General features: G+C 40.8%; 1 protein-coding gene across 6 annotated transcripts; it reads left to right on the top strand.

Moving 5' to 3' along the window:
- The first annotated feature begins 32,692 nt into the window (after nt 1-32,692).
- On the top strand, nt 32,693-55,552 carry CLN8 (CLN8 transmembrane ER and ERGIC protein). 6 transcript variants are annotated; one of them, XM_023591541.3, is made up of 5 exons: nt 32,693-32,786; nt 33,444-33,514; nt 38,080-38,239; nt 41,027-41,696; nt 50,812-55,552. In XM_023591541.3, exons 4-5 carry the CDS (start codon nt 41,154-41,156, stop codon nt 51,133-51,135), a joined length of 867 nt encoding a protein of 288 aa, XP_023447309.2. In that variant the 5' UTR covers nt 32,693-32,786; nt 33,444-33,514; nt 38,080-38,239; nt 41,027-41,153; the 3' UTR covers nt 51,136-55,552. The 6 variants fall into 6 exon arrangements, with proteins under 6 accessions (XP_023447309.2, XP_058143975.1, XP_058143973.1 ...); XM_058287988.2 differs by lacking the exon at nt 32,693-32,786 and adding an exon at nt 32,971-33,095; XM_058287992.2 differs by lacking the exon at nt 38,080-38,239 and having other exon boundaries at nt 33,444-33,586.
- The last annotated feature ends 15,131 nt before the right edge of the window (nt 55,553-70,683 follow it).

The raw sequence follows: 70,683 nt of genomic DNA on the forward strand, positions 1-70,683 counted from the left end.
GCACTGCGCATGGGCCAGCGCCACACAGGTCAAGGAGGCCCGGGGTTTGAACCGTGGACCTCCCATGTGGTAGATGGACGCCCTATCCACTGAGCCAAGTCCGCTTCCTGGAAGATAGTTTTTGATGGTGAACAATGGTTAAACTAAATAGGGGGGGAAAGTGAATGGTAAATTGGGAGATATACATTCAATATCTGTAAAATAAAAAGACTCAAGGAAAAAGTAGTTCTCAACTATATGGTAAAAAAATGTTCCTAGTATTTAAAAAAAAAACTTCTAGAAATAAATAAGAGAGAAGCATAAGTAGGAAAAATGACAAAGTTAAAAACAGATCCATTACAATAGAAAAATATTAAAATGGTCAATAAACATATTGCAAAATTGATACAACTCAGAAAAAAAATAGAATGTAATCAGAAAAAAAAGTAAGAAGAAAAAATATGTTAGATCCACAACAAGTTACCACTTTTTACCCACTGAGCAGTCTGATAATATAAAAATTTGGGGACACCCTGGTTAGGTGCATAGATATTTATGACTGTTATATCTTCCTGGTGGATTCTCCCTTTTGTTAATATAAAATGGTCTTCTGTATCTTCTAACTTTTTTTCATCTAAAGTCTGTTTTGTGTGATATTAGGATAGCTACCCCTACTCTTTTTTGGTTACTCTTCATGTCGTGTATCTTTTTCCAACGTTTCATTTTCAGCCGGTTTGTATCCCTGGGGCTAACGCGAGTTTCTTGTAAGCAGCATATGGATGACTCATGTTTTTTTTAATCAATTCTGTCAGCCTGTATCTTTTGATTAAGAAGTTTAACCCATTCACATTCAATGACATTATTGTAAATGCACTACTTTCTTGATCCATTTTACTCTTTGGTTTTCATATGTTATATTATTATATTTTCATCATTCTACTCTTCTGATTATCCTTTCTGCTATTTTCTCTTCTACACTCTACTCCAAGCCTCTCTCCTGTCTTTTTCTTTCAGGTTCTAAGACTTCCTTTACTATTCCCTGCAAAGATGGATTCTTTTTTGCAAACTTTCTTAGTTTCTATTTGTTTATGAGTATTTTATACTCAGCTTCTGTATTAGTCAGCCAAAGGGGTGCTGATGCAAAATACCAGAAATCATTTGGTTTTTATAAAGGGTATTTATTTGGGGTAGGAGCTTACAGATACCAGGCCAGAAAGCATAAGTTACTTCCCCCACCAAAGTCTATTTCCATGTGTTGGAGCAAGATGGCTGCCGACATCTGTGAGGGTTCAGGCTTCCTGGGTTCCTCTGGGCTCAGCTCCTCTGTTTTCTCCACAAGCTCAGCTGTAGACTCTCAGGTGAACAGCTCTGTCTCTCTCCCTGGGGCTCCAGCTTCAGCATCAAACTCCAACATCAAAACTCCAACATTACCCTCTACCCACAATGCCACCCACCCAGACTATAAACTCCAGGGGTTTCAGGGAGCTGTCTTATTATACTCCTTTGCAGCCACTGTAGTGCCTGCTACTCAGAAAAGATTTTTTGAAAAGAAACTCTTGAAGTTCCCCTCCATTGCAGTCATTCTACAGTGTGCCCTGCTCAAGCAGAAAATATTCATCAATCCCTGTTTAGTCAGCCATACTGACGAGAAGTCAATAACTTGTAATAAAAGAAAAACTCTTCATGCAAAAAAAAAAAAAAAGAATTACCATATGACCCAGCAGTCTCATTTGTAGGTAAAAAATTGAAAGCAGGACTCAAATATTTTCACACCAATGTTCATAGAAGCATTATTCACAACTGGAAAAGATGGAAGCAACCCAGGTGTTCATCAGCAGATGAACAGATAGACAAATGTGTGTACATGCAACAGAATATTTTATAGCTATAAAAAGGAATGAAATTTTGATACATGTGATAAAATGGATAAACCTTGAAGACATCATATTGAGTGAAATAAGCCAGACAGAAAAGGAGAAATATTGTCTGGTCTCACTGATACGAAATAATTAAAATAAGCAAATTCAGAGTCAGAAACTAGAATAAAGATCACCAGGGCCTGAGGTTTGGTTAGGGAAAGGGTAGTTAATGCTTAAAGGACATTTAGTGCTTGTTTTGGGTGATGGAAAAGTTTGGTAATAGGTGTTGATGAAGGTAGCAAAACATTGTGAATGTAATTAACCCCACTGAATATTTGTATTTGAATGTGGTTAAAGGAGAAATTTTAGGTTGTATATATGCCACTAGAATATAAAATGTTTTTTTAAAAAAACCATATAACTCTACAATACAAACAGTGACCCCTAATGTGAACTATGGTTAAAATTAAAATTATAATAATTATCATTTCATCAGTTGTAACAAAGACATCACACTAATGCAAAGTATTAATAATAGGGAAAACTGCATATGTTGAGAGGGAGAAGGGTGTGTTCTGCATGATTTTCCTGTGAACCTGCAACTTCTCTAATAAAAATAAGTAAAATTTTTTTAAAACTCCAACATTAAAAGCCCTAACATTAAGAACCTCTCCAACTCTGTCTTTTGCCATTCCTTTTATCTGAGAGTCCCCACCCACCAAAGGGCGGGGACTCAACACCCCACTGACACAAGAGGTTTACTTCATTACTTAATCAAGTAATGTTGATTAAGAAATCAAGTAAACCTCTGAATCCAATATAATCTCATATGCCCAGAGGAAAAAATCAGTTTACAAACATAGTGCAATATTTCTTTTTGGAATTCATCAATAATATCAAAACTGCTACACCTTCATATTTGAAGGACAATTTTGCTGGATAAAGAATTCTTCGCTTGCAATTTTTCTCTTTTAGTATCCTAATTGTATCATACCACTGTCTTCTCGCCTCTGTGGTTTCTGAGGAGAAATCTGTGCCAAGTCTTACTGAACATCCCCATATGTGATAGTTTGCTTCTCCCTTGCTGCTCTGAGAATTTTCTCTTTATCTATGACACTTGACATGCTGAGTAGTAGGTGTCTTGGAGTAGATGTATTTGGATTTATTCTGATTGGGATATGGTGCCCTTCCTGGACATGGAAGTTCATTTCTTTTGTGAGAGTTGGGAAATTTTCAGCTATTATTTCCTCAAATACTCTTTCTGCTCCTTTTCCCTTCTCTTCTCCTTCTGTAACTCCCATGACACATTTGTTGTTGCATTTCATGTTGTCTTTCAACTCTCTGAGCCCCTGCCCAATTTTTTCCATTCTTTTCTCCATCTGTTCTTTACTCTCTTCAATTTTCACTGTACTGTCTTCATTATCACTTATTCTTTGTTCTATCATGTTAAGTCTGCTATTGTATACCTCTAGTGTGTTTTTCTCTCTCTATTTTTTTTAAATGTTACATTCAAAAAATATAAGAGGTCCCCACATACCCCCACCCACTTCACCCCACTCCTCCCACATCAACAACCTCTTTCATCATCATGGAACATTCATTGCGTTTGGTGAATACATTTTGGAGCACTGCTGCCCCACATGGATAATGGTTTACACTGTAGTTTACACTCTCCCCAGTCCACCCAGTGGGCCATGGCAGGACATACATTGTCCAGCATCTGTCGCTGCAGTACAGGACAACTTCTGAGTTGTAGAGTGTGCTTATCTTTAACTTTTTCATTCAATTTATACTCCATCTTACATTGTATGAGATTTCCCATGGACTATATCCTTGCCAAATGTTTATATGATCAGACTTCCGGCAAGATGGTGAACTAAAAAGACATGGGACTCTCTTCTCCTCCAGAAAAATAGCTAGACGATAGGCTGAAACAGCCTAGAAAAAGATCTTCTAGGATTTAGGACACCAGGCAAAGGCTGGACACCACTCAGAGGAGAGAGGGACAGGAGGGAAATCGCAATGACAGACTGTGAGTTGAAACCAGCAGCTGCTGCTGCCAGCACCATCCCGCAAACTAAAGACACTTTAGAATTATTGGGCCCAACTCCAAGCCTGAAAATGCCCCCACATCATATCTCTTCTTCCCTCTCCCTAGCCTTAGCAGCTACTGTGGCCACTTTCTCCACATCAATGCTACAATTTTTTCCATTACTAATCACAGTAGTTCCATAGTAGTATATCAGTAAGTCCACTCTAATCCATACTCTATTCCTCCAGCCTGCAGACCCTGGAATGGTTATGTCCACTCCCCCTCTATATCAAGAGGGGGCTTAGATTCCACTTGGATGATGGATGCAATTCTCCTACTTGCAGTTGTAGGCTTTCTTGGCTCCCTGGTGTGGTGGATGACCTTGTTTTTGATATCAGTTATTGTGTCTTTCATTCTTATGAGCTTTGTTACTTTCCTGTTCAGGATTTCAAGTTCTTCTTTGCACTCACTCAATGTCTTCTTGATGTCATTTATCTCTTTCAGTAATGTCTTTTCACTCCTTAATTTGATTTTGGAAATGTATGTGCATCTTACTGATTAGTTCTCTCAAATTCTGCATCTCTTCTGGGGCTTTGACATATTCCTTTTCTTGGGCCATGTCTTCTAATTTCTTAGCATGGCTCATAATTTTTTTGCTGATGTCTAGGCATCTGATTAGGATGTAGTTTACTCAGATGTTCAATTTCTTTCTCTTTTGTAGGAGTATAATGGCAGGAGGCTGTGTGTTACCACTGCTCTTTGATTGTTGGCTTGACCTGGATTGTTAGGATTGTCCCTGCTGGTTACTCAAAACTGGGCACTGGACCCAGTAATTGGTTGTAGATTCGCTTCCTATGGCCTTGGGGAGGGAGGCTATAGAGGCGGGAAAAAGCCTTTCCTACTTATTTTTAATTTTCTCACATGCACTTCCTTGGTCTGCCAGCAGATCAAGATTGTTGGCAGCTCTTAGTTCAATGCCTGGTGGGAATACATTTTTTCCAACACAGACTGGATCAATGTGATAGAGCTTCCTGTCTGGAGGCTAGGAGTCTTGTCATTCAAACGTTCTCTGAGACAGTTCTCCAGCCTTCTCTATCAGCCCCCTCCCTTTTCCTGGATAGGAAATATTTTCACTCTGCTCTGAGTCCTCAACAATCATTCCAGTTTAGTAGGGAAGGAGATTGGGATGATTGCATATCTTTAGCCAAGGGTGGGCTCCCAAGACAAACAATGGCATGGCCCCACCCAGCCTGGAAGGTTTCATGCAACACAGCAGACCAAATCTGTGAGTCAAAAGCCGAGTCATCCTTGGGATGTGTTCCTCTTTCTCCCCTTTGCTGGGGAGGTGCGTCCTCAACAATCAGTCCTGGCTAGGAGAGTGGGTGATTGAGGGTGTCGGCATTCTCCAGTCCTGTACTGGCTGCGGGCTCCTAGGGTGGCGTGTGGTGGTCCTACCCAGGTTGGAAGGGCTTGTGGGACACAGCAGACCAAATTTGTGAGTAAGAAGCTGAGTCAGCCTTGACCTGTGTCCCTCTCTCTCCCCTTTCATGGATCCCTGGAGCCCCCTTTGTCTGTAGTCACAGGCCCAAGGGCCCAAGAATTCTAAAGTGTCTTTAGTTTGCGGGATGGTGCTGGCAGAAGCAGCCGCTGGTTTCAATTCACAGTCTGTCGTTGCATTTTCCCTCCCGTCCCTCTCTCCTTTGAGTGGTGTCCAGCCTTTGCCTGGTGTCCTAAAACCTAGAAGATCTTTTTCTAGGCTGTTTCAGCCTATCGTCTAGCTATTTTTCTGGAGGAGAAGAGAGTCCCATGTCTTTTTAGTCCACCATCTTGCTGGAAGTCTGATCATATAAACATTTGGCAAGGATATAGCTCATGGGAAATCTCATACAATGTAAGATGGTGTGTAAATTCAATGAAAAAGTTGAAGATAAAAACACTCTACAACTCAGCAGTTGAACTCCTAGATACTTATGTAGAGAAAGATACCTTGCATACACGTGTGAAAATGTTGAGAATGGCATTGCTCACCATAGCCACAAATTTGGAAAAAAGCTAATATCTACCAAGGGTGCCCTTGATGAATAAATTGTGATACATTCATACAGTATGCTTTAGTTTACTGGCTGTTAAAACAAATACCTTACAATAGGTTGGTTTAAATAATGGGAATTTATTGGCTCATGGTTTTAGGAGAGGTCTAAAATCAAGGCATCATCAAGGAGATGATTTCTCCCAGATGATTTCTCCCAGAAGACTGTGACATTCTGGGGCTTCCTGCTGTTGATCCTTGGTCCTTGACATTTCTGTCACATGGCAATGTACATGATAGTCTCTCCTGGCTTCTCTTGTGAATTCCATTGATTTCCAACTTCTGGTTGCTCCCTGGGGCTTTTTCTTTTATTTTTATTCTGCTTATAAAGGACTCCAGTAATCTGGTGTAGAGCTCAGTCTGATGTGGGCCACATCTTAACTGAATTAACATCTTGAAGAGATCTTATTTACAAGGTTTCATGCCCACAGGAATGGATTAAGTTGAAGAACATGTTTTTCTGGGGTACAATACAACAATAAAAGTGTATCAGATATAGCTATATGCGTAATTGTCTCAGAAAGAAACAGGAAAGAAAGATTGAAAAGAATACATAGAGTATTGTTTCAAATACATTTTAAAAAGGCAAAATGCAATTATTGCTTAAAAATGAATACATAGAAAGCCAACTAGAACCTAAAAGACATATGAGGAACACTTTACCTAACAGCAGTAGGATACACATTCTTTTCTAGTACATATAGATCATTCTCCAGGATAGACCATGTCCATTTGTCACAAAACAAGGCTCAATAAATGTAAAACTATTGAAATCATATAATGTATCCCCCAGACCACAATAGAATGAAGCTAGAAATCAATAACAGAGGGAGGAATGGAAAATTCACAAATATGTAGAAATTAATACATTTTTAAACAGCCAGTAGGTCGAAGATGAAATCACAAGTGAAATAAGGACATTTCTTGAGGTAAATGAAAATGAAAACACATGTCTTAAAATTTAGGGTATGCAAGAAAGGCAGCAGTAAAAGAGAAATTTACAGAAGCAAATGTTTTGTCTTAGTTTGCTAAGAGCTGCTGGTAGCAATATACCAGAAAAGGGTTGACTTTTATAATGGGAATTATTAATTAGGTTAAAAGCTTACAGTTCTGAGCTGTGAAAATATCCAAATCAAGGCATCACCAGAGATGTCTCCCTGAAGGTCAGCTGCTGGTGACCCTGGACCCTGCCACATGCCAGTCTGGGTCTCTGCCTCCTCCTCTAGGCTTAGTTCTTACCCAAGCTCAGCTGTGGGCAATCAGGCATAGGGCTTGTCTCTCCCCTCTTTTCCAGACCTCGGCTCTTCCAGCCACCTGGGGTTTCTCTGTCTCTGCTCCTTTTTCTCTGTATGTCTCTGTGCTTTCACTCCTCTGTATATAAAGGAGTCGAGCAAGAGGACCAAGACCCACCCTGGGTCATGCCTCACTGAAGCAATCCAGTTATAGGCCATCAACAGAGGCAATCAAATTGAGTCGCACTCAGCATAGGTTTACATGCACAAGAATGGATTCCCTTTAAGAACGTTATTTTCTGGATTCCATAAAATATCAAACCAGCACATTCCACCATCTGGACTCCCAAAATACATGTACTTCCCATATGCAAAATACATTCAATCCATCACAGTATTTCAAAAGCCCTGAATCATTTTAGCAACAATGCTAAGTACAAAATCGCATTAAAATTAGTTGTAGTCTTGCAGCCTGTCTTGGGGCAAAATTTGCCTCTGATTGCAGACCTGTGAAACTTAGAAAATGAGATATCTGCTTCCAGTATGGAAAGGAGGGACCATCATAGAATAAATGTTCCTATTATCATAAGGAGAATCTGGAAAGAAAACAGGGATCACGGGTCCCAAGCAATTCCAAAAACCTTCAGGGAATACTCCATTAGATGTCAAATTCTGAGAGACATCTCTAAAACAATGGTTTCTCCTCCTCAGGGTCTCATCAGAACAGGAGTCCCACTCCTTCCAAGGGCTTGCCCAGTGGCCATCTTGGTTCCACCCTCATGAGGTATCCGGGTGGTGACCGAGCTCTAGGCCTCACCTTTAAGAACACTGGGGTGATGGCCAGACTCTCCCGAATCTCTGGGGCACAGGCCCAACCCTCTCAGAACAGTGGGGTGGTGATCTAACTCTCTCCAACCCCGGGAAAGTGCTCTACCCTCTAAAGCCCGGGGCGGCAGGACTCTACCTGAGCAAGGGGCAGAATCCCACCCTGTCAAATGCCAGGGCAAACACACCCCTTCTGCATACATGGGTGGGGTCCCTCTCTTGGCCCAAGAGGATGTTTGAAGTCCAGACCTCAGCTTCCACAGTTTTGCCCTTGAACTCATTTTCCCTTTAATTTCTCCCTTTTCTGTCCCTTTTAGTCCATGAAATGGACTAAACAGAGGTTTCATTCATACACATCTCATAAAATGCCTGTTGACTTTGCATGTGGCCCAGCCATCAGACAACAGGACATTCCACAGATCCTTTCTGGATAATGACATTTCCAATCCTGCCTTACACTGAAATGATTAGCTGGTTTCATGTTCAGGTAAGTCAGAATAGCCCAAAGTCTTAAGTCATTTCAGTAACAAAATGAAGTATGAAGTCTCATCAAAATTGGTTATGGGTTTAGTCTCTCCTGAGGCACAATTCCCCTCAGACTGTGGACCTGTGAAAGTTGGAAAACAAGTTACCTGCTCCCAATGTACAATGGAGGAATGGTGAAAGGACAAAAATTCTCATTCCCATAGGGAGAAATTGGGAGGAAAACTGTGGTCACAGGTCCCAAACAATTCTGAAACCCTCAGATCTCAAGATCTGAGAATCATGAATAGACTGTGGCTTTGTCCTTGGGGCCTGATGGAACACACCCTTTCCACATTCTTGCACAGCAGCCATGCTCTGCCCAAATCCTGCTGGGACTGTGCCAACATCTCCAAGCACTGAGGTGACCCCCAGGCTCTCGAGTCCACCCTTGTCGAGCATGAGTTGGTGGCCAGTCTCTGCCATCCCCAGGCATCTGAGAAACCTGGGCTGGTAACACTCTTCCTGAACAACAGAAGGAAGGACCTCCCTCTCCAGGTTCTGGGGCATACTCACCCTTTCCACATACATGGGCAAGTCTGCTCTCTTGGCCTGGGAAGATTTCTTTAGTCCATACCTTGGTCTTCAGAGAGAACACATTGTCTTGACTATACCTTGATTTGCACTTTTTTTTTTAAGCCTCAAAACCATAACCTAATAAATTCCCATTAGTTAAACCAAACCAGTTCATGCTTATTTCCTTGAGCAACCTAGAAAATTCAAACAGATAGGAATGAAGATGGATTCATAAGGAATGATGAAAGGCTAAATAAAACAAAATAACCCTTTAAGCTGGGTCTTGAATGATGTGTAGGAATTTTCTGGCAAGAAATGTGCAGGGTGGGATGGCATATCATGGGAAATTACAGCACAAGCAAGTTCATATGAGGTGAAAGTCATAGTGAGGTCCAGAAATAGTGGACAAGCAGACATGGCAGGAAGGAAGATTTCCTGGGAGAAGACAATGTGCAGAAGACTGGATCAGGGACAGATTGTGATGTTGTCTGCATCCTATGAGCAGCTGGGGAGTCACTGAAAAAATTCCAAGTATAAAATTATATGTCAAGGAGTCAGTACAGCTCAGTAGTAGAGCACATGCTCAATCCCTAGTACCTCCTAATATGTGTGTGTGTGTGTGTGTGTGTATGTATACATATATATATAATATGTCAAGTGATGATTTTGTATTATCTTCAACATCTAACATATGGCCCAGCACAAAAATGCTGGAATAAAGTTCTTCTCCTAATGTGTCAAGAAAAATTCCTAATAACTTCACTTAACACCAACCTGGCATATAGTAAGCACTCAGTAAACTTTGGGTGAATGGCTTACAGAGTTAATAATGAAACTCATCCAGTTCTTCTTTTCCATAATTTAAAAAAAAATAGTTTTCCATCATATAGACATATGTTCTAAATGGGAAGACGGCAAAAAAACAAGTTCACTTGTTGATTCTAATTCTAAAACAAGAGACTGCTATTGTAGATATTTAGCCACAAATAGTTCTTGCTGTTTAGAAATTAAGATGGTGGATGAAATTCTCCTTTTCCTGAATTTTAACTTTTTTATTGGTAAAATTTATATAATATAAAATGAAGCATTTTAAAGTGAACAATTCAGTGATATTTAGTACATTCCTGAATATTGGTGCTTTTTCTGAGCAGTTTATTTTGTGAAAGATCTCTGAGACTATTTAAATATGTAGGCTATGACTTACCCTGTTTTGTGCGTGTGTGTGTTTGGTTTTTGATGTATGAAAATGTTTAAATCTTAAGTTTTTTTTTTTATCAGAACATTACCAAAAACTCCCTCCACCCTAATGCTTTCGCAAAACAAAATCCTACAAACAAAATCTGCCACGGCTGACTTCCATAGCTCCTTCAATTTTGCAAAAGTGACTACAACATTATTTGTGGCCTTTCCTGACGTCATCAGAATTCTTGATTTTTACCATTAACAAGGTCATGTCTCATTCACTTCCTGCCCTCTAGGTGTATAACCTGATGTTCTAAGTAGACGTCCAACCTAATTTTCCCATCAGTCAATGGGATTGTTACAATATATAGTCAGAGGTTCAACCTTTTATTGCACACCAACTAGATGAGACGGACCTGAACAGAACGTGGGTTTAAGTTCAACCAAAGCATTGCCTTTACAACTTACGAAGTAAAACTTCCCTGTAGCATCACTAGCGAAAGGTGGGATGAAGAGGGTTCCATCCTGTACCTCTCATTATTTGAAGCACCTCGTTAAACTACAAATTTACAGTGTAGTCCTGTGGCCTCAGTTGCTGATGGGATAATACTACTAGTGAAAATCTATCCTTCACTTCTCCTCATTCTTGCTTCTACCCACCCTAATATTTTTTATCTTGTCCACTGAGAATAAAGAGAAATAGTGAGAGATTCAGGCTACCAAAGCAATTATGGAGGAGAGAAACACAGTACAAGAGTTCAATAAATATCTTCGCTGAAGTTATAAGACACATTGTTTTAAGACAATTTATGTATCTTACTTTCCCTGAGGTGATTAGTTCTTCTGCCTGAAGCTCAAGGTATCACTAGGTACTCCCACCCCAGCCTCAAGCCTCCAGCCCTGGCACAGCCATGAACTCCAGTGTTGCCCCTGAGACAGCAGCGAGATCATGGGGCTGAAGGGCAGGAGCACCAGGGTTCTCCTGCAGGCGCCACCCATCACCAGCCTCGTGACTGTGAGTCATTTCCTGCCGTGAATTCTGCCCTGCCTTGCCTCCCTCACAGAGCTGTTGTTAGCAATGAATGAGGTCAAGCATAAAAGAGCACACTGCTAACCCTAAAGTGCTATAGGTGTAGTAAGTATCATTATTGCTCTAATTAAGGTCTCCTGGTAGCATATAAAGAACAATTATTCAATATATCTATCTGTGAAAAATATATATTCTAAGGATATGGTACAGTAGTTAAAAGTCTTGAAGGTGTAATCAGATAATTGGAACACAGTAATGATGCCTCCAAAGTTTGCCAAACATATACATCTATGAAAATTCAGTGCTAAAGCCATAATCCTGAGTAAGAAACCTTTGCTCTTAGCGTCACCTAGGGATGGGTCAAAGGAAGTAGGCATCAAGAAACTTGGGCTGTGGATCAAATGGGATCACTGGGTTTCTGACCCTAAAGTCAGAAAGGCTGTGTTGGGTAGGGGACATACCCTGCTTTGAAGGCATGCCAGCCTAAGTTTACATTCCAGTCCTGACCTTTCCTAACAGTGTAGCAGTAACTTCTCTGGGCTTATTTTCCTACTTTAAAAAAAAAAAAAATAGAGGAAAGAATGTGGCTCAAGCAGCTGAGCACCTGCTTCCCATATGGAAAGACCCAGGTTCAGTTCTTGGTGCCTCCTAAACAACAACATAAACAAACAACAAAGAAACTAAATTGAAAAACCAACTCAGGGAAACCTATGTGGCTCAGTGATTGGGTACCGGCTTCCCACATGAAAGGTCCCAGGTTCAATCCCAGGCCCCTCCTACCTAAAAAAAAGTCCATACGCACATATACACACATACACTCCAACACACATATACATCACACACAGAGACAGATGATATAGACATAAAAATAGACATAGACAAAGATGTAGATATCTGATTGAGATGATCTACCTGAGCTTATAAGGATAAAAGTCCCTATTCTTTTTTTCTCCTACTGTGAGCTTTTTGAGGGTGGTAAAGACAATCACTTTATATTTCTATCCCCACTCCATGGCACCTGTTTTTTTTTTCCTAAGCTGCTCAAGCAAATTCCATGCAATGAGTTGGTTTAAAAATGGGAATTTATTAGTTTAAGGGTTGAGGCTAAGAGAAAGCCCAAACCAAGGAATCCTCAGGGCAGTGCTTTCTTCCAAAAGACTGAAGTGCCTGGGGCTGCCGCCAGCTGCCCTGGCTCCGCTGTCACATGGCAAGGCACGTGGTGGCATCTGCTGGGCCCGCCCTTCTCCTCTGGGTTCCCTTGATGTTCAGCCTCTTGCTTCCTCTGGCTTTTTTTTTTTCAGTCTGAACTTCAAACTGCTCATAAAGGACTCCAGTAAAGGGATTGAGACCCATCCTGAAGGAGGTGGGCTACACTTTCTTAGTTGAAGTAACCTCATCAAATACCCTGCTCACAATCGTCTCGTACCTATAGGAATGCATTCAATTTAGGAAATGCTTTTCTGGGGTTCCTACAGCTTCAAACCAGCACAGGCACTTAGGGTACAGCCAATAAATACTTATTAAATGAATAAATGAGTTCCCAGGGGACTTCTCCACATACAGCCCACATTTGCTCCTCTGATCTCTTGCATGAAGCAGAGATGCTAGCAGCATTCTCCACCAGGAGCTGTGGTGATGAGCAATGAAATACTGATGCTCTCTTGCAAATTCCCCACCTTGCTGGAAGTTCTCTGTTTAGCTTTGCTTTGTTTTTAAGATGGAATTGGCAATTTAATGTTTAAAATCTTCAGTACTTGCTTTACAGGATTGAGTTCATATTCATTACCCTGAAATACAAGGAATCTTTACAATCTCATCCTTGTTATCCTTATGTTTCATTTTCAGCAACCGTCTATCCTTTCCCTTCCCTCCAATCTCTCCACGTACCCAGTGCTGCACAAAATAGTCATGCTGCACTCACCTTTCACATCCGCTGCCCCAAATTCCAAGTCAGTCTTTTGTGTCCTCCCAGTCTTCTACTGGTATTCTGCATATTGCCCATAGTAATTTAATGTCTCTTATGGAAACCAGTATTCGATAGTGACAGCTTCTATGTAGCTTCATTTCCTCAGATTCATTTTATATTTCTTTAGATTTCTGTACATGCAGGCTTTAATTTATGAGTACTTGCAAGGTAACTTGCTTTGAATTTGTAAGTAATATTTTCATACAAGTTACAGGAGATTAAACTCTTTTGCAGACCTTATCTATTCTTCTTTTCAATTACTTTTTAACTATGCACTTCAGTTAACTTAATTACTTCAATATTGAACTTCAATCTACCCTTTTAACATAAAACAAACATAGATTGGGTATCCAATATTCTGTAAAAATAAAAGGGCTGCTAGAAATAGCAAACACTTACATAGTGCTTATTAGGTGGTGCGCATGGTTCTAAGTGCTTAGCTCATTGAATATATTAACTCAACCTCTTACAAGAATCCTATGAGATAAACAGGTGCAATATTTAAAACCTTTAACAATCAATCAGTACAAATTTAATTACTGGATCATGGGGGATATCCAGGATATTCCGAGGAATCAGTTATTTACCAAATGGTTTGGACCTATTTCAATTTTTTAACTCCAGTATAGCCATCCTGATCAGGTAGCTTAGATATCAGCCTTGGTGGTAGGTACAAATCTTGGTCCCATTTTAAAGAAAATGAAACTGAGACATATTTAACTTAAGCAGCTTTCCCAGGTTCTTACAGAGAGATCATAAATACGGATGGTGTGGTATTGTCTGGTATTGAGCATAACCTCTATGCTATATTGCCTTTATTCTAGTTCTGGAAATGGGCTGTGGAGATGGTAAAAATACTGTTTTAATAATCCAATAACAATCCTGCTTATTAAGAAAGTTTTCAAGCATCCAGAAGTTTAAAAAATGATAAATTGTACCAAACATCAGATTCAGCCATTATTGTTCTACCATATTTACCTCATTTCCACACACAAGCACCCACACATATGCATTGCTAAGCTATTTAAAGCTGCAGCTGCCATTACACTTGACCCCAGTACTTCTTTAAAATTATGGTATTCATCTACATAATTATGATATCATTTAACCCAGTTAAGAAAATGAACAATTCCCTAATATTTTCTAATAGTTCATATTCAAATTTTCCTGGTTATCCTCTGTCTTAGTTTGCCACTGCTGCCATAACAAAACACCACCAACTGGTTGGATTAAACAACAGGAATGTATTGGCTTATGGTTTGGAGGCTAGAAGTCCACAGCCAAGGTATCAGCAGGTCAGGTGTATCAGTTAGCCAAAGGGGTGCTGATGCAAAATACCAGAAATTGGTTGGTTTTTATAAAGGGTATTTATTTGGGGTAGGAGTTTACAGGTACCAGGCCATAAAGCATAAGTTACTTCCCTCACCAAAGTCTATTTCCATGTGTTGGAGCAAGATGGCTGCCGACACCTGTGAGGGTTCAGGCTTCCTGGGTTCCTCTGGGCTCATCTCCTCTGTTTTCTCCACAAGGTCAGCTATAGACTATGAGGCTCTCTAGGCTTTGCCTCTCTCCACAAGGTCAGCCATAGCCTATCAGGTGAATGGCTCCATCTCTTTCTGCTGTATCTAAGAAGCTGTCTCTATTCCTCTGTGTTCTTCTCCTGGCTTTGATCCTCTCTTCCCGGAGCTTGCTTCTCTTTCCTCTGTGAGCTTAATTCCTGGGGCTCCAGCTTAAGACTTCAGCATCAAACTCCAACATCAAAACTCCAACATCAGAAAACCCTCAACTCTGTTCTTTGCCATGCCTTTTTTTCTGTGAGTCCCCACCCTTTGGTGGGGACTCCCTAATGATATGGCCCAATCAAAGCCCTAATCACAACTTAATCACACCCAGGTATAGACCAGATTACAAACATAATCCAATATCTATTTTTGGAATTCATAACCATATCAAACCGCTACATCAGGCCCCTCCAATATCTGTGGCATTCTGGTGGAGGCTTGCTGGCCATCAATCTCTGCCTCTGTCACATGACCATGCATCTCCTTCTGACTTCTCCACTGGCTTGTACTTCTGTGTTCAGATCTCCTTTGCTTATAAAGTCTCCAGTGATTTAGAATTACTACCTATCATGACCCAGTTTGGCCTTGTCCATGTAGGATCTTTGGAAATCCTCTTTACAGATGAGTCCACACCCACTACCAGGATTCGGACTTGAACATGTCTTTGTGGGGGACATGATTCAATCCCCCACATCCCCTCAGACACATTTTATCCCAATTCAGAACAGCACCCAATCAAGACTCAAGTACTGCATTTGGTTGTTGCTCTCTTTGGTCTGCTTTAATCTAGAATTGAGCTCCTGACACACATTCTTTCCCCACCACCCAGGATATTGACATGAAAAAAGGTTCAACATCGCTAATGATTAGGGAAATGCAAATAAAACTACAATGAGATTTTGTATCACACCTATCAGAATGTCCACTATTAAACAGAGAACTACAAGGGTTGGAGAGGATGTAGAGAGATTGGTATGCTTATTCGCTGTTGATGAGGATGTAGAATGGTACAGCCACTCTGGAGGACTGTTTGGCAGTTCCTAAGAAAGTTGAATATAGACTTTCCATGTGACCTGGCAAAATACCTTTACTAGGTATATACCCAGAAGAACTGACATGAACAGACATCTGCACACCGATGTTCATAGTGGCATTATTCACGATTGCCAAAAGATGGAAACAACCCAGGTGTCTATCAACCAATGAATGGATAAACAAATTGTGGTATATACACACGATGCAATATTATCCATCTATAAGAAGAAATGAAGTCGTGAAGCATATAACAACATGGATGAACCTGGAGGACATCATGCTAAGTGAATCAAGCCAGATACAAAAGGACAAATACTGTGTGATTGCACTACTATTAGCTAAATATATTGTGTAATCTCATGACATTAATAACTTGACTATAGGTCACTAGAAAATAAAATGAGATTACAGGATGGAAAGCTGAGGGTTAACTTTTGCAGAATTGGTATATGAAAAGTATGTGTTAATCTATGGAAATGAATAAAAAAGGTGAAAGCCCAACAAAATGTCTGTAACTAGCAGTAATATTATGTGGGTATGAAAGGAGTTTAAAGGGAAAGTCTAAGGTCATGTATATTACTAAATGGAAAGCTAAAAACTGTAACATGGAACTGTATAGCATAGTAAAACCACATGTGAAATGTGAATATGTTACCCATATTCTGCATATATAAGACTGTTTTTCTTTGAAATTGAATGAAGTATGTTAACCTTATAAGATGTTGTCAGACAAAAAAAAAATTAAACCATTATACTAAGTTAAAGAAGCCAGTCAGAAGGTAGTACATATTGTATGATTCCATATATATAAAATGTAAATATAAATCGAATTATAATGCTCAGTGGCAATGCTCCAAAATGTGTTCATCAACTGCAATGAATGTACCACACTAAAAAAAACAAAAACTAAAAATTAAAAAAACAAAACAAAACATGAAGATCAAACTTTAAAAAGACAATTTATAAAGATGAAGTTAGATTAGTGGTTACATAGGGCTGGGTAGGACTGCTAAGAGGTGTGAAGTTTTTCATTTTGGAGTAATGAAATTGTACTAAATTTTTTTGGTGATGAATGCACAACATTGTGATTATACTAAAAGCCATTTGATTATACACTTTGGATAGATCATATGGGATATGAATATATGTCAATAAAACTGCTTAATAAATAAATCAGCACCACAATTCAAGAAATCAAAAATACACTTGCAACAAATATCAGCAGACTAGAAGAGGCAGAGCAGAGAATTAGTGATGTGGAAGACAGTGCATTGGAAATCAAACAGATAGTAGAAGTGGTCAATAAAAAGGTAGAAAAAATCCAGATAGGACTTAGGGACCTGAATGATAACGCAAAACGCTCAAACATACGTATTATAGGCATTCCAGAAGGAGAAGAGAAGGGAAAGGGGTCAGAAGGAGTGTTGCAGGAAATAATGAATGAAAACTTCCCAAATCTACTGAAAGAGACAGATGTACATATCCAAGAAGCACAGCGCACTCCACTGGTCATAAACCCCAACAGGCCCACCCCAAGACATATACTTGTCAAATTATCCAATGCTCAAGACAAAGAAAAAATTCTAAAAGCAGCAAGAGAAAAGAAAACCATCACATAAAAGGGAAACTCCATAAGATTAAGTGCTGATTTCTCATCTGAAACGATGGAGGCAAGAAGGCAGTGGTATGATATAGTCAAGGTACTAAAGGAAAAAAATTTCCAACCAAGAATACTCTATCCAGCTAAACAAGCATTCAAATATGATGGAGAGTTCAAAATATTCACAGATAAACAGAAACTGAAAGAGTATATCAACAAGAAACCTCCCCTTCAAGAAATTCTTAAGGGAGTTCTGCAGGAAGAAAGGAAAAAACAGGACAGTCAGAGATGGAGGAGAGTGTAAAAGCAACAAGAAAGACAAAAATAGAAGGGGAAAATAAAATAATACAAACAAAATGTAACAAACACAAATCCAACCAAAATATGGCTACCATAAATAACTCTCTAAACGTAATAACACTGAATGTCAACGGACTAAACTCACCTATCAAAAGATTCAGACTGGGACACTGGATAAGGAAATATGACCCATCTATATGCTGCCTACAAGAGACACATCTTAGACCCAGAGACTCATGGAGGTTGAAAGTGAATGGCTGGAAAACAATCATACAAGCAAACAACAACCAAAAAAAGGCAGGAGTAGCTATATTAATATCAGACAAAATAGACTTTAAATGCGAAACAATTGTGAGAGACAAAGAAGGATACTATATTTTAGTGAAAGGGACAATCTGTCAAGAAGATCGAACAATCATAAATATTTATGCTCCTAACAAGGGCGCCTCTAAATATGTGAGGCAAACGCTGGAAAAACTAAGTGAAAGAATAGATGCATCTACAATTATAGTGGGGGATTTTAATACACCACTATCAACTCTGGACAGAACATCTCAAAAGAGAATCACTAAAGAAACAAAACATTTGAACAGTGTATTAGAAGAGCTGGATCTAATAGACATATATAGATCATTACACCCAAACACAGCAGGATATACATTTTTCTCAAGCGCACATGGAACATTCTCCAAGATTGACCATATGCTAGGCCACAAAGAAAGGCTTAATGAATTCAGAAAGATCGAAATCATACAAAACAATATCTCTGACCACAGTGGAGTGAAGCTGGAAATTTGCAAGGGACAGAGACCCAGACTCCACACGACAATTTGGAAATTAAACAGCACACTCTTAGAAAAACAGTGGGTCAAAGAGGAAATCTCAAAAGAAATCAATGACTACCTTGAAACAAATGATAATGATAACACAACATACCAAAATTTATGGGATGCAGCAAAAGCGGTACTGAGAGGGAAATTTATAGCCATAAATTCATATATCAAAAAAGAAGAAAGAGCAAAAATTGGAGAACTAACTGCACTTTTGACGGAATTAGAAAAACAACAACAAAGTAACCCAACAGGAAGAAGAAGGAAGGAAATAACAAAGATAAGAGCAGAACTAAATGAAATAGAAAATAAGAAAGCACTTGAAAAAATAAACAAGACCAAGTGCTGGTTTTTTGAGAAGATCAACAAAATTGACAAACCTTTAGCGAGACTAACAAAGAAAAAAAGAGAAAAGATGCAAATACACAAAATAAGAAATGAGAAAGGTGATATCACCACTGACCCCACAGAAATAAAGACTATCATAAGAGGATACTTTGAAAAACTATATTCCAACAAAAATGACAATTTAGAGGAAATGGACAAATTCCTAGAAACACATAAGCAGCCCATACTGATGAAAGAAGAAATTGATGATCTTAACAAACCAATCACAAGCAAAGAGATAGAATCAGTCATTAAAAATCTCCCAACTAAGAAGAGCCCAGGGCCAGATGGCTTCACAGGTGAATTCTACAAAACATTCCGGAAAGAACTAACACCAATCCTGTTGAAACTATTCCAAAAAATCGAAACAGAAGGAACACTGCCTAATTCCTTCTATGATGCCAACATTACCCTAGTACCAAAGCCAAACAAAGACACCACAAGAAAGGAAAATTACAGACCGATTTCTCTAATGAACCTAGACGCAAAAATACTTAACAAAATACTTGCTAATCGTATTCAACAACACATTAAACAAATTATACACCATGACCAAGTGGGATTTATCCCAGGTATGCAAGGATGGTTCAACATAAGAAAATCAATCAACGTAATACACCATATAAACAGACTGAGAGAAAAAAACCACATGATTTTATCTATAGATGCAGAAAAGGCATTTGACAAAATACAGCACCCCTTCCTGATAAAAACACTCCAAAAGATCGGAATACAAGGAAACTTTTTGAACATGATAAAGAGTATATATGAAAAACCAAAAGCCAACATTGTTTATAATGGCGAAATCCTGAAATCCTTCCCTCTAAACTCAGGAACAAGACAAGGATGCCCATTGTCTCCGCTCCTATTTAACATTGTCTTGGAAGTACTTGCTCGAGCACTGAGACAAGAACCAGATATAAAAGGCATTCAAATTGGAAGGGAAGAAGTCAAAATTTCATTATTTGCAGATGACATGATCCTATATATAGAAAACCCTGAGAGATCTACAACAAAGCTCCTAGAACTCATAAATGAGTTTAGTAAAGTCACAGGTTATAAGATCAATGCGCAAAAATCAGTAGCATTTCTATACACCAATAATGAGCAAGATCAGGAGGAAATCAAGAAACAAATACCATTCACAATAGTAAATAAAAAAATCAAATACTTAGGAATAAATTTAACTAAAGAGGTAAAAAACTTATACATCGAGAACTATACAAGATTGTTCAAGGAAATCAAAGAAGACCTAAATAAATGGAAGAATATTCCCTGTTCATGGATAGGAAGACTGAATATTATTAAGATGTCTATCCTACCAAAACTGATCTACACATTCAATGCAATCCCAATAAAAATCAACACAGCCTTCTTTAAGGAACTAGAAAAACTAACTATGAAATTTATTTGGAATAGAAAGAGGCCCCGAATAGCCAAAGACATATTGAAAAAGAAAAACGAAATAGGAGGAATCACACTTCCTGACTTCAAAACATACTACAAAGCTACAGTAGTGAAAACAGCATGGTACTGGCATAAGGAGAGACACACAGACCAATGAAATCGAATTGAAAGTTCAGATATAGAACCTCATGTATATAGCCATATAATATTCGATAAAGCCACCAAACCCTCTCAACTGGGAGAGAATGGCCTATTCAACAAATGGTGCCTGGAGAACTGGATAGCCATGTGTAGAAGAACGAAAGAGGATTACCATCTCACACCTTATACAAAGATCAACTCAAGATGGATCAAAGACCTAAATATAAGAGCCAAGACCATAAAGACCTTAGAAAGCAGTGTAGGGAAACATCTACAGGACCTTGTAATAGGAAATGGCTTCATGAATATCACACCAAAAGCACGAGCAGCAAAAGAACAAATAGATAAATGGGACTACCTCAAAATTAAAGCCTTCTGCACCTCAAAGGAGTTTGTCAAGAAAGTAAAAAGGGAACCCACACAATGGGAGAAAATATTTGGCAACCATATATCTGATAAGAGACTTATAACTTGCATATATAAAGAACTCATATATCTTGAAAACAAAAAGATAAACAACCCATTTAAAAAATGGGAAAAAGACTTAAACAGACACTTCTCCAAAGAAGAAATACAAATGGCTAGAAGGCACATGAAAAAATGTTCCAAATCTCTAGCAATCAGGGAAATGCAAATCAAAACTACAATGAGATACCATCTTGCTCCCATAAGATTGGCAGCCATGAAAAAAACAGTAGAATACAAATGCTCGAGAGGATGTGAAGAAAGGGGAACACTCATCCATTGCTGGTGGGAATGCAGAAGGATCCAACCATTCTGGAGGACAGTTTGGCGGTTTCTCAAAAAATTATCCATAGATTTGCCATATGACCCAGCAATACCACTGCTGGGTATATACCCATCAGATCTGAAAACAAGGACACAAACCGATATATGTACACCAATGTTCATAGCAGCATTGTTCACTATCGCCAAAAGTTGGAATCAATCCAAATGTCCATCAACAGATGAGTGGATCAATATAATGTGGTATATACACACAATGGAATACTACTCAGCTGTAAGAACCAATACACTACAATCGCACGTGATAACATGGATGAACCTTGAGAATCTTATGTTGAGTGAAGCAACTCAGGCATTGAAGGACAAATATTATATGACCTCAATGATATGAAATAAGTTAACTGCCTCAGAGAGCTAGAGTCTGGAAAAGTGGCTTACAGGAAATCGGGGGGTGGAGGAAGGATGTGAGTTAATGTCTGCAGGGGTGGAATCTGTGATGAGCTGGCAGTAAGTATGAGCACAAAGAAGGGACAAAATGGGGGCAAGGGGTTACCTTCAGGTGGGGTTTTCTGGGTTTGAGGGGGGCTGGGGATGGGAAGAGGGGTAATATTGTCCAAGAAATAGGTGGGAGGGAGGGGCAACATACGAATATGGGAGAGTGTCAGAAGTTCGTTGAGAACTAAATGTTGAGTAAAACGTATCAAAGTATAAGTAGGAGGGTTACCTGGTTAGGACGCTCAGGGGGTATGGTCTGATGCGTGACGGACTCCGGAGGGAATAGCTGAAGGCTCATTTTGCCAAGGTGGGTTCTACCATTGGGTGGGGTGGACCCATATCCTGGGGAAGACTAATGCCGTTGAATAGAGAGAACTGTATCTCTCGTGAGAAAGGACGGCTCCCAGGGTATTAGATTGGCAGGCGTTGTGGGCCCTAAGGGGAGGGGAAAATGGATGTGGAATGGATGGAACAAAGGTAAATAAGGGGGCAAAAGAGGAGTTATGTGAGAGTACATGAGGATGAATATAAAACAGCTAATATTACACCAAAAACATATAGGGGACGACAGACTAATAATGAAAACCATAAGACAAAACATAGGATAACTAAAAAATTTAGAAAACTGTACAGCCTAAAATATGGACCACATAGTAAGCACAAATGTCACCTTGTTTGAAAACTATAGTGTTGGAATCTGTACATCAGTTTCAGGAAATATGATATGAATAAGTTAAAAGATTATTGCTGTGCAAGGGAAAAGGTTTTATGGTGGATCTGGGGAAATACTGTATATTGTATATATGAATTTCGGTGATCTAAGACTCTTCTGAAGCTGACATTATGTTGGGATTCACTTTACGGGAAGTTTTGGATCACAGAGTGGTTCAACAATGGCAGCGGAGGAATACTGATATGGGATGTTATTGACAGGATATATATGGTTGACAGGGAGTTATACAGGGCATATGCCCAGGGTATATGGTAATGTCTATATATACTCATAGTGGAAACAAAAACAACAGTGGGGGGGTACTGGGCTCCTGGCCAGGGGGTCACTGTTGTGGGCCCTGGGAGAGCAGCGGCAATCCTCCAGGTGCAACGGCAAGAACCAGGAAGGAAGGAGGGCCCAACAGTGGGCTCGTGATACTAATGGTTACACTTTTGAGCCTATACACCTGCAATAAGAACAAGGCCTAGAGTAGCATTGTGCCTGGGGGTTTCCTCCTGACAGCCTGCATGTTACTCAAATGTGGCCACTCTCACAGCCAAACTCAGTGTGTAGATGCGATGCATTCCCCCCAGCGTGGGACATGACACCCTGGGATGAGCCTCCCTGGCACCGAGGGATCACTATCACATACCAGCTGAAGAAGCAACTAGAAAATGACCTTGAATTAAAGATTCAATGCGGAACAGCAGAATATACCTGTCTACATATAATGACATGACTTCGGGAAGCGGTTTGACCTAATGTAAGGGGGAAATGGAAAGGAGAAATGAGATTATAAGGCTGTGAGTCTCTAAAAAAGAGTCTGGAGGTTGTCAGAAGGAATACCCCTATGTACAACTGAACAGAGTCTAAGAGACAGATAAGGTAGATACAACCCCAGGTATTGGTTCTTTTGAGGGATAAAGAGACCCACGGGTTCTATGGTCATGGCAGAAGGGGTTCACTGCCATGACAGATAGCCCTTCTTTGGAGCTGGTGTTTCTGCATGATGGAATTGGACTCAGAGGGGATCTCTTTTCACAAGACTTGCATGCTACTTTATTGGAATTGTAGTCGGTGCTGGGTTTAAGATATATGTAGGGGATTCGAATCTCTGGACTGATAATATGACACCCAGGCCCAGAGCCTCAACAGACTTCAGCTCCTACACTTTGATTTATTGGACTTACTCCACTCAGCTAACATGGAGTTGAAGAAGGTCAACCACCACAACATGGAGCCTAGAGTGTCTACAACAGGAAGCGGGAGGAGTGCATCCAGTACCCATATGGAATCTAAGCCCTCACTTGACATAGATGTGCAATGGACACAACCAATCCAATGTCCACAGAGAAAATGTGGAATGGGTGTGGGAACGGTAGCCATGGTGGCTGCTGGGTGTGGGGAACGGGAGGAAGAGATGAGATGTGGAGGCGTTTTCGGGACGTGGAGTTGTCCTGGATAGTGCTTCACGGACAATTGCGGGACATTATAGATCCCCCCAGGGCCCACTGGATGGAACGTGAGAGAGTCTGGGCTATGATGTGGACCATTGACTATGGGGTGCAGTGATGCTCAGAGATGAACTTACCAGGTGCAATGGATGTGTCATGATGATGGGAGAGAGTGTTGCTGTGGGGGGAGTGGGGGGCGGGGGCGGTGGGGTTGAATGGGACCTCATATTTTTCATAATGTAATTAAAATAAATAAATAAATAAATAATTTTTTTAAAAAATCAGTAATTGTGTAAGAATAGTCAGAAATAGCTGCTGTGTATAGCAGGGGAAGCCAAGAGGGATCGAGGGGTGAAGAATTTTCTTGTTAGTTTGTTTTGTTGTGTTTTTAATGAAGATTTATTTTATTTATTTCTCCCCGTAGGCTTTATTTTTTTATTATGTTTTTTTATTAAAGTTGAGATCACAAAGGAATGTTATATCAAAAAACATAAAACAAAAACATAAGCGGTTCCCCTATAACCCACTCCCCACTCCCCCATCATTTTTTTAAATTGTATTTTTTGAAGATATATACAGTTTGTTGTTATCATTATTATTGTTGTTGTTATTATTGAAATAATGAAAATGTTCTAATATGATTGAAGTGATGAATGCACAACTGCTATTATACCAAATACCATTGATTATACACTTTGGACGAATTGTGTGCTTTATTAATATGTATCAGTAAAATTTATTTGTTTAAAAAAAAGAAAAGTCATTATAATAAAAGTGGGAAGAAGAGGAGAAAGAAGAGGAACTGGGAATGACAATTCCAGAATAAGAGAATGGGTCAGTGGAGGGGATATGTGAGGTTAAAACGGGTCCCCAAGTGATTCCATGCGCCTCTCCTCCATTGATAATCTCTAATCTGCAACTATATTTTCCTTACATATTTCAGAAGGTAAAATGAACACAAGAAGCTTAGAGATATTCTTCCAACCTCAACTTAACCATCACAATAAGTACAATCAACCCCCCCAAAAAAATCTTCTGAGGCAGCTGCTAACAGGAAACATGTGAGTTTCAGTTTTTTGTCCTTTTTTCTTGATGATACCATACCCTTCTAGTAGAAGTACAATGAGCCAAAAAGAAGGAAGAGTTACTATCTAGGCGAAGAAAAACTGGAAAATAAGATCCTTCCTAATGGAAATACGGTTGCAGTGTACTGAAGCAGCAATCTCCTAGATCCTGGAAGAGAGTAGCTAATTGATTTCTGTGGCTAATATTTATTGGTGGAAAAGAACAAAAGGGCTTATTGCTAGTGGGTGGACATAAAGAGATCCCATTTTCACTGTTTCAAGAAGTAGGGCTCAGTCTACAGATTAGCATGAACACAATTTTATACAAATATGATCAAGTTTTACCGGATTAAGACTGTTCATTTTATGTCCTCACTTTGCTGAATCATATAAATATTAGGATAACCTCTTTACCTTGAAACAACTTACACAAGAACAGGTCTGGCTGCTGGGCTTGGGTGTTAGAGACATTGCAATTCTGCAGAGCCATGTATGAGGTGTAACCGGTGACATCTCACGGAGCGTGGGCGGACTATTTCCTTAGCAGAAACATGTGTCACACCCCTCTTTTCATCTTGCCCGGACTCATACCCTGTTTGTAATGAACTCCAAGCCTGCCAAGTTATTATTAAAATTAGAATTAGCTCTGCCTTCTTCTCTAGAGCTAGAGTCACGGGAAGACGTATAATATTCTACTTTTTGGTGACCATCAAAACAGGGTGAGAGGCAGGACATTTGAAGTCTTGTTTCTTTACAACAATTTTGATTTAGTGACTGTAAAAGAGAGGGAGAACATGAGAATTGGAATTGTTTCCTAATTACTATTAGTGGTTTCTGGTCAGCTGATCTGAAGTTTCACATCCTTGTCCATAAATCTAAACGCGATTGCTGGGAGGAAAATTTGGACAGAAAACGCTTAGGTAAGTTTTCTTTGTTTGACAATTTAGCAAATATCCCAATTCAGGGTGTTACTTTTTGGATCTCCTTCCTTATGCATTGTACCTGACATTTTCAAAATTCAAATTTTGGCTTCCTATGCATGTGATTTCTTATATATATTTGATTCATATATTATGCTATGTGCTGGGTGAGTGAGAGAGGGAGTGGAGCCTAGTTTGGAGCCTATAAATTTACTCCTAAAATAAAAACTGAAGTGAAAAATAAGTCAAGGGATTATGTTTCTCTGGATATGAATTAGGATTTCTCAAAGTCACCTGGATATCATTTGATACAATTCCAAGACATGCTTTTGGAAGGGCAGTGGAGAGCCCACTTAGGGAGTAAAGTATACTTCCCTGTATCTTTTTATTTTGTAATCAGAGACATTTCTTTTCTCTAGATCAGATTTTCTCAAACTCACCCTACAGATGAGTTTTAGGATAATTCTTTGTGTGGAGGACAGTTCTGTGCATTGTAGAATGTCTAGCAGCGTCCTTGGCCTCCACTTACTAGATGCAGTAGAACATCCACCCAACCCCTCTTGTAAAAACCAAAGCTGTCTCCAGACATGGCCAAATGTTCCCTCGGGAACAGAACAAAAACTTCCCAGTTAAGAATCAGTGTTCTAGATGATGTGTTTTGGTGGCCCCCACAAGAATGAACCAAGGTAATCTTGAACCAAGGTAATCTGATCAGGGCAATTTTTTTTTTCTCTCCCCTCAGTTGTCTGCTCTCTCTGTCCATTCGCTGTGTGTTCTGTGTCTGCTTCTGTCCTTATCAGCAGTACCAGGAATCTGTGCTGCTTTTTGTCGTGTCATCTTGTTGTGTCAGCTCTCCGTGTGTGCGGCGCCATTCCTGGGCAGGCTGCACTACCTTTCGCGCTGGGTGGCTCTCCCCTTGCACATGGGGCTCCCCTACGTGGGGGACACCCCTGCGTGGCACGGCACTCCTTGTGCGCATCAGCACTGCGCATGGGCCAGCTCCACACGGGTCAAGGAGGCCCGGGGTTTGAACTGCAATTTTTAGAACAGTGACTGTTATGGAAGTGTGTTTGGCCGAGCAAACCTTAGGGATTCTTTGAGTGCCAAGAAAATTACAAACATTGCCTTCAGTAGCATCATTTTCAACAGAAAGAGCTCTGCCCAAAGTGCTTTATCTGCCCCTCAGATACCATAAGCCATGGGATCATAGCACTTTATCGCTGGAAGAGGCGTTAGAGACATAGCATCATTGCACTGGTGTGGATCAGAACCGTGGACCAACTGACCCAAGGTCACAGCGTCAGTAGGAAACACAACCCTGGCAAGAAATAAAGTCTCCAGATCCCAAGTTCCGTCTCTTTACTGCACTCTGAGCATCTTGGGTCCAAGCCATAGGCACAGGGTTGTGGTTCACAATCTTTAAATTTTTAAGGACGTGCTTTTCAGAAAAAAAAAAAAACATGGACAAAATGAATGTTAATATTAGTAGTAGATGATTCTAGAAAGATAAATTTTTCTGACAAATTTCCTCCCTCCCTTCCTCCCTTCCTTCCTTCCCTCCTCTTCCTTTTTTTTTCTTCCTTGAGCTTTAATTTTGCCAAAGCTGGGCTGAGAACCTGAATGCTTGAACTGCATAAATCCAAAGAATCAGGTGCTCGTTGCTGTTTCATTGTCGGCACGCCGTGAACTTGTGTTCAAAGGTTTCACCGTCTCTGGAAGGACAGTGTATGCTACATCTCTCCTACAGAGCTAGTTTGTGCTCTCTGGCAAATAACAATGCGGATCTAAAACTGGGCGAAGAGTCTCCTCTCGCCAATATTCTGTCATCCGTCCTTCTGAGACTCAGTCATTTATAAGTTCTAGGATGAAGAAAGGTCAGAGACGAGAAATCTTACCATACCTCTGTTAATGTCTTCAAAATACAATCTTTTTCTGAACTGAACATGGCAATGAGAATGTATTGCTTTATGATCAGAAAAACAGATAATGTTAAAACAATCCCTCACCATCTCCATCAAAAAACTCTATTTCAATAGTCTTCTCCAAATACTTTATGGCGTGTTTCAAAACTCCCTGTTCCAGTTATCATGTGCGTGTCCTGGGACAAGTTACCTCACCTCACTTGAAACCTTGGCTTTCTTATCTACGGAATACAGGTAACACTGCCCGCCTCCGGCAAATGGTACAAAGTTTAAATACCAATTCAGAGAAAATGCTTCCCATGTTGCATCTTATTTAAGGTCCCTGAGAGGTAGATAAGGCAGAGGCTGACTTCACTGTGTACAGGAGAGAAAAAAACCCAGCACATGTCAGGTCTACGATACTTTAATTCAATTCAGTAAACATTTTTGGGCACCTGTCACATTTAGGCTCAGAGAGTAGAGGGGAAGCAGGTGGAAAAATGACTTGTAGTCCAAACGCTTTTACATGTGCTCTCACTTAATTTGTTCTTTCAACAAACATTTACTTGGCACCAACTGTATGCCAGGTACTATACTAAGTGCTAGGGATAAATGAGTGAGCAAAAGTCAATCTCTTGATGCACACACAATTCTTTGATTATACCAAAAGCCATTAAATGTACACTTTAGACAGATTGTATGGTATGTGAATATGTTTCAGTAACATTGCCTTTTGAAAAGTCCCTAGTCTTGTATGGAAAAAGTGTGCCAAATGCAGGCTATGGACCATGGTTGATGGTAAAAGGCTGATGCTATTATCTCATAATCTATAACAAATGTACTACCACGGTGTGGTGCTTTGGTGAAGGGGTGTTGTATGGAAATTCTATACATGTGCATGATTGTTTTGTAAGTTCACAACTTCTGTAATAAAAACATGTTTTAAAAAATCATAGGATAGGTTGGGGAAAAATACACAATTGTAAGACATGGACTATAGTTAGTAGTAATTTTTTTTTAAGGTACCAGGACTTGGGGAATGAATCTGCGACCTTGTCTGTAGGAAGGCAGCACTCAACCACTGAACCTCATCGGCTTCTGAGTTGGTTTTTCCCCTTGTTTTGCTTGTTGTTTGTTTTTTGTATTTCCAGGAGGCACTGGGAACTGAACCCAGGACCTCCCATATGGGAGGCGGGCACTCAACTGCTTGAGCCACATCTGCTCCCGATATTTTGACAATATTCTTTAATAATTTGTAACAAATGTTTCACAACAATGCAAGATATTGGTGGTGGGGTGATGTATGGGATCCCTGTATGATTTTACGCATGTTTGTTTCATAAGTTCACAACTTTACTACTGTATGTTCATGTATGAATGATAAAATTCAATAAGTTTTTTAAAAAGTCCCTACTCTCATGCAGCTTACATTTTAATCAGAAGAGACAGAAAAAAAAATGAATAACTAAAACAAAAATAAATACACAAAACACATAAAATATGATAAGTGCAAAAAGACAATAAAAGGACAGTGTAAGTGACTAGAGAATGAGGAAGACATGCCATTTTGTGTGGGATCATTGGGGAAGGGCTCTGAGTGGTGACTTGTGAAGCAAGGAGCAGGCAGAGGGAAATCTATGGAAGAGAGCTCCTTCCAACTGCTAAGCACCAGAGGAAATCCCTAAAAATCCCACCAGGTATTGCAGAGAGCTGGTGCAGCAAGATGACACAACAAAGGGAGACAAGCAGACACAGAAGAACGTGCAGTGACTGGACAGAGAGCAGACAGCAAAACAAGCTGCAAGGGGGGTGGGGAATAAAAAAAAAATCCTACCAGGTATTGTCACCCAAACTTCACAGCTGAGGACCTGTGGTAGTTTGAGTCTTTTATGGACCCCAGAATATCCTTTTCTTAAAACGAACTCACTCCTGTGCACATAAACCTATTGTAGGTAGGAATTTTTTATTCAATTCCTCAGTTAAGGGCCTTTCATTAGATTGCATGACCCAGGATGGGTCTCAGTCCTCTTAGTGGACTCCTTTATAAATGGAGGAATAAAAAGCCACAGAGGGAAGCAGAGTTGCTCAGTGGATAGGGCGTCCGTCTACCACATGGGAGGTCCGCGGCTCAAACCCCGGGCCTCCTTGACCCGTGTGGAGCTGGCCCATGCGCAGTGCTGATGCACACAAGGAGTGCTGTGCCATGCAGGGGTGTCCCCTTCTAGGGGAGCCCCACGCGCAAGGAGTGCGCCCCATAAGGAGAGCATGAAAGAAAGTGCAGCCTGCCCAGGAATGATGCCACACACACACACGGAGAGCTGACATAGCAAGGTAACGCAACAAAAAGAAACACAGATTCCCGTGCCGCTGACAACAACAGAAGCGGGCAAAGGAGAACACACAGTAAATGGACACACGGAACAGACAACTGGGGGGAGTGGGAGGAAAGGGGAGAGAAATAAATAAAAATAAATCTTAAAAAAAAAAGCCACAGATACTGGGAAAAAACTAGCCTCTAGAAGTTAACATCAGTGGAACCAGAAGCTGAGAAGAAGCCACTTTAACCAGAAGCTAAAAGCAACAGGGCCCAGAGGACAGGGGAGAGGGGAGCAGATGCCACCATGTGCCTGATCAACCAGAGCTGCAGTTCAGGAAAAAGGCTCTTTCACACCTCAGAACTGTAAGCTTTTTTAAAAGATTTATTTTATTTATTTATTTCTCCCTATCCCCTTTTTTGCACTTGCTGTGTCTGTTCAGCCTCCTTGTATTTTTAGGAAGCACCGAGAACCAAACCCGGGACCTCTGATATGCAGGGAGGTGCCTGATCATTTGAGCCACCTCTGTTCCCTGCTTTGTTGTGCCTCTCATTGCGGTTTTCTTTTTGTGTCTCTTGTTGCATCACCTTGTTGTGTCAGCTTGCCATGCCTGCCCATCACACCAGCGTGCCGGCCTCTTTAGAAGGCACTGGGAACCGAACCAGGGTACTCCCACATGTTAGGGGGAGCTCAGTTGCTTAAGCCACATCCGCTTCCCCAAAACTGAGTGAGCTTTTCAGGTAATAAATCCTCATTGTAAAAGCAACCCATACCTGGCATATTGCTCCCAGCAGCTTTCAGCAAACTGAAACAGGAGCCATTGCCCAGAGGTGAAGCAAGTCCATGCCTGTTTCACCCTGCTTGGGTCCAGACCAGGACTTGAACCCATGTAGGTCAGACTTCAAAAAGATGTGGGTCTTTTGCGTAGCTCTTGTTGCTCCTGGCTCTCCAGCCTGCAATCAGTGCTCAAAAACAAGGTCCAAAATTCAATGCAACTGATCTCCGTCTTCTGCAGAGCTGATTCTCAGAAAGGAGTAAATTGGGTGGACTAGGTCAGGTAAACAAAATGCTGCCCCTTGCACCGAATGCTTCCCCCACTCAAAAAGCCACTAGGCTAATAGAGCAGGGAGCATTCTGTTGGAGGAGCAAACTTTTATTTATTCTGTGACTTTGGAGCAGTCACAAAGTCTGAGTTGCAATAGCCTCATCTGGAAAGTGGAGATAACACTGCCTAATATTTCAAACTCAGAGTTCAGAAAGCTGCTGCATATATACAGCTTCATAGGATCATCTTTTTTTATCTTTTTTTAAAAAAATATTTCAATTTGAAGTAATGTGTGCTGAATGCTAATGTAATGCCTGGTGTTGTTCCATGTCATAACATAATTTCCTTTAATTTTCTCAGTATTTTGAAATAGGAACTACCATGTCACAGTGGAATTTACAGTTGAGGATTCTGAGGGCTGGGAAAGATCAGGTGGCCAGGGAGAGGCAGCTCCGCTACTGCTGGGTTATTCTTCTATGGCCTTGCAGCCGTGCTGTATACCTATAACCACATTAAAGGATTCTGAAAACCAGAAACCAAATACAATCTTTTATTTCCAGAGTCCTGGTTAGATTAAAACAACTGCTTGAGAAGGAAAGGCATTCCCCAGATAAAAATATCTATTTGCTTTATGATTTGTTACTTTCCATAATTATGCAAAATTAAGGATTTATAACAACCTTGGTTGTATTATTTCACTTTGCAGATGAAAAAAGTAAAGCTGAAAAAAAGTTACATAATTTGCCGGGTCACGGCGTTGTTTTAGGAAGTGAAACTAGTATTTTATCGCTTTAAATACACATTTTGTCATAGACTTTCTAGCACTGGGTTACCTCCTATTTTTAAAAATGAGGCACGTGAGGTTCAGAGAGGTTATGTAATTACCCGGGTCCCTCAGAGGGTAAAGCCAGGCCTCCCCCTTGGGTCTCGCTGGCTGTGGCCTGTTTCTCGGGCAGCCCGAGGGGGATTCCACCCGAGGGCCGGTCGGGGAGAGCCAGGGCGCCCAGAACTCAGAGCCGTGCGGGGTCCCGCGGTGGCGCGCTGCGGTCCTCAAGCGCCCTCCCGCCCCGGGCAGGGCCAGGCTTCCTGGGCTGGTTCGGGGGAGGCGGGCAGCGGAGGGAGGCCCGAGCCTTTCCCGGGCAGCTGTTTTGTTTTTGTTTTTGCTAAGGCTCCGAAGTCACGAGGAAGACGTGAAAAGTTCTCATTTTCGCTAAACCGTGTTTTCACTAGTTGTCAAATTGAGACGTCTCCGGTGCACCGCGTTGGGAAAGCGCAGGACAGTGGCGGATCTTTCGGGTTTTCGGCGGGGTCGGGAGGCCAAGCCTCGCTGCCTCGGCCCCGGCCTTTCCCGTCCTCGCGCCACGCGGCAGGGAGAAGCCCCTGACCTTCCTGCGCTCTCTCGCGCAGAGGCGCCACCCCCGCGCCATGGTACGGCCCGGCCTCCCCCGGCGGCCGCCGTGGTAGCGCCCGGCGGGGCGGGGCCGAGGCCGAGGCTCCGCCCACGGACGGGGGTGCGCGCGCCGGGCCGGGCTGTCTGCCGCGGCGCGGGCTGGGGGCGCCTGCGCGGGGAGCGCGGCGGGCCCGGGGGGCGGGGGGCGGAGCCGTGCGCGCCGGGCACCGGGAGGCGCGCGGCGCGCAGGTGAGGCCGGGGCTGCGGGCGGCCAGGGGCGGGCGGGGGCGGCTGCCGGGGCGGGGGTCGCGGCTCGGCGTCCCGCGGGCGAGCGCTGCGGGCCCGCAGAGAGGCCTGCCCCCCTGCGCCCAGGCGCCGCCGGCTCTGCTGGGCCAGCGCGGGGGTGTTTCCGTGGGAGTGGGAAACTCCTGACGTGGAGGGCGGAGGGGCCGGGCGGCGCGGGTCCCGGGGTGAGTCCCGCGCTCCCCGCAGCCCTGCTTGGGGGGCTGGGGGCCCATCTTACAGGCTCAGACCGCAGAAGACTTGCTCCGCCCCGGGGTGAGCGTCCGAGCCCCGCCGTCCCGGCCCCGCGCGCCTCTCCTGAACGGCCCGCTGCCCCCGAGGGGTCCCGGGGTGCGGGGAGGTGGCAAGGCCCTGGGGCCGAGCGCGCGCGCCGAGGTCAGCTGCCCGGGGCTTGCGCCCGGGGCGGGGCGTGCTGGGGACCGCGGGTCCTCGGCGGAGCCCCCTGCACGTGCCCTCCTCGCCCCAGAACGCGGGGTGGGGCCGGGGAGAGGTGGGCCGCGAGGAGGTCTGCCCACCCCGGGTTTGAATTTGCCCTTCTGTGTGGAATCTGTAACTGGCCATTTGTGCTCATCTCACTCCCCGGGTTCTTTATTTTCCTTAAAGCTCTATCAGGAAAATTGAGAGAAGGAAAAAGCAATGATTGAGGGAGAGAACGATGACTGAAGGAAATATCAGTAAGTGACCAAATACGAGACAACCTTTTCTTCCCCACTGAGTTTTGGCATTTTGTTCCTTGCAAAAAAACAGTAAGTAGACTGGCCATGATCTTTTAGGTCATAGCTGTGAAGGAAGATCTTGCTGAGCAGATACCTTAAAAAGAGTTAAAATAGTGGATTCTGTAGGTCGCCTCAAAGATGTTCACTGTAGAATATTTTAGAATAATGAGAAACTGTAAGAAACCTAACAGGGAATTTATATAGTGAAATTGCTACAGACCTTAAGAACCACGTTGTGGAGGATGTTTCATGTAGGAAAATGTAATAATATGTTGCCAAAAGGAGAGGGAGAGAAACAGGCCACAAAGCTACTTTTTATGGGAGGAAAAAGGAAGTTTATACCTCAGAAAATCAGCAGGCATGAAAAAATGTTAATGTTTGGAGCAGGGTGAGGGTGTTACAAATGTTTTTGGGGTTTTATATTTGTTTACATTTTGTGAATTTTGTTCATTGTGCATGTATTTCTTTTGATTTTTATGAAGTGTAATTCTCTCAAAATGTTTGGAACATAATTCTCTTGCAAATGGAAATATTTAACTCATTAATGAAGGAGCCAGTCGTGTGACAAAGCCAGTTAAAAACAGAATGCCAAAGTTGGGGTTTTTTGAAGTGAGTGGCAATAAAGTAGAATTGGTGAATATCCTACCATGCAATGAACCCGTAACTTTTATGATGATCTTTTCTTTTGGGCAGAAAGGAAAATTATTGTACGTTAACAATTTTCTACGCGTTAACCTCTAACTTTATAGACTGTAAGATATCAGGTCCCCACCAAACACAAAAATGCTTATGCCTATAGTTGTTGAGCCTGAGGTGAACAGAAGGAGCTCAACAGACGCTTATCAAATTGAGTTGAAAAGAATCCCAATTGTCATTTAATCCAAGCTCCTGTTTTATAGGTGAGTTTCTGTGGTTTGCCTAAAATGCTTATTCATTTTTTTTTTTTTGCACTCAAAAAATAAAAATTCATGATCTAGTGCAATAGAGCACCTTAAACCACCAAGTCTTATTAAAGAAAAAATAAGGTGAAATTTGTAGATATATTTTTCCCAAAGAAAGTTGCGATAGATGGAAAATCAGGGGATGGGACTTTTGAAGAAGCCTGGCACTAAGACTGGCTCCACTTCTTCAAGAGCTGAAGTGAAGGGGCTGGATTAGAAGTAGTAGAAGTCTGGGCTCTTCCGTCTCCAGTTGTACACATGCAATGCATAAATGTCGTTTGGGAACCCTGATGTCCAGCTCTGAAGGACATTTGAAGCTTCAGGTGAGCTGAGGAAGTTTTGAGTCTGGGGCTTGAAGAGGTAGCAGTGGCAGTGCAGTGGCATGACCCTGTATGGTCTTCTGCGCAGAGGGCTGGGCTTGGCAGAGGGGATCAGAAAGGTGAGAGGGATGTGGTGAGGGTGAGGACAGAACGAGAGGCAAAAGGAGAACTGGAACTCCACACCACAGACCCAGCCACCACTGTCGGACCAGAAAAAAGGTTAAGCCGCACTCTGGGTGTGCAAGAAACTTGGAAGAGGAGCCTGAGCTCAGACAGAAACTCAGTTAGTAGAGTCCAAACACAGCAAATGGGAGCCGTGACCTGCATCTTTTGGGGTGTTTCTGGATTGAGCAGGGGTGTAGGTAAAACCGCGTCGTCTCTGAAGGCAGCAGTGCCCTCTTCAGCAGGCGGGGGGGCTGCCCCCAGATCCGCTGCGCCCCAGGGCCTCGACTTGGTTCTCGTGCATCCCAGGCTGGGGGATTCGAGTTGGTGCTGACCAAAGCCAGAGAGACGAATGTCACGGGGGACACCCAGCAGAGCCCCTGTGTGCACAGCTGGGTAGGAGCAGGATTGTCAGGGGGGTGGAGCGAGGAACCACTACTAGCAGAGCTGGCTGTGGGACTTGAAGGGGTCACCAGCTTTCAGGTTCTTACAGGCTGCTGTTTCCGCATTTCTAATTGGCACCTGCTCTGGGACAAACTTGCCTTGCCCCGCCTCAGCTCGCCCACTCACTGTTTCTTTGTTTCAACAGCTGACCATAACCTGACCACCAATCTTTCTTTAGCTGGGCAGATACCCTCAAAAAGGTTACATGGAAGACTTGGAGACCAGGAAGCCATTCTCTTAGGGTATTATATAGTGTAACTTTAGAGGGCATTTCTTCCTGGCTTTGAGTTCTTAGAGCCCGATTCCCTGATAGCTCCTTGGCTGCTTGCACCAGCCCCACCCTTCTCACTTGTAGCCTCATAATAAATGTGCCCTGTGTCTACCCTGCGTGTCTCAGCTAATCTTCCCACTAGCAGCTGAGCACACCGTCCAGAAATAATGCAAACCAGCTATTGGAGTCCATGTTTTAGCCAATTCCAGAGTCCCTGGGACACTGGGAGGGCGGACAGTGGCTCCTTGTCCTTTTCCATCTTCACCCTTCCCATTTTTCCTTTCTGGGGAGTGTTGTTCTCAATCCTAGACACGCTTAGGTCATCATCTCCCAATCCAGAAAAAGATGGCTTCCCTTTCATTTGCATGTGTGCCTTTTAAAGCAGATTATTCATACACCACCCAGTCCATCCCAAGTATGCAAAAATGGCTCTCAGGATAAACACAGGGTTGTACATTCATCACAAAAAATTTCAGAACATTTTCACTAACTCCAAAAAGAAAAAAAAAGGAAAGAAACCTTACCTCTAATACCCCATTATTGACAGTACTGTCGGTGTGGTACCTTTGTTACAATTGATGAAAAGATATTAAAATGTCACTGTTAACACCTTCCGCTTTTAATCCCTTGTTCCCACCCGCCAAGGAACCCTACTTCTGCTTAAACTGATTGATGGAGAAGGGGAAATAAAAAAGAGGAATTCATGGCAGTATGTTTTTGGGGTTTTTCTGCAGGATAATCAGTTTTTTTTGTTAGTTTTTGTTTTTTGTTTTAACCAGCTCACATTAAAATCCACCTAAAGCACACATACAGATCTTTGTATGTTGTGTCTTTCAGTTATCTTAGCCTGGTTTGGGAAAGGAAGACACTAAGCCATCTTACCTTACAGTCAGAATTTTACAAACAGAACACACTGGAAATCGTGCCAGTAAATGGTTCTGTGTCTGCATTAGAGTAATTGGGACACTCTAAAAATTAAACACCCAAGCCTGGAGGCCACTCTTGAGCAATTAAGTCAGAATCTTTGTTGCTGGGGACCCAGGAATGGGCATATTGTTAGGGATGGAAAAAACAAAATTTCAATGTGCACCAGAGCTGAGAGCTCTGTGGCCCTCCTGATCGGGTTTCAACCCTAACCCTGCACTGAAGGGCTTTTTGATATGAGGTGGACAAGAAAGCCTAGGTTTCCTGGGAACAAAATGAGTACCTATCTTGTTGAAAAGGTTAAATTAACTCCATGTGCCTGGCACCTAGTAGATACTTGATAGAGAGGGGCCGATATTTCTTTCATTATTTTGTATTCATGTATATTTTTTATTCCCAGAAACAGGCCCAGGGGTCCAGTGTGTTAAGAGACTGATGTTTTAGCTTCTAGATAGCAGTCTAGAACCCACTGAGCCACACCGTTCTTTACCTTCCTAGGTCTTAGTGCCCTGGGATCCTAAAACGAGATCTATATTAATCCCTTCCACTGGTGTGAAGCTGAGTCCTCATTTTAGTCCGAGCTTCAAGGCCCCCTCCCCCACTTTGAAACAAAGGTCCCAGAGCAGTGGCTTGGCCAAGAGCAAATTGATGCAATAGAGAGGCAAAATGGGAACTATAGCTCGCATCTCGTGATGGCTTGTGGAAAAGTACGAGAAGAAACTTTAGGAGGAGTCTGTATTTTAGCCTCGTTCAGTAGTGAGGCTTCCTTTCTACCCAGCCTGTTTTATTTAACCCTGGCAAAGTCTGTACCCCTCTTGAGCTTTAGACATCGCTTGGGCTTGATCTGCACCTGGAAAGTGTATAAACCCAGTCAGAAATGTGACTCGCTTACAGAACGGGGTAGCCTGGCGCAGGTGCTCTTGTCAGCCTCATGTGGTGTCTACTTGGTTCAGTTGTAGACTAACTGACATGCATTTTAGGATGTGTAAGTAAACTAGAGCCATGACCAGAGACTTGGTCCAAGAGATTTTAATTGCAGAAATAGCTGGTAACTTCCTGGTTATCATCCACTACACCCACTGCAAAGATACTCACTATATACTGAAAATATATATACCAGAGGTAAAAACTGAAGCCACCAGAACTCTAGTCAAGAAAACATGAATAACATGCATTTTTTCTTTTCACTGAATTAGATTCATATTCTTAAGAGATCTAGACTGTGGTAAAGCTGAAATGGTTAAGGGGAAAGTAAGCACTTCTACTCTTTTACCTTTGATGATATAACCGTTATTCAATCTAAACATCTAGCAGTTAAAAGTGTTTCATCAGCAGTTTGCCGGATATCAGGTCTACACAGATGCTGACATGGGCCAGTACTTTTGTATCTTTGGAGCTGTGTGGTCACGGGGGCCGTTTTGGCGGAATAATGTTTTATTCTTTTCCCCTGAATTTGCGTAGGGGAACACGCACTTGAATGCTTGGAATGAGCCCTTAGCACTTCATGGAATCAGCTGTGCCGCAGTAGAAGGGTCTGGGCACCCTCCAGAACCAGAATCCAGTCTGGGCCGCCCGCTCTGGGGCTGGGCTCTTGCCCCGTCGCCTCACGATTCAGGCGGATGTGAGTTTGCAGCTAGTGGGCTGTTTTTTTCTGTGATGCTCCCTAAGAATCGGGTGTTAAAACTGTCTGTTAGGCAGCTTGATGCCCCCTCCTCCAGTCTTACTTTTTCTTCACCGGCTGTGGATGAAGCACGGTCCTTCCCCTTCCTGAGAAGATGTGCTGTTTGAGTGAGCCTTACAGAGCAGGCGGGGGCGAGAATGGCAGTGCATGGCAAGAGACCCCGTGGGGATCCGAGGCCAGGCCTCTAATACTCCTCAGTCGGTAACTTACTCTGGGGTCCCCATTCTATGCTTTGGTTTCCTTCCAATTAAAGTGAAAGGCTGGAATAGATAACCTCAGAGAGGTTCTTTCCAGTTTTGAAAATTTGAGACTGGTTTTCGCAGTTTAGCAAGCCCCAACTCTTGGAAGTCTGGCCACTTGAGCATAATTTAAAATCTCTTCATATATTCATCATCCTTTCTGCGTACCTGATCTGTACCAGGCACTGTTCCAAGGCAGTGGGGATGAGTGATGGGCAAGGCAGGCCTGGCTCATGCCCTCAGAAGGCTTATTGTCTAATGGAGACTGAAGTGAAATAAACAGGAGACTTGAAGCGCTGTGACGGAGAAGATGGAGAGTGCCTTAGGACCTCTAGCGAAGGTGCTTAGGTGGTCGGTGGTCCTCCCCCTGTCTTGGAAGGCTGTGGAGAGTGTTCCCTGCTGGGAACACAGGCTCTTGGACACAACAGAAACTTTTAGCAAAGGCCCACTTTATTGCTTACACAGGACAAAGAGTCCAAAAGACCAGGGGCAGAAGTCCCATCGCGGCTGGGCCGGTAGATGACAGCTCTGCACACCCCACCTTGGGCCTGCGAAGAGAGACCATTCATTCTATTCTGTTTGTGCTTTTATCCACCCTGGGGGGAGGGAGCCCTGCTCCTGCGAGTTCCTTCCTTGATTAGCATCTGGGGCTGCTTGTTTCCTGTTTCCAAGTCGAGGAATGGCCGAAAATAGAAAAGGACGAGAGCTGTCCGAAGCCCGGTCAGTGTGTGTAGACGACTTCAGAGAAGGAAGTGACCACCGTGAGCGCTGGGCCACGGCTGCGTTTACAGCGTTGGGGATTGGATCATGGGGATCCTTGTACATCATGTGAGGGAGTTCTCGTTTTATTCTGGCAGCACTGGGAAGCCATTACAGGGTTTTAACCAGGGGAGTAAAATGAAGAACAGGAGCAAAAAATGTTCATGACATTCTTGTAGTGTTAACCACCTGAAATTAGTATAAAACAAATGAGATGACTGTCTCCGAATATAGACAGGAAAGTTCTTACATATGTAGAAAATAAAACTGAAGCATATTTTATGTGCTCTCCTAATTTGGTCAGTGGAACTGAGAATAAGAAATGGGTTGGCTGCGAAGAGCAGAAAAAGTACGATGAAAAGATGAACTACAAAATGTCTTTACATCCTTACAGAGAAAAGTTAATTTATTTTAATTGAAAGTATTTTTAAATAGGTGCATGCATCCATATGGCTGTCAGTTCAGGAGGTGCAAAAGGATACATAGTGAAAGTTCTCCCTCAAAAAATTGAGCAGTATTTTTCCTCCTTGGAGGCAGCCACTGTTAATGCAAAAAAATGAATTTTTAATGCTGAGTGCCGATAAGCTGTAGTCGATGGCCCTTCTCTTTTCCTTTATGTTAAGTCATAATTTATGTACTTAAAAGTTTAGGGAAAATTTTTTTTCATAGTTAAAATGAGAAGAATGACAACCTTGAATTTGAGAGCTACCAAGGACCATCAAGATCACCTTGTCCAGGAGAGAGAAATAGTTTCATCTGCCAAGCAGCCTCTCATAGGCTGGTGATAGTTGTATGGGCTGCATGGAAAGAAGGGGGATAAGCAGATAATGAGTAAGAGCCCTTGAGCAATTAGTGTGATGCTTGAGTTAGTTGTCTAAAGACTAGGAAAGTGGTATACATATGTGTGGTATCAGCCTTCTCAGATCCAGTCCAATTTTCCATTTTCAGACGGGAATACTGAGACCCAAAGAGTTTAGATTGTTGACAAGTTAATAGACTGCATTGAGGACTTACTTTGCCCCCACTCTTTACAAGGACAGCTGAATGGCAATAAATGATACTGTTCATCCTAAAAGACCCATTCGAATGCCCGTATGTGTCCCACATTGTATTCGTTCCCTTACATACATCGCCTCCTTCAGTGCTCCGGGAGTGCTTTATAAATAAGGAAACTGAGCCGCAAACAAGATCAAAGACCACGGAGCTAGTAAGTTGCCCAGCAGGGATTTCAACCCCGGTATACCTGACCCTGATGCATGTGTGGCTTGACTGTGGTTGAAACTTGGTACTGTTCATAAAGAGCTTTGCCATACTGACTGCAGAGCGCTAAGCAGCGTTCTTGTCTTGGATTCTAGAAGTAAAATGCTCTAACAGAAATATAATCCAGTGTAGTTATTTAATTTTTTAAAAATTCTTTGGAATCTGTGAATTGCGTAATTGATAACAGACTGACATGGGAGTTAGAGCCTGATCTGTGAGTGTTCGCTGGAAGAGAATAGAACCCTGTGCTTGTATTAGCAACAACTCTGCCTCCGGTTCATGGATGTATCTCTCTATCTTTCATTCTCATATACCTCCATGAGTGTTATTTTGCTATATGTACATATCTTTTGATACATATAATAATAATAAAATAAAGAATTTTTATTATATTTTTGTGGTACCAAGTATTGGTATGTTCTAGCTTCTGTGTAATCAGCAAAAAGTGACTCAACTTTTCTTTCTTCAGGTTGAAGACAAGTCTATGCAGATCATAGAAACAACTGCACTGATACTGTTTTCTTGGAGAAGACACAGTTTAGGGCCCACATGCCCTGAGTGTACCGTGAGACTCCTTCAATATAAAATTTAGGACAATGAATCTTGAAAGTGACGGAGCAACGTCGGAGGGCATTTTTGACTTGGACTACACTTCGTGGAGAACTCGCCTGGCCTTAGGGGTAGCCGGCTTCTTCTTTTACGCGGGCGTCTTCGCCGTCTGCCACCAGCTTTCTTCCTCCCTGAGCGCCACATACCGTTCTCTGGTGGCCAAAGAGAAGGTCTTCTGGAACCTGGCCGCCACACGGGCTGCCTTTGGCGTTCAGAGCACAGCAGCAGGCCTGTGGGCCTTGCTCGTGGACCCTGTTCTCCACGCCGATAAAGCGCGTAACCAGCAGAACTGGTGTTGGTTCAACATCGCCACGGCAACTGGGTTCTTTTTCTTTGAAAACGTGGCAGTTCACCTGTCTAACTTGTTCTTCCAGACGTTTGACTTGTTTCTAGTTGTCCACCATCTCTTTGCCTTTCTTGGATTTCTCGGTTCAGTGATCAATCTCAAGGCTGGCCACTATCTAGCAATGACCACTTTGCTTCTGGAGATGAGCACCCCCTTTACCTGCATTTCCTGGATGCTCTTGAAGGTAAGTGTGTCTTGCGAAGTGTGTGGTTCATTCACTGTTCTTACTGTTACCAGAAGTCGAAGAGCCAAGAAGAGCCCTTTATGCAGTGACAACATTGCATTTTACCTGTGCCCTGTGATCCTGGGAAACGGTAAAGGTTAAGAAATCCCCCCACCCTTGCCTTCCGGAAAACTGCTTAGTGCGAAGAACTGGCCTTGTGTGGCTTAGATCAGACCCCTGCTGACCAGTGACGAGGTTGGACACAGACGCTCCTCACTCCCGTTCTTAGTCTCATAAATGATTAGCTGATCTCCTTGTCGCCACTCATCTGTTGGAACAGAATTCCAGATAAACTGTGGTTCAGGTTTTCTCCTTCCCGCAAATGCCCCAATTTTGACCCAGGCTCAGCCCCAGGGTACGCGGCCCGAGGAGATTCTCTGATCTACTGTCTGATCATCTCTCTGATCTGATGCACCCTTCCTCCCACTTCCCTTCGCGTGCTTCTTTCTAGTCTCACTTATTCCTCCCTACGAAACAAAATCCTTTTGGCCTGACTCTTGAGACGCTTGCTGATTATGTAGTCAGCACATTCTCACAGTTGCTTCCCCATCACCAAGCCCCTTCCCCTCCTTGCAACAATCCTTTCCAGTAAAGTCTCTCCTTACCAAGTCCAGGTGTGTTACTTGGCAGCATTTAATATTTGTATGAATGTTTAGAAATTCATTGGGAACCATGCTATCAACTCATCAACAGACTAAATTGTAGCCTACCGATTTAGTAATAAATCCATTTTGGTTGATTTCCATTTTCTTATTTGTAAACAGATCTTTTAGTTTTCTAACTCCATAAGGAAAAAATACACAGAGGATCTTATGACTTAGTAAATAGTGTTTTTAAGTCCTAGGAAAGATAAATTTTCCTTCTTTCACATACTGTTTAATAACCTTAGAAATTACACATTTACACATCTTTTTTGCTTTTTATCTCTTTAATTTTTGAATACAGCTGCTTAACTAGTGGTTTTAAGTATTGGTGACCTAGCCTTTTCAGGTTTTTGCCATTGATTTCCTTTTTTCTTGATATTTCTTGAAATATTGCTTTTTTGTTTTTATTAATGGAGCCACCACGAATTGGTCATATTATTGAGGTCTTGTGTGTGAAACACCACTATCAGTGGAAAGAATAGAAATCTTAGGCATCCTCCCTGCCTTCGAGGTCTGGCTGGAAGGGTGGTCTAAGCACATCAAAAGTGAATTAGCAGTATGACGGTACAGCTTGTTCATACATAACAAACATTTATTAAACTCCAGTTATGTCCAGTCTAGCGGCAGGATAGAATGGGGGAGAGAACTGAAATAGAGGTAAGTGCAGACTACAGCCGTGTCACCTGTGGGAATCTGTGGCCTGGCGAAGAGCAAGGTGAGGCTTTATCTGAGTCCTAGCATATAAATGACAGTTAGCTGGAAAAATCATTACCAGTGCAAAGCATTATAAGGTGGCCATGAAAAAAAATGGAACAGACAATAGGTTAGAGTTCAGAGCCTGGAGAGGGAAGGATTGGAAACCAGTAGTGGATTGAGAGTCACTTAATTGTCCATCTGACCTCTGAGTTCACTTGCTAGAAAAATGGGTGGCAGATAAAGTTGCTGTGCTGGTTTATGTGTGGGGGTCATTTTAGATAACATGCTGCAGCTTGGTCCATCTGTAAATAGCCTGTGCACCTCTCTTGTTAATCCCCTTATCACAGTTTTTCAGCTTTCTCTTTTTTTTTTTTTCCTACTTTATTTTTTTTACATTATGTATTTTTAAATTAAAGTTAATAGATCACAAGGAATTTTACATTAAAAAACAAAAAACATAAGAGGTTCCCATATAACCTACTCCCCACCCCACACCATTCAGTTTTCTCTTGATGTGTTTTCTCTACAAAATTTGAAGCTTCTTTAGGACAGGACCAAAGCATATTTATAGTCAAGTGTCATGTGCACGAGTACATTTTAGAGAAAGATGCTTTGGTCCAGGATTATTATATGATCCATTCCTTTTACCTGGGGACACGTTATGTTTTGAGTTTTTTTAATTTAAAAAAAAAATTCATTGAAATATATCACTCATACATAAACATACATAAACAATAAGTATAATAGTTGTGGACCTACAAAACAAACTTATATAAGATCAAACAAAACATATATAACATCTCACCGTACCACTAATAACTTGCATTGTTTTTAAACCTTTTTAACTAATAATTAAGGAGCATGGACACAGGATGTTTTAAAATTAAAATTTCCATGGCAAAAAAATGTTATCTTTGAAATGAAAGTAGAACAGTTTCACACCTAAGTAAAAACCCAACAGAAATGTGTCTGTATGTTTATTTAAACACATGTAGAGGAGTCTTCATAGCAGTGCTTTCATGTGGCCCCAAACTGGAAACTGCCAAATGCCCATCACCAGCAGAATGGGGACAGACACTGGGGTAATTCTCAAAATGGAGTGCTGTGCAGCAGTGAACATAAACAGTTTACAAGCAGGAACAACAGTTTGCACGAGATACCAGCACTGACATAACGTTGAATGAAATTAGCCAGACGCAAGCATGCAGACTATATGATGCCATTTTATAGAAAGTGAAAAAACAGGCAGATCAGATCTGCTCTCGTAAAGTCAAGGTAGCAGCTCCCCTTGGGTTCAGGGTGGGGATGGTGGCTAGGAAGGAGCACCTCTCTGTGTCTGCTCTACTTCAGTAAAGTGTATAAAAACAAAAAACACCACCCCTGCTTTCATGGAACTTAAAACGTGATGAGGTAGATAGATGGTACTCAAATAATTGCCAATGTGATGAGTGATTTGAAGGAGTTACATGCCATTACTATGTGAGTAACTGTTGGGAGTTGAAAGTCATTCTTTAAATTATTCATCATTTCCGTTGAGTCCGTTTAAAGGTGTAATTTGTTATTTAAAGATGGACTCATGAACTGAGCAGCATGATTAGCATTTTTGGATAAAAATAAGATGTGTGTATTGCATGGGCCAATAGCAGAGGCCATTTCAGTCTGCCTGTGGTCCAGTACCAGCCCTCCCACTTCCAAGTTGTGTGATCTCGGCAAGTGGCTGAACCTGACCGGTCTGTTTCAGTGTCTGAAGTTGGGATTGTTGGGAGGAGTACCTGAGTGAAGTGGCCATGTGAGTGACTAAGCACCTACTAAGGTCTTAGCACAGGGCCTGCACCAAAAACAGAACAAAACCCTGCCATTTTTACGGCCTTTATTCAAAAATGCTCTGAGTAGTGAGAGTCTATCTATCTATGTATGTATCTATCTATCTGTCTATCTGAATAGACTTTAAATTTTGGAACAGTTGTAGGTTTATAGAACATTTGCACGGTAAGTACAGAGTTCCCATATACCCACACCGACACCCTGTTGTTGACACCTTGTACTCGTGTGGTACATTCGCTGTAGTTGATGAACCAATATCAGTGCATTACTGTTAACGAGTCCATAGTTGGCATTAGGGCTTGCTTTTTGCCTGAGACATTTCTGTGTGTTTTGACAATGTTTAATGTCATGTATCCCCCACTACAGTGTCATACAGAATAATGTCACTGCTTCAGAAATGCCCTGTACTCCACCAATTCATCCCTCCCTTTTCCCCCAACCCCTGACAGATGCTGATCTTTTAACTGTCTGTAATTTTGCCTTTTTCAGAATGTATATAATTGGAATCATACAGTATGTAGCCTTTTGCCTAGCCATTTGGTTTCTTCATGTCTTTTCATGGCTTGCTAGCTCATTTCTTTCTTGCTTTTTTTTTTTTTTTAACTTTTTATTGTACTAACATACACAGCTAAAAATTTCCCATTTTAACCGCTTTCAAATGTGCTACCATCACCAACATCCATTACTCCATCTTTTTTCATCATCTCAAAGCAAAACTCTTATACCCATTAAAACAAGAGCTCCCCTTTCCCTCTCACCCCCCTGGTCCCAGGTAACCTGCAATCTACTATCTGTCTCTATGAAATTTGCTTCTTCTAGGCCTTGCTAATAAGGGAGATTGTACACTCTTTGTCCTTTTGTGTCTGGCTTGTTTCACTCAACATGATGCCTTCAAGGTTCGCCCATTTTATCCCATGCATCAAAACTTCATTCCTTTTTTTCGATGAATAGTATCCCTTGTGTATATATATATAACTTTTTATCACTGAATAATGTTCTAGTGTGTGGATATTTCACTGCTTGTTTATCCCTTTTATCCCTTTGCCTGTTGAAGAATATCTTGTTGCATATTAATTTTAAATAAAGCTTTTTGAGGAGAAAAACTGAGACATTAAACTTTTTCTGTGAAATTTGGAGGTAACAATATAATACTTAGTTTCACTAATTTTATGGGCTGCTCAGGGAAGTAAAGCCAGGTTTTGGATGATGAATTCACTATACAACTCTTCAAGGAAAAGCCTTAAACTTAAAATTGAATTCCAAATGTTCTCTAAAGAGGCATACATCAATTGAGGGCTTGAAATTTACTATTAACCGTTCCTATTTTTAAGTATTTTAATGTTTTTCTTCATAAGAAAAGGACGTTTTTAATAAAAACTGCTTTTTACCATATACTTATTTAGGAAAAAATGTGAATAACATGGAAGGACAGAAAGGTGAAGAAAGTAAATTTCGCTGATTCTACTTTCCACTCCATTTCCACTCCAAGATAATCACCATTAATCTTTTTTTTTTTTTTTTGGCATAGCTTTTCAGTCTTTTTTTTTTTTTTCTTTCAGGATATATAAAAGTATATAAATACATTCCCAACCCCCTGTCCTCTCTCTTTATCATTCTACAAGCATCATTGGCATCTTTCAGTAGCAATAAAGATTATGTGGCCACATCATCATTTTTAATGGTGTTACAGAATAACTTTACAAGATGTCCCTTGATATAGTCAGCCTGCATTATCGAAGCATTTAGTTGTTTCCTGTGTTTTACCCCTGCTGTTACAAGTGCTCCAGGGAGCATAATATGTTGTACATACTTTTTACACTTTTCTGATTATATGCTTAGAGTAAATTGCTAAAAGCGGAAGTGCTGCATTAAAGGGTATGTCTATTTTATGTTTGGATATAAATTTCCAGAATATCCCCCCAGAAAGGTTGTACTTAATCATGCAGCCACCAAAAGTATGATAAGTTCCTATGTTTTCACAACTTGTTTACCTTATCTTTTTAATTGTTGTCAATCTAAGTCAACACTTTTTTTACGTTTTTTGTTGATTGCTAGTAATATTGCAGTTCATGTTTGACATTTATATTTGTTCTTTAAATTATTTTGCTTGTCCTCGACTTTCCTGTTCTCTTTTCCTGATGGGTGTTGGTGTTTATATATATATATATGAACTTTAAGAAAAATCTTGGTCAAATATTTTACCGTACATCCTTTTAACTTGGTTTATTTTTTTTAATTGTTCAAAAATTTTGTTTTGTCAGATCTTTTTACTTCTATGACTAATGATTACAATGTTCACAATGCCCATTCCCAAACAATGATTAAAAAGCTATTTACCTATATTTCCTTTCAGTACTTTTTCATGGCTTTTTTTTTTTAAAGAGACATCAACTTTAATCCACTCAAAAATTACTTTTTATTTAAGATGGGAAGTAGGGACCCATCTTGTTCTCTCCTCCCCAAAGGGCCTAGCCAACTAATATTAAATTATCCATGCTTTTCCTGGTGATTTGAAATACTACCCAATATTAATTTTCCATGTATTTTCATTTATTTATGCATTTTGTGTTGTTTCATTTGTTTATTTTTGCATTGTATAATACCACATTTTTTACTTTTGATGCTTTCTAGTATTTCAGCAATTAATCCTCTTGTTCCTTTTCAAAAGTTCCTGTTCTGTTCTCCCACTTATATCCTATCAGATAAACTTCTAAATGATTTTCAGTTAGTAGAATAGTAGTGTGTTCTATTTATTGGACTAAATCTTTAGATGAATTCCAGGGAGGAAGATCTTTGTAATGCTTTCACATCCAAGAACATGACATGCCTCTCTCTTCATTCAAAACTTCTTTTCTGTCCTTCTAAGTTAATAGTTTCAGCCACAAAGGGACTGAAAATGTATTAAAAATTATAAAGAAACTGCATAGTCATTCACTTAGTTGCTTGCTTCAGACCTCGGCTACGTCGTTCGCTGCGTTGTTCGCTGCGTGCCCCGGCCCCCGGCCCAGCTTTGGTGTGCTTGTGGCCCGGTGTAGAGCAGTTTGCACAAAGGAGCTGAGCATCGTTCAAGCTGTGGGAGCAGGGGGCAGCTTCTGCCGAGTCTGGATTTCACCCAGTGCTGCTTTGAGTGTCTAAAGTGTGGTGACGAGATCAAGAGTATGCAGGTGCCATGGCTAAATATTACCCATCACTACCTTTGCACCTTGTTATCGTGGCCAAATGATAGAGTAAGCATATTTATTAATTGGGACACTTTTGAGGCTGACAGAGTTTGCCAGGGACATCTCCAGGCAAAGCAGGTCATATAGACACCCTGCCAACTGAGAGTTCATCACTTTTGTGACTTCCGCTTTAGAAATGCAAAGACGCTCAGAGAACTTGTAGCTTACCCCTATGATTTTACAAGTAAGGAAAGACATTAAAGCTTTATTTAGCCCATCCTATTTGATTAATGTAGTATCCTACGTTACTTAATCTTCCAGACCAGTGAACACAGATTCTTTGGGTCTGTTCCATTTCCTAAGCCCTTCAATTCAGAGGTGCCATGCTTGTGTTCTTCTGCTTTTGGATTCTTGTTTCCTTAGCCCTTGCTCCTGCATGCTGATCATCCTTTTGCATGCTGGAGCCAGGGAGAAGGATGTGGTTAGTCTACCTTGAATTGATACCTACCGCAGGCTTACATTTTGTACAGTTTTTAATTTATACCTGGGTTGGAGGCAAATTCAGTGCTCGGTGCATCTGTGTGTGAAAAGCCTCCCAAGGTGGTCTTGACGTGGAGTGCACCAAGGGGGGAAGAGCAGTTCCTAGCCTCCTCAGCGAGCGCCAGGCAGCAGTGATGCTGCGAGCAGGGACGCTGGAGAGAGCCGGGAAGATGTGCTCAGCACGGGCCTCAGGGGAGCCATCCTGCAGCCTCGTCCTGTTCTTTCTAGATGAGCTTGCCTCACCTTTTTTTTTTTTTCATTCTAAACTTAGTAATAGCTAATTTACCTGGAGTTTTTGTGTTTTTTTCTGAAGATTTTATTTATTTATTTCTCGCTGCCCCCCCCCAGTTGTCTGCTCTCTGTGTCCATTCGCTGTGTGTTCTTCTGTGACCGCTTCTATCCTTATCAGTGGCACCAGTTGAGTCATCTTGTTGTGTCAGCTCTCCGTGTGTGTGGCGCCATTCCTAGGCAGGCTGCACTTTGTTTTGCGCTGGGTGGCTCTCCTTATGGAGTGCACTCCTTGTGTGTGGGGCTCTCCTACGCGGGGGACACCCCTGCGTGGCAGGGCACTCCTTGCGCGCACCAGCACTGCGCATGGGCCAGCTCCACACGGGTCAAGGAGGCCCAGGTTTGAACCGTGGACCTCCCGTGTGGTAGGCAGACGCCCTGTCCATTGGTCCAAGTCCACTTCCCTACCGGGAGTTTTTAATATTTAAAACTGTCTACCAGAAGAAATTCAAGTTAGAATATTTCTTTGGTTATGTACAGATAACTTTATGTTCAGATAAAATTAATGGTCACTAGTACTAGAAAAGAGTGTGGATATGGTCTGATCTAAAGGTGATAGACAATTTACAATTTTTATGAAGGTTTTTTTGAGGCAAATTTACAGTGTTTCAAAATAAGTTACTTGGTTTTTAAATTCCATTTTCTATACGTTTTTAAAGTAACCTCTTAAATGATTGATTCCATTTTTTTTTCTTTGTCAGAGCTGTGTGTACACATTTTTATGGATCATGAGATTCTAATTTTTTTTTAATTTAATAACTCAGAAGTTTTTTTTTTTTGTCATGTCCTCCTTTCAAGGTTTTGTAGATTTAGACTGGTAAACTTAATTCTCCTTTTTCAGGATGCAGTGCAGTGGTTTGCTGCCCTGCCGTGCACTAGCTCCACCACACCTTGCTTGATCAGACAGCAGCCACAGCTTCCTTGTGCTCCTTCCATCCCTAACTACTGAGTTTCTCTCTGCAAATGCCAGAAGTTTCCCGATCCTGGAAAGAAAAGTGCTGTGGCATAGAACTGCCGAGGAACATCTTTGCAGAGGGGGTTTGGCCCGTTTAAAAGTGGAGCGTAGAGAGGGATTGGTATGCAGGAAGCCCCTTGGTTTGAGGTGTCCTGAGCTCTCCCAGCACTGACGAGCTTGACATTCGGTCTCCGCCTTCGTGTCCATGGTCGGTTGAGTCTTATGCAGCTGCAGCAGGGTGATGCTTTTCACCTTCAAGTTTCGTTATTAGTTATAGTTATGGCTGTTAGAATTAGTGTTCATGCAAATCTAGAGTGATTTTTAAGGCAAGTTCACTTTGGCTTGTATCCAAGTGCTCCTAGGGTGAAAGTATTAAAAAAAAAAACAGGCAAGAAATGTATCTCATCCTCAGTTTATCTCTTCTTTCAATGTATCTCCTTATCTCCTGGGGTCTAGGTACAAAAGCTTGATATATGTCCCCTAATTTTACTAAAAAAGCCTCTTCTTTACTCAGTATGTGCACATTCAAGGAAAAGAAATACACAGAACTAGGGAGCGAAAGTGAAGGACCAATGAACAACAAGCAAGTACCAAGCTGTTGCCTGCTGGCGAGCAGGTATAATTCAAATGGTTGAGCGTCTCCCTCCCATGTACAAGGTTCCAGGTTCCATCCCTGGTACCTCCTAAAAAAATCAAAACAAATTAAAAAACCAACTCTAATGGGAGAGCAGATATGCTCAGTGGTTGAGCACCTGCTTCCCATGTATGAGGCCCTGGGTTCGATCTCCAATACCTCCTGAAAAAAAAAATTAAACCCCAAAGAAAGGAAAGCCTGGTAAAAAACATTCTTTTGCCATTATGTGGAATTGTTTTGTTCAGTGAAGTAAAGTAGGAAAAATCTTTTTAAAATGTTAATGCCTTTTGACGCCTTTTCATTGGAATTCGCATTTGTTTTGTCTCCTCTGCAGGCTGGCTGGTCAGATTCTCTCTTTTGGAAGGTCAATCAGTGGCTCATGATTCACATGTTTCATTGCCGCATGATCCTAACCTACCACATGTGGTGGGTATGCTTTTGGCACTGGGATGGTTTGATCGACAGTCTGCATCTGCCTCATTTGGCACTCTTCCTTGTTGGACTGGCCCTCCTTACACTAATAATTAATCCATATTGGACCCATAAGAAGACTCAGCAACTTCTCAATCCAGTGGATTGGAACTTTGCACAACCAGAAACCAAAAACAGTCAACCTGAACGGACCAATGGGCAGGTGCTCCAGAAGAAGCAGCAGTAGCTGTTTTCACAAGCCAGATCACTCCTAATAAACTAATAAGCACGTGATTATATGAAGTTCCTCGAACAGTGACTAATATGTATGTGTGTGTGTGTGTATAAAGAAATAAGGTCGTGAATGTTTTTGTTTATTTAGTCTTGTTTCTAAGTGAAATACTAACTTTGTATTTTATTGATATTAATTTCCAATTAGCCACAGAGGGAACCTGGGTTTGCCTGTAGGAGCAGATTTTTGGCATCATCGTTTCATTGGCTTTATTCCTGTAAGCTTCAGCCTGTTGGACCACTTACAGCTTTAAGAAAAGGAGTCCTTGGGATCAAGGAATTGCACGCAGTTGAGAAGGGACGCGCGTGGCTTTGTCTGAAAACTTGGAGTGACTTCAAATTAGAAATGGTACCTGTGGTTGAGTCAGCGTTGATTCTTTCTATTCACACATTCACATTTTGGGTTTCTTATTCAAAAGCTGTTTTCTTTTTAGTTGCAAAGAACTGATCTACGGTAGAAAGCAGGAAGATTTGTTATCCTGGTTAAAACTGTCCAGTGCTGAGAAGTTTTAAAACTACGTAATGCAACAGTGTCATCTAGTGGCAAAGAGGTGTAAGGACCTTGTCAGGGATTAACGGACCCTCCCTCACAGGGGGAAAGAAACCTGTCTTGAAATTAACCCACCCGGCTGTGAATGTGGTGGTGATGTAGGTTAAATCTCTTAAGAAAAAAAACTTTGTAATCAAGGAACTTATTTAAAAAGAATTTTTTATTAATATTCATGTTGTATTACTCATTTGACTAAATAAGGCAAGATTTTAGTAATCAAATATGTCAAGATTTTAGAGCCTTTTAAAATTGACTATGTTGCCTATAGGTGGCCAAACTGGGCCCTGATTCCTCAATGATTCTCTGTAGATTTCAAAATATTAATCATTTTTGCCCTGCATGATACAGACCTGGATACCTTTAGAAATTTTCAGTTGCAGCCTGAGATTCCTGGAAGGTTCCTTGCAAAATTCCCCAGAGTAAGATTCCAGGGTGCTGGGGTATAGGTCATTCTTTTCTCACCGGCCTGATAAGGTGTCCTGTCACCCAAGGTCCATCCTTTTTACTATGCTATGGATAGGTAGATTTTCTGTCCCTATTTAATAATTTTATTGACAGATGTACAAAATTTTATTTTGGCCCTGAGTGTGCAATGAAAATAAAATTTTTAATCAAAAGCACTTTGTGCTTCTTGGTCCTGAAAATTGTGACTTGTGCTTTTTGGGTAACATGTTACTATCCCAGTAGTGTATTTTTATTGGTTGTGCCTGAAACTCCATAGATTATTGACTCTATTTTGGTCAAGTTTTATAGTTATCTATCTCATTTTAAGAAGTGGTTTAAATCTGAAAAATACGCAGCACATCATGCCCCTATTAAGGTTATTCGACCAGGACCCTGTGCTGCCGTGTCCTTTCCTGTGGACGCAGTGATAGCTGGTGTTCTCCAGCTGCACAGAAGAAGACCGTAACTGGTGATTCCAGGACCCAGAGGGCTGTCGGTTCCTGCCTCTCAAAATAAATACACGTTGCTGTTTATGTCATGAATGTTTTGTACCTTGAAGACTGAAGTGTGATGATAAATCTTGTGTTCGTGTTTAGAGCCTAACGTATTACCTTGAATTTTGGCTGACCTTTACTAGGACCTTGACTTCCCAGGGGTCCACCCTTTACACCCTAATAGTTTTAATAAGTATACTGTTTAAATGCAAAGAGATAGGTAAGTGCCATATAATAACATAAGCTAACCGGCTTTATTAGGTCTCATCCATGCATGGATACTCCATTTCCACCAGGGCCCCTTCTCAATAGTGAATGGTACAAGGATCCTGGGGAAGGAAAACCTTTTCGAAACATTAAGAGCAAGTATGGGGAAGCAGACTTGGCCCTGTGGATAGGGTGTCCGCCTACCACATGGGAGCTCTGCGGTTCAAACCCCAGGCCTCCTTGACCCGTGTGGAGCTGGCCCACGCACAGTGCTGATGTGCGCAAGGAGTGCCCTGCCACGCAGGGGTGTCCCCTGCGTAGGGGAGCCCCATGCACAGTTAATTAAGTAAATAAATAAATCTTAAAAAAAAAAAGGAGCAAGTATCCCTCAGGCCATTAGTGCCAAGATACTGGTGACACCTTCTGGTCTGTACAGCACTTTAATTGGTCTGTTCATTTAACTCTCCCGTCGACTGTGAGTGAATATAATCTATGAGAAAAGGGAGGCACTCGGCATAGTTGAAGTGACTGCAGAGCCACACCTCCACGTGCCGCGGGCAGGCTCGAGCCTAGGCTGGTCTCGCTCAGTGGGCACATACTGATTGCATTCAGTGGCAGATGTTTTTGTTTGATGTGTACATTAAGAGTAAGAGTAAATGTGAAAATGGGAGCTTTCACATAATTAGAATTTCTGGAATCTCGTAAAAAATCAGAAGATTTGGCAATGTTGCCCTTAAATAGCAACATGATTACAGTTATCAGAAGTAGACAACAGCTTTTGTCCTTAGCTAGGACACGGTTGTCCAGGGTTGTCCAGTTCGCGGGCATAGCTGCCACTCCCTGTTGTGACCTTGGCATGGAAGCTAATTTATTATCACTTTTGCACTGCCATTTTTCTTTCGGAAGAGATAATTTTTTCTCTATTCCAGATTTTTTTCAAAGTGGGAAAATAAAATAGACCAAAGAGATTGAGTGATTCAAGAAAAATGAGAGTGCATTTTCTTTGTGGAAGGGCAAACTGCTTCTACCCTCTTTACTCTGTTACCTGCCTGGCTTTTTTTTTTTTTTCCACAGGCCTGTTTTAATTTCATGTCTCAGAGCATGCATTATTTACCCAAGAGGTGCTAGACAGGTTGTAAAAAGAGAGGAAACATTTAGGAAAAGAAACCCGCTCAGTTCCATTAGAATTTAATCTTACCTTGTAAACTCTTGCTAGGATAAATTTATATCATACTACTTTTGTGCTTATAACACAACATTACCTTCTGAATTTCCAATGCCATATATAAAATTTTTTTTACAATTGAGTATGCATTCCGTTGACACAAGGTAACCAAATATTTCTGTCAACATTAGCATAATGTATATTTCCTGCTAACATTAAATTTCAAACCACACAATCATTGTGACTGACATTAAAAGGCAAGCTGTAAGATACTCAGAGCTTGTAAAGGACAGCTTGCACATGGTTTATGGTGGGCCATCATTGACAAGGGCTGGGGTGCACATGCCTTCCTGGCTCTTGAAGGCAGCTGAGCTTGGGTTCCACTTGCCCTCTTTTTTATTGACCATCAAGCCTATTTGTCTTCTCAGTATCCCAGTTTTTTTTCCCCTCAAAGTATTATTGTCTTGCTACAACATAAATAAAGATAGCTGCTGTTTAGTGTTTATTTTTTGCACTGTGCTAAATAACTTAAATGTGATTTCTCTTCTCTTCACACTAGCAGCTTTATGAAGTAGGCACCATTGGTTTCCATTCTCCAGTTGAGGAACTGGAATTGGAAGCTCAGGGAGATTGCCAATTGCCCAAGGTGGCACAACACAGTAACAAGTGGCACACCTGGACCCTGGGGAGCTTTGACATGTTTAGCATAGACTATATTAAAATCTATAACGGAGCTTTCCCAAGTGAAGTTAGTTATATCCATGCATAACCAGAATATAAACTTCTTAAGGGCAGGGATTTTTGTCTTTTGCTTACCAATATTCCAAGCATCTATAGTACCTAGCATTCGATTAGCAATAACTTGAATGAATGATCTTAATGCCAGTGTATAGCAAGCTGAAAACAGATGGTAGCTCAAAAGGGGTGTGGCAGTTTGATATTATTTATGAATTCCAAAAAGAAATATAGATTGTGGTTGTAAACTGGTCTGTTCCCCTGGGCGTGCCAACCCTTTGATTGTATTAGATTCAGCTGAGACGTCTGATTAAATTGTGTTAAGATTAGGACTCTGGTCCAACCATGTCATTAGAGTGGGACTCAGCGTTGAGTCCCTGCCCGCTTAGGCTGATAAAACAGACTCTCACGTGGAAGCAGATACACAGAAAAGGACTCGGCAGACGAGAGAACTTGGTTTTGATGCTTGAGTCCCCGGGCAGAGGTAAGACATTTGCCTGATAATTTACAGCGGACCTTGTGAAGAGAACAGAGCAGCTGAGAAGGCTGAGAGAAGAGCCCGTGCCAGCCGACAGCTGAGATGGGAAGAAGCTGGACCCACGGAGCCTTAAGAGGAAAAGGAAGGTTGGACCTTTGCAGACATCGCCCGCCATCTTGTGGTAACCCGTGGCAACAGACATTGGGTGGGGAAGTACCTCTGAGGGTACCTTGAGTTGGACTCTTTAGGGCCTTGTAACTGTAGCTTCTACCCCAAATAAATACCCTTTGAAAAAGCCAATAGCCTTCTGGTACTTTGCATCGGCACCACTTTGGCTGACTAACACAAGGGGTGATAGAAGAAGGTTGACTGAAGGTGTATTTACAAAGATTTTGGTTAAGCAGGGATGCCACGACCACCCCTTAGCTCAAGGGTAACCTGTACCTGGCAATACCAGTGGCCATAGGAGAGGCCTCTTGACTAAAGTTTATAGAGAAATGTAGGCACTGACCACCCGGGACAGTGGTCAGTCCCAACAGGACGTGAGATGTGGGGAAAAATACCCTCCAGTTTCATGCCAGTGCCTATGGAAGGTGGCAGGCGAGGAAGCCAGGTGAGTAGTCTGTACAGTTCAGCTTGCCATTTTCACACCATAGGTGTCGATATCAGTGTGTTTTGGTTTTGTTTGTGTTTTATATTAGAGCAGTTGAAAGTTTATAGACATACCATACAGAAAGTACAGAGTTTCCATATACACCTCCCTTCACAGTTTTCCCTGATATGAACATTTTGCATTAGTGTGGCAGCTTTGTTACAATAGACGAAATGCTCTTACTATAATAGACTATTTTTTTTAAGGTTATATTTTTTATTTATTTCTCTCCCTGCTCCCCCAACCCCAGTTGTCTGTTCTCTGTGTCCACTCGCTGTGTGTTCTTCTGTGACTGTTTCTATCCTTATCAGCAGCACGGGAATCTGTGTTTCTTTTTGTTGCATCATCTTGCTGTGTCAGCTCTCTGTGTGTGCGGCGCCATTCCTGGGCAGGCTGCACTTTCTTTCGCGCTGGGTGGCTCTCCTTATGGGCCCCTACGCGGGGACACCCCTGCGTGGCACAGCACTCCTTGCGGGCATCAGCACTCCGCATGGGCCAGCTCCACACGGGTCAAGGAGGCCCGGGGGCTGAACCATGGACCTCCCATGTGGTAGGCGAATGCCCTATCCATTGGGCCAAGTCCGCTTTCCATAATAGACTATTAATTACAGTCCATAGTTTACATTAGGGGTCATTCTTTGTGTGGTACAGTTCTATGGTTTTTGTTTAGTGTTACACTACCATTATCACCATCCGTTACCAAAACTTTTCCATCTCCCCAAACAGAAACTCCCTACCAGTTAAGCATTAACACCCCATTCCTGACCTGCACTTGGTCCCTGGTGATGAGACTGTATTTTCTGACTGTTAATGTGCATATTCTGATTCTTTCATATCACTGAGAGCATACATTTGTCCTTTTGTGTCATCCTGTTTCACTCAACGTAATGGCGTCAAGGTTCATTCATGTGATAGCTTCATCAGAACTTAAGTTCTTTTTATGGCTCAATAACAGTCCATTGTATGGATAGATCACTTTTTTTTTTCAATCCATGCATCTGATAAGGGACACTTGGGTTGCTTCTACCTTTTGGCATTTGTGAAAAAGTGTTGTTATAAACATCAGTGTGCAAGTCCCTGCCTTGATTCTTTTGACATATAACTAGAAGTGGGATCCCCAGGTCATAGGGTAATTTTATACTTAACTTTCTGAGGAACTGCCAAACTGTCTTCCACAGCAGCTGCACCATTTTACATTCCTACCAACAATTAAGAGGGCTCCTATTTCTCCACATCCACTACAACATTTGTAATTTTCCATTTTTTAATAGTAGCTATTTCTAGTGGGTGTGAAATGGTATCTCATGGTTTTGATATGCATTTCTCTAATGGCTAATGACGCTGAGCATTTTTTCGTGCCCTTATTGGCCAATTGTATATCCTCTTTGGAGAAAAGGCTGTTCAAGTCTTTCGTCTGTTTTTCAATTGGGTTGTCTTTTTGTTATTGAATTGTTGGATTACTTTATATATTCTGGCTGCTAAACCCATGTCATATATATGGTTTCCAGCACAAAGTCCTGAAGATGTATCCCTATGTTTTCTTTTAGGAGATTCAGAGTTTTTTAGTTTTATATAGGTTATTTCGTTTTAAAGGTCTTTGATCCATTATGAGTTCATTGTCATATATGGTGTGACATAGGGGTCCATCTCCATTCTTTTGCATATGTATGTCCAGTTTTCCCAGGACCATTTCCCCACTGAGTGGACATGGCACTCTTGTAAAATTCAATTGGCCATTGATGTGAGGACTTACTTCTGCACACTCATTTCTATTCCATTGGTCTATATGTCTCTCCTTGTGCTAATACTATGCTGATTTGATTACTGTAGCATTGTAATAAGTTTTAAAATAAGAGTGTGAGTCCTCTTACTTTGTTCTTTTTCAGATTGGTTTTGGCTACTTGGATCCTCTTATCTTTCCATGTAAATTTAATGATTGGCTTTTCCATTTCTGCAAAGAAGACTGTCAGAATTTTTATTGTATTGCCTTGAATCCATAAATCAATTTGGGTAGAATTGACGTCATAACTATTTTATTCTTCTAATCCATGAACATGGAATGGCCTTCCATTTATTTAAGTTGTCTTCAATTTTTTCAGTAATGTTTCATAATTTTCCATGTGTAAGTCCTTCATATTCTTGGTTAAATTTATTTCTACATATTTAATTTTTAATTGCTATTGTAATTATATTATAATGGGATTATTTTCTTGATTTCCTCTTCAGATTATTCATTACTGATGTTAGAAACACCGCTGATTTTTGTGTGTTGATCTTGTATTCACTACTTTGCTGAATTTGTTTATTAGCACTAGGAGCTTTGTTGTGGATTTTTCAGGATTTTCTATGTATAGGATTGTTTAATTTGCAAATAGTGAAAATTTTACTTCTTCCTTTCCAGTTTGCAAAGTGGTTTTATTTCTTTTTGGAAGTTTTTATTTCTTGTTCTGGCTGAATTACCCTGGCTAGAACTTCCAGTACAGTGTTGAGTAACAGCAGTGAAATTGGGCATCCTTGCCTTGTTCCTGATCTCCATGTCTTTCTAAATATGTGTGTGTGTGTGTATATGTAAATTTATATGTATGTAATTTCTCTTTATTGAGATTATCATTTTATTCATTTATCATTTTCCTAATAGTCTTTAGCACTTTTTCCATGTTTTTCTTCAGCTCTTTTGAGCATATTGAAGTTTTTTGAAAATATTTATTTATTTACTTCTCACCCTGCCTAGTTTGTGCTCACTGTCTGCACTCTGTGTTCATTTTCTTTTTAGGAGGCACCAGAAATGGAGCCTGAGACCTCCCATGTGGGAGAAGGTGCCCAATCTCTCGAGCCACCTCCTCTCCCTGCTTGCTGTCTCTCATTGTGTTTCCTCATTGTGTCTCCTCATTGTGTCATCTTGTTGCATCAGCTCATTGCTTCAACTCATTGTCTTGCCTGTCTTCATTAGGAGGCACTGTAACTGAACCCGGGACCTCCCATGCAGTAGGCAGGTGCCTAACTGCTTGAACCACATTTGCTTCCTTTTTTTTTTTTTTTAAATCTTTGGCATATCAAAATTTGGTTTTATTCATTGGTGGTGCTGAAATTTTATCTTTTTACTTTGAATGGGCCATAATTTCCTGTGTCCTGTTTGTCCTCTAATTGTTTGTTAAACCCGTACATTTTAATAATTTGAAGTGTTAACTCTGGGATTTAGTCCCTGGTCTGTCTGTTCCTTAAATTTGTATCCAGTTAGTGATACAACAGAGATTTACTTCAGTGGCAGGTGCTCACAAAAACAACAAACCAATTCAAATAAATACATTTCACAGTCTTTGCAGATTGACTCTGTGTTAGTTGGCGTTCTCCTTCAGAATTTAGCTCTCCTACCAAGATTAGCCCAAAGCAAAATTGCAAGGTCCTCTCTGCCTTTTTCGAGCAGGCATCTTGTCCCTTACATGCTCTTGTGGCCTTAGGAATTCCCCTATTTATAGTTCACAGGAATATGAATGTCCCTCTATTCTCTATGAAATAGAATTTCCCCCTTCTTTACTGTTCTCCCTTCTTGGCAGCCAAGGGGCCACTGCATAATCCTCTGAACCACGACGTAGCACTGATGCCATTTCCGGTAGTGCTGACGCCATTTCTAGTGTTGCTGCATCAGGCTCCCTGTTTTATGACTCCCGTTGCAAACTGGATAGATTATGCCTGGCTTTTGTCAATTCTGAATTCAGGTCGTTTTGGTTTGAGAAGCAGGAGCTGAAACACATCTGGAACACTAGCTACAAAGGAGTCTGGGAAATGTAGTTTGAAGCTTTCAGTCTCTGCCCTAAACGAAGGCGGGTGGAATGGACATCATCGAGTGAACCAATTCTCTGACTCTATCACAGATCCACTTCTAGTTTTAAGTAATTATTTCAACTCACTTAGATATAAATAAACGTAAAAGATAACTAATCTTTCTTGAGTTCATATAGATGCTTTTGATATATCTCTACCTCTGCTAAATTTCTTTTTATTTGGCTCTAATATGAGAACTTATTCAGTGTTTTTCTCTTTTTGAGTACACTTTTCCTTTTTTGTGCCTATAAAGTTTATTATATTATATTGCCATGTCTTATCATGCTTAGAATACAGTCTTGTGAAAAATTCAGAAATCTCTTATTTTTTTCTACCGCCTTGGAACCCAAAGTTTTCTAGAATTGATTATAACATATTCAGGCCCTGATAGTCTTCCTTTCAATATTGCCTGAGCACCAGTCATGTGAGGAAAAAAAGAAATCACAGGAGAACAAAATCACAACTCCCAAAGTACAAGGCACAAGTTGTTTCACAACTCTTCCGATACTTAATACTTAAAAATAAGAACAATACAGAATAGGAAGCAGATTTGACTCAACTGAGAGTGTCCACCTACCACATGGGGGGTCCAGGGTTCAAACCCAGGGTCTCCCGACCCATGTGATGAGCTAGCCCACGTGCAGTGCTGATGCACTCAAGGACTGCAGTGCCATGCAGGGGTGTCCCCTGTGTAGGGAAGCCCCACACACAAGGAGTGTGCCCTGTAAGGAGAGCCGCCCATTGCAAAAAAAGTACAGCCTGCTCTGGGATGGCGCCGTATACACAGAGAGATAACGCAACAAGATGATGTAACAAAAAGAGACACAGATTCCTGGTGCCACTGACAAGAATATAAGCGGGCACAGAAGAACACACAGCAAATGGACACAGCAGACAACTGGGGGGGGGGTGCAGGGAAGGGGAGAAAAATAAATAAAAAATCTTTTTAAAAAAGGAGCAATACAGAATTGTCTTAACTTTTTACATTTAGGACCCCTCTGTAAATTTATTTTTTTCATTTTACATATTTTTCTTAGTGTCATTATACATTATTTGACAATTTCAATGTTAAACTCCAATATATCTGAAAACTTGGATTTTCTATTCACTGACTTATAACTGCAACCCCCAAAGCAGTCAGATTATTTAAAAAATTCACCCGAAGTTAAAATCCTCAGGGATTAAAATACATCTTTTCATCTGAAAACTCCCTGTGGATATTTTGCATAGAAAACTTTCATAGTCCCTTATAACTTTCACAATTTTTACTGTGTTAAGTTTTGAAAAATAATATGTAAAATACAAAATCACACTTGGGACACAGCACATTTCAGCCACAATTTCATTTCTTTGTATTTAGATAACCCTCTGTACTTTTGCAAGAAATGTCTAAGCATATCTGGTCCACTCCAGAGACTTTATTTCCACACAAAAACAGTGAATACAGAACATTCTAGCCATAGAAAGTTTTTGTGTAGCTAGGCAAGGTTTAGAAGGGTTGAGGCAAGCCATGCCTATTCCTGCATTTTGCATTTTCTGATAATTGCATGACTGTCAGAAATAAAGCATGCCATATCTTAACATAGTAAAGCTCAAAAAAGAAAACTCATTCATTAAGAATGACTTCTAAGGTCTTTATTTGGAGCCTGACACAGTGCCTATAGGTTGGCTCAGCCAACATAATTTCCTAATGAGTGTGTCCTTCGCAAACTCAGTTTTCACGTCTCCTTGCAGCCCCAGGGTTCCATGAACCACTGTTCTGACCAATGAGAAATAGAAGCGGCTTGCTTGGGTGCACTCATTTCCCTTTGCAAGACAAACCTTGAAAGGAGAAAGCCAGTCACCCCTATCCTGTCGCCTCTTTGCCGCAAATGCAGTCACGATGCCTACAGGTACACCAGCTTTTGTCCCAGGGGGACAAACGTGAGGATCAAAATCAACACACCGAGGGTGGTGGAGCGGGAAGACAGACAGGCCACGACAGCATCTCGAACTGCCACAGCAGCCTCGAAACGCCTGCCTCCAAACTCGGAACGTGAGGAGGGCAGACCTTTTGTTGTAGCCACTGCAGTCATGATTTCTGTTACTTTCAGGAACAATCCTCTTATATAGTTATCAATGAAAGCAATGCCCCAATTAAAAATGCAAACCTTTGAAATAGTTCAGCCCGTATGTGTCTATCAGCTTGCATTTTGGGGTTCAAATGAACAGGTTTTCATAATTCAAAAGCCCTCAGTAGAAAACATTTCTAATTTGAAATTGTAGACCTTGTAAAAATCAACTTCTACTCGTGGGTAGTGGGACAAAGAAGGGGAGGCTGGACTCACAAACTTCATCTCAGAAGCTCAGAAGTCATGGCCTCAGAAAGAGTTCATTTTTTAAAGTGTTACTGTTTCTCACTTTTTGTTTGTTTGCTGTTGTTTTCAGGAGGTGCTGGGGACTGAACCTGGGATTTCATACATGCAAAGCAGGTGCTCAACCACTGAGCTGTATGTGCTCCCTGTGTTATTTTTGTTTTTAAAGTTATATTTTATTTATTCCCCTCTCCTCCCTGTTCCCCCCATTGTCTGCTTTCTGTGTCCGTTCACTGTGTGTTCTTCTGTGTCTGCTCGTATTCTTATTAGGTGGCTCTGGGAACTGATTCTGGGACCTTCCAGAGTAGGAGGGAAGCAATTACTCTCTTGTGCCACCTCAGCTCCCCTGTTCTGCTACGTCTTTTTATTTTCTCTCCTCTGTGTCTCTGCTGTGTCATCTTGCTGTGCCAGCTCTCCAGGTGGGCCAGCACTCCTACACAGGATGTAGCTCTAGTGGCTGAGCACCTGCTTCCGCAAAATTAAATGAACAAGAATGGGGGATATATTGAAAGCATTTATATGAACTCTAAAACTGAATATAAATCGAAACAAATGAATCCAGCTGTTTGCCAGACATGGAAAGGAAACATACACACGTGATCTGTTTTTATTAAGACATTGATTTTTAATTTTGTAAATGGATAATGAAACAACCTTATGCAGATTAATATGTAGATAAAATTCAAACATTTTCTGTTAACACTACCCTAGAGTCACAAGCTATTAACAACTTGCTGGAGGCGAGAACCTAATAAATGCAATGCCACTTTAAAATTCTAGTGCGAATAAATTGAGATGCACATAAAGCAAAAAAAAAAAAAAAAGTAGATAGGCCTACGTGTATTTTATTGCCCCTTCTTTCTTACCCTATATATAGCATTATTATTCCTTTACACATTGCTTCTTTCACTTACAGTATATTGAGGAATATCCCCCATGGTCGTTCCTCGGAGATCTTAATTTTTTGTCTTTTAAGGAGGTACTGGGGTTTGAACCGAGGACCTCGTACATGGAAAGCAGGTGCTCGTCCACTTGAGCTACATCCTCTATCCTTCTTAAATTTTTTTTAAACAGCTACATGATACTTCATAAGGTGGGTATATCATTGTTTATTCACCATCTCCTTTCCTTGGACATTACATAGTTTCCAGTATGTTCAATTATAAGGAATGTTTCAATAAATAACTTTGTGCATATGTATTTTTGTATTCTTGGGGTTGCTTCTTCAGGGTAAATACCTAGAAGAAGGATTACTGGGTCAAAGGCAAATGTATGTTTAGCTTTGTTAGATATTGCCAAATTCCCCTTCATAGGAGTTGCACTATTTCACATTCTCACCAACAAAGTGTGAGAGAGTCTGTTTCTCCATAACATCCCCAGGGTGTGTTGGCGAGCATTTGACTTTTTGGCAATCGTGTGTGTGAATTATGGTATCTCAGAGAAGCTTTCACTTGCCTTTCTCTTATTATAAATGAAGTTTAACATCTTTTCATATCTTTATTGTGACAAAATATATATAATTCAAACTTTGCTATTTTAATTTTTTTAAAGTGTTCAATTAGCAGTGTTAATTACATGTGCAATGTTGTGCTACCATTGCCACCATCTATCTCCAAAATGTTTTCCTTACCCCAAACAGAAACTCTGTATCCATTAAGCAATAATTCCCCCCACCTCCCTGCTGCTGGTAACCTTTATCTGCTTTCTTTCTCTCTGAATTTACCTATTCTCTATATTTTGTATGAATGGAATCATATAATATTTTTTTGAGAAACCAAACTCTTTTTTACCCACACTTAGATCGGGTGGACATAGAGAAGTCTAAGTAGAATCCATGTTTGGATGTGGGTAGCAAATGAAAAGGAGGGAGCAGTCTTTCTATCTCCATGTGAACTGTCATTAGTTATTCATTCAAGAATTTAATAATATAATGTAACTAAAATGGGTTCTCAGAGCTAGTATTTTATGAGATTCATCCATGTCTGGTATATATAAGAACTCTTTTTTATGTTAAATAATATTCCATTGTGTGGATGTACCATATTTTATTTATCCATTCAGATGAACATTGTTTCCACCTTTGGCTATTGTGAATAATCCTTTTATGAAATTGACATATCTATTTGAGTCCCTGCTTTTACACTCTTTAGGGTATCTAGGAGTGGAATTACTGTGTCATATGGTCTTCTAGTTTAACTTTTTGAGGAATTGCCTAACCATTTTCCTCTACAGTGGGGGCACAATTTTACATTCCCATCAGCAAATTCCTCCATATCCTCATCAATCCTTCCTTCCTTCCTTCCTTTCTTCCTTCCTTCCTTCCTTCCCCTCCCTCCTCTCCCTCCTTCTCTCTCTCTCTCGCTCTCTCTCAGCCACCCTAACAACTATGAAGTAGCATATCATTGTGGTTTGGGTTTATACTTCCCTAATGACTAATGATGTTGAACGTCTTTAGGTGTGCTTATTGGCTGTTTGCACATCTTCTTTGGCAAAATGTCTAATCAAGTCCTTAACCACTTTTTAATTGGGTTGTTTGTCTTTTAGTTCTGTAGTTGTAAGTGTTCTTTATATATCCTAGATATTAAATATTTATCAGAGAAATAATATGCAAATATTTTCTCCCATTCTGTGGGTTGTCTTTTTACTCTCAATAGAATGCTTTGACGCACAAGCATCTTAAATTCTGATGAATTCCAATTTACTTATTTTTTTTCTTTTCTAAGTGCTTATAAGGCAGCCCAAGTCTCCAAGAGCAAGTATTGCAAGAGACAGAAAGTGGAGTGCCTGCAACTTGTATAACATCACTTCTACGGGATGCCAGTAGTTAACGCAGGAACAGAGCCTGCCCAGTTTCAAGGGTGAGGTACGAAGACCTCACCTCTCAAAGCACTGGAGCAATTTTGTTTCTAAAAGTTTGGTAGGATTTCCTTGTGACCCCATCTGGATTGTGGAGGGTAGTTCCCTGATAACTTTCTCTGTTTCTTCTTTGGAAATCGGTCCACTTTAAGGTTTCTTTCTCCATTGGGATTGGTTTCAGTAAAAAAGAAATTTCCTAGAAAATCACTCACTTCATCTAGGTTTTCAAACTTACCTACATAGTGACCTTAACAAGATTCTTTTTTCTTTTTTAATTAATTAATTAATTTATTTCTCTCTCTTCCCTCCCCCCCCCCCCCAACCCCGGTTGTCTGTTCTCTGTGTCTATTTGCTGTGTCTTATTTCTTTGTCCGCTTCTGTTGTTGTCAGTGGCACAGGAATCTGTGTTTCTTTTTGTTGCATCATCTTGTTGTGTCAGCTCTCTGTGTGTGCAGCGCCATTCCTGGGCAGGCTGCACTTTCTTTCGCGCTGGGCGGCTCTCCTTACGGGGCGCACTCCTTGCACGTGGGGCTCCCCTATGCGGGGACACCTCTGTGTGGCAGGGCACTCCTTGTGTGCATCAGCACTGCGCATGGGCCAGCTCCACACAGGTCAAGGAGACCCCGGGTTTGAACCGCAGACCTCCCATGTGGTAGACGGACGCCCTAACCACTGGGCCAAGTCCGTTTCCCAACAAGATTCTTTAGTGACCCAAAATAGGGAGAAAATTCAAATTTCAAATTTTAAAATAAGAATTTTGAGATACCTATGATTCTGTAACTATATGGCAATAATTTTAAAAATCTGTCTTTGTTCCAGTATAGCAAGGTATTCTGATAAATGAAATCATGCTTAAAATGCAAAATTTAGTAAATGAAACCCAATTTATAACATTTTAGTTATATTGTACTGAGACAATTAACTTCAGTGTATTTGTTATTATTGATCATCCTAGAAATATTAGATTTATAGCTTTTAGCATTCAGCACGTCACTTGACTGGGCCTCATACATCTGTTTCAAGCAAATATTTAAAACAAAAGTTGTTTACTATTTATCAGAGGAAATGTTATATGCTTACTTAAGAAAATTCTGAAACTTATAACCCAATTTGTTTCTAGTTTGTTTATAGACATTGAGTGGCTTTAAGGTCAAAGTAGCATGCAGAAAGTATATATACATGTTGAAAAAGAATTATGCATACTTTAAAAGTTCAAATTGAAACCAGTACCCTTAGCTGCTTCTTGAGAGATCCGTGGAGGCTGAATTTTTCTTTCCCTGTGTTTTTGGACCTCAGATGAAAGGATTGAATTAATTGTACTCCTCGGGTGGTTAGTACAGCCATCACTGCTCAGTGAAAAGCTCTTCTTTTATTATATAAATCTCTTCATTTTCATCTTCATTCCTGCTACCATCTGCCCTCCCTCTAATTAGAGGGTGAAAATCGATTTCTCATTATTTAAAGTTGCTTCTCTCTGATTACCAATGGCTTTTAGTTGATGACATCTGCATTTGTTTTCTATTGCTGCCACTACAAATTTCCAGACATCCAGTGACTTAAGACAACACATAGTTATTATCCTACACTTCTGTAGGTCAGAAGTTCGGTACATGTCTTACGGAACGAAACTCAAGGTGTAGGGAGAGCAGTGTTTCTTTCTGAGCCCTCTAGGGGAGAATATGCTTCCTTGATCATTTAGGTTGTTGGCAGATTTCTGTTACTTGCATTTGTGGGACTGAGCTCCTCTTTTCCTTGCTGGCTGCCCTCGGCAGCTTCTAGAGGCTGCTGCATTCTGTGGCTCACGACCGCTGCAGCTAGAGGCTGCTGCATTCTGTGGCTATTTCCCCATCTCTTAAGCCAGCAGAAGGGTCGCTCTGATGCTTTGAATCTTTTCTCCTTCTTTTGCTCATCTTTCTAACCCATTCTCTACTTTTAGGACTCAGGGGATCAGTCTGAGCTCACTAAAATAGTGCAGAATAATCTCTTCCTCCTAAAGTCCATACCCTTAATCACATCTGCAAAGGTACTTTTGCCTTATCAAGCAATGTATTCACAGGTTTGGCAAATTAGGTTTTGGATGAGGATCTTTAGGGACCATTATTCTTTCTACCACGATATCTTTAGACTGTTTTTCATCTGGGATTCCTGTCTTTTTTGTATTGATTTGATGAATTTCCGTAAATATTCTATATATTAATTTTAAAAATTGAAATTTCTTCTTCCAGTCTCTCATCTGTTTGTCAACTCTATCCATGGTTTACATCATCAAAGAGAAATACTTAATCTTAATATAATCAGATTCATTTTTATCTTAAAGTTGTGCTCTTGTTAATTAAGAAGTCTTTCCCCATCCTACGTCACAAAGATATTTTCCTATATTATCTTCTATTCACTCTGCAGTTTTATTTTTTATAGTTAGATCTTCCCTCCATCAAGAATTCACTTTTGTATATGATGTTAACAGGTCTTCTGGTTAGTATTTCTGTGCAACAAACACCCCAAAACTCAGTAGGATAAAACAATCTTTTAAATATGTTCGTGGGTTCTGTGAAGCAGGAAATCAGAGAGGGCACGGCAGGTATGGCTTGTTTCAGCTCTACAACGTCTGGGTCTCAGCTAAGAAGACTCAATGGCTAGAGGCTGGGCTCATCCAGAAGCTTGTTCACTCGTACATCTGGTGGTTAATGCTGGCCATTATTTGTGCTGTCAAATGGAGGACCAATTGTGACCTATCTGTAGGGGAACAGCTGAGCTTCCTCACAACATGGAACCTCAGAATTTACATAGGATAATTTCCATCATACTCTACTGGTCAAAGCAATCACAAGCCCATGGAGAGACAAAGTGGGGACATTTAGACCCCTCCTTTCTACAAGAGGGTGGCATGGTCTTATGTGAAAGAGCACATGGGATGGGAAATACTGGTGTGACCATCTTTGGAAAATGCATCAGGCACAGTGGGAATTCAGTTTGATGTTTTCCCATATGGCAAATAAGCATTCCCAATATCATCTTCTAAATAATCTATTCTTTTCCTCCATTAAGACATAAAATATTAAGATGCTGTATGCATGTGTGTGTATATATATGCACATGTATTGGCATTTGTGGATATATATAGCTGCTTGTCTCTGATCTCCCTAATTTGTTCCATTGGACCATTTCCTTCTAAAAAGAGTTCTTGTATATTTAGATTACTTCCTACATATTTTAGTTTTTGTTATTATTATGAGTTTTTTATTTGTTGCTGTTGTTATTTTTGCTAACCCATACTACTGTTAAAAGAAAATTTACTAACTAGAGTTTAACATTTGACTCAATTTGATTTTTGACATAAAATTTATATAAAGTCCTAATAAGCATATAATTCAATGAGTTTTGAACAATGCATACATGCTTATCATCCCAGAATGTTCTCTCACAACCCTTCCTAGTCAGTCTCTGTTCTTCTCACCCACAAAGGCAGCCACTTTTGATTTTTTCATCTCAGATTGGTTTTGCCTATTATAAAATGTCTAATAAATTGAATCATGCAGAATTTATTCTTTGGCATGTGGCTTCTTTTGCAGCCTATTGTCTGTGAGATTCATCCACATTATTGTGGGTGTCAGAAAATCATTCCTTTTATTTCTAAGTAGTATTTCATTGTGTAATAATGAAATATTGTGTTTGTTTATTCCCATTTAATAGATATTTAGCCATTTCCAGTTTCCAGTTATTGGAACTAAAGACCCCATAAAAATTTTTTTACAAGTCTTTTGGTGTACATATATTTTTATTTCCTTTGAGAAACATCTGAGAGTGGAATTGCAGATCATAGCCATGTTTCTTATTTTGGCAAATCTCTTAATGTATGTAGTTATTTTTTCTTGTTCTGTATTGTATTTATTTGCATCTCCTTATTTGCTTGCTTTTTGGTTTGAATTAGTCTTGCTCAATGTCTATTTATACTATTAATCTTTCAAGGCAACCATTTTTATTTTTCTTAATCTTTTCTTTTAAAAAATAATATATTTCATTTCCTAGTATTTATTTCCTTCCTTCTTATTACTTTGATTTTATTCCGTTTTTCTTTTTCCATATTTTATATTGAATATTTTGTTTTCTCTTTAACATCTGTTTTTTGGAAATGAGAAAAATTCTCCTTAGTGCTACTTTATCTTTGTCCCACAAATTTTGACATATTTGCTTCATTTCCATTCATTTCTAAATATTTCATAATCCCTTTCTGTTTAAACCACGTGTAATTTAGTAATGTTATTTATTTTCCAAAAGTGTGGCAGTTTTAAAAAAAATATCCTTTTGTTATTTATTTCACAATTTATTGAATTATGTCAGAGAATCTTGAATATTATTTTGAAATTTATTGTTTTTCTTTGTTGCTAAATATTCATAATTTTTTTTATTCCAAGGATATTTTTATCCCTTGTAAACCCTAATAGTACATGCATTTCTCTTTATTTGAAAAGTTGTGAATTAACAAAACAATCATGCATATCCTACAGGATTCCCATACATCACCCCACCAACAACAGCCTACATTGTTGTGACACGTTTGTTACAACTGATGAAAGAACATCCTCATAATATTATTGCTGTCCTCAGCTTATATCTAGTGTATTTTCCCACAAACCATCCTCTTATTAACACCATGTATTAGTATTGTATATTTGTGATAGTTCATGAGAGAACATTCTCCTATTTGTTAACCACAGTCCATCCGTCACCATGGGGCTCACTGTGTTTTACATCCCCTGCCTTGTACAGTCCACCCAAAGTGCACACTCAGTGGCTCTCAGAGCTGTACTGTCATCGCAGAGCTGTACTGTCATCGGCTCAGTACATTTCAGAACGTTTTCATTACTCCAAAAGGAAAAACTTCCATAACCCCAAATACCCCCCATTATTGACTCTTAGCTTTGATATAGTACCTTCTTTGCCATTGTTGTAAAAATATTGCAATGTTACTGTTATCTATAGTCTATCCGTGACTTTAGTTGTATTTTCCCATATATTTCCATATACCTAACACCTCTGATACCTGCAAGAATGTGATAGAACATTCTTGTATTTGTACTGCTAAGTATACTTTTCATAATACATGAAAATACATGATCAGATTTTATAAACATTGTATATTTAAAGAAATATATATAGTCTCTTTGGGTGTTGAATTCTATCTAAATATAATAGCTCAAGCTTAAAAAATGTATGTTTCAAATCTTTCATGTCTTGGCTACTTATTTTTTCTGTAGCAGTTTATAGGAGATCTCCAACTACAAAATTGTATTTTTTCTATATGGTTCTATCAGTTTTTGCTTTATGCATTTTTAAAGAAGGAACTACTAAGTGCAATATGTAACCCTGATGGTTACGTCTTGCTCTACTGTTTTCTCTTACAATTATATAATGTCATGTTCTTCTTTTATGATATACTTTGACTTGGGTTTTGTTTCTAGATAGTGAGATTGCCATCCAGTTTTATTTTGGTTCAGATTTATCCCATCGTGCTTTTTAACTTTTTAAATTTCATGCTAGAACTCCCCCCTCCCTACATTTATGTTTCGGCTCTCTTCCCTTATGTCCTCAAACGTACTGATTTGTGTATAAATTCTTGGCCCATCTATTCTGAAAATTCTGGATGGAACACTTTGCCCAGGTTTCCTTGTCAGAATTGACATTTCTCCATGGCTGATTATTTTGGCAGATGATCTTGTGCCCCTAGATTATGAGCCCTGGTCTGGTAA

The sequence above is a fragment of the Dasypus novemcinctus genome, chromosome 25 (assembly GCF_030445035.2).
Source record: "Dasypus novemcinctus isolate mDasNov1 chromosome 25, mDasNov1.1.hap2, whole genome shotgun sequence".
Taxonomy (NCBI): Eukaryota; Metazoa; Chordata; class Mammalia; order Cingulata; family Dasypodidae; genus Dasypus; species Dasypus novemcinctus.

Bases quoted from the DNA above. Each gene is read 5' to 3' on its own strand.
- CLN8 (XM_058287992.2), top strand. From the start codon at position 41,154: ATGAATCTTGAAAGTGACGGAGCAACGTCGGAGGGCATTTTTGACTTG. The intron at 41,697-50,811 runs GTAAGTGTGTCT...TCTCCTCTGCAG, and splicing joins TTTCCTGGATGCTCTTGAAG to GCTGGCTGGTCAGATTCTCT.